The sequence below is a fragment of the Drosophila mauritiana genome, chromosome 3L (genome assembly GCF_004382145.1).
Source record: "Drosophila mauritiana strain mau12 chromosome 3L, ASM438214v1, whole genome shotgun sequence".
In the NCBI taxonomy this organism is placed as follows: Eukaryota; Metazoa; Arthropoda; class Insecta; order Diptera; family Drosophilidae; genus Drosophila; species Drosophila mauritiana.
In genome coordinates this window covers 17,787,952-17,860,040 of record NC_046669.1, presented here as the reverse complement: position 1 = coordinate 17,860,040, position 72,089 = coordinate 17,787,952, and the positions used below count along the sequence as shown (strand labels likewise).

General features: G+C 38.7%; 3 protein-coding genes and 1 long non-coding RNA gene across 8 annotated transcripts; 3 read left to right on the top strand and 1 right to left on the bottom strand.

The window, feature by feature from the left end:
* The first annotated feature begins 26,180 nt into the window (after window positions 1-26,180).
* On the top strand, window positions 26,181-27,652 carry LOC117141616 (cell death protein Grim). The gene is made up of 2 exons (XM_033305136.1): window positions 26,181-26,986; window positions 27,391-27,652. Exon 1 carries the CDS (start codon window positions 26,480-26,482, stop codon window positions 26,888-26,890), a length of 411 nt encoding a protein of 136 aa, XP_033161027.1. The 5' UTR covers window positions 26,181-26,479; the 3' UTR covers window positions 26,891-26,986; window positions 27,391-27,652.
* A 1,643-nt stretch (window positions 27,653-29,295) lies between these two features.
* LOC117141629 lies at window positions 29,296-31,807 on the top strand. 5 transcript variants are annotated; one of them, XM_033305163.1, is made up of 10 exons: window positions 29,296-29,734; window positions 29,793-29,875; window positions 29,938-30,579; window positions 30,633-30,716; window positions 30,783-30,815; window positions 30,910-30,942; window positions 31,047-31,118; window positions 31,169-31,481; window positions 31,542-31,663; window positions 31,714-31,807. In XM_033305163.1, exons 1-10 carry the CDS (start codon window positions 29,436-29,438, stop codon window positions 31,725-31,727), a joined length of 1,695 nt encoding a protein of 564 aa, XP_033161054.1. In that variant the 5' UTR covers window positions 29,296-29,435; the 3' UTR covers window positions 31,728-31,807. The 5 variants fall into 5 exon arrangements, with proteins under 5 accessions (XP_033161054.1, XP_033161053.1, XP_033161052.1 ...); XM_033305162.1 differs by having other exon boundaries at window positions 30,780-30,815; XM_033305161.1 differs by having other exon boundaries at window positions 30,633-30,725.
* Window positions 31,808-34,492: 2,685 nt separating this feature from the next.
* LOC117140187 lies at window positions 34,493-36,741 on the bottom strand. The gene is made up of 3 exons (XR_004459407.1): window positions 36,607-36,741; window positions 35,753-36,022; window positions 34,493-35,696 (listed from the first exon to the last, which is right to left on the bottom strand). It is a non-coding gene; the product is annotated as an uncharacterized LOC117140187 (long non-coding RNA).
* Window positions 36,742-37,443: 702 nt separating this feature from the next.
* LOC117141567 (transketolase-like protein 2) lies at window positions 37,444-39,578 on the top strand. The gene is made up of 2 exons (XM_033305078.1): window positions 37,444-38,305; window positions 38,364-39,578. Exons 1-2 carry the CDS (start codon window positions 37,487-37,489, stop codon window positions 39,414-39,416), a joined length of 1,872 nt encoding a protein of 623 aa, XP_033160969.1. The 5' UTR covers window positions 37,444-37,486; the 3' UTR covers window positions 39,417-39,578.
* Window positions 39,579-72,089: the final 32,511 nt, after the last annotated feature.

The following is a 72,089-nucleotide window of genomic DNA, read 5'->3' as shown; positions in this document are numbered from 1 at the left end:
GACATTCCATTAGCACACAATTTATCAAAGGAACGGCACTTGGCGGTACCTGTTCCCCTGTTTTCAGATCTTATCGTGGTCAGCGCGCTTCCTTTTTGGTGGGTTTTGTTCCTAAAAAAAGTGAGGGAAACTGCAACCCCGAGCTGGGCAATTAGTCAAAGTTTCCGACATTAATGTCTCCGTTTTATTTATACTTTTGGTGTGGTCGAAAATAGTTTTGCAGCTCAACGCCTCCCGGAACACCGAGAAGACGAGAATTTATTCCACCGATCTCTGATAAGGAACCTTTTCTGTTTTTTAATTTCCTTGGCACACTGGCACCCTCTTTTTGTCCAGTTAGTATGCTAATTTGCTCAGGCTTTTAACGCCTTACGACTACATTTTATGGTCAGTCAGGTGTCAGAAAGGCATGAGGTGTTCCCTCCCGTCCCATAATTAAGTGTTTAGGCGCTCAAATAGGCGTAAAACTTTCAACTCAATTTGCATTTCCCACATTTCAATTTTGGAAAAATTGTTTTTTTTTTTTAAGAACGTACTGAGTCGTTAAAAAAACTTTTACGGTTTTTTAAAAGTTCCTTGGTGCGATTTTTATGATTTTTCAGAGCAGAGAGGCGGGAGGATTCAGCAAGCGGTTCTAGGTGTTCCTTTAATTAGTCGATTTAAAAGCCATAAGCTGCGCCACCTGACTCAGAACTAAAAACTATTAAACTTTCCTTTCGGTATTTTCAGCTCGAAAATAATTAATTCATTAAAATTTGGTCGTAAAAGTTGTATTTACGATCGGAAGCTATTTGTTCAGCACATTTTTAGCTTAATTTAGTTTCTAATAAAGGTACAGTACATAATCTAATATACATAATCTCTTTTTTCTTTAAATAAAATATTTATATAGTGTTTCAGTATGTACATTTTCCATGCCAGTTGCAAGTGATGTCCCATTTTTTACATCATTTCCCCAGCCAAATTTCATGTGGTGCTTGGCTCTCAATGACAACAAATAAGTCTCCTTCAGAATGATTAAATGACTGACATCAAATAAACTGCAATAACAAGTTGCCACCCCCCGGGAAAATCCCTGTAGCCACCCTCTAATTGAGTGGAGTAACCAAGGACCGATAGGCCCAGAAACAATATGAGCATAATTATTAATTGCGAATAATTTTTCTTAAGACTCATTAAGTGCGTCCGACCAGCAGACGCCTTCGAGGACCACAACCAACCACCGCCCACGCATCCTTTGCCCACTGTTATCCACGCTCTTTGTCGCCAAAATTGACAAAAGAATTGACAGGACATAAATTAGAAAGTAGCCCTGGGAAGAAGTGAAAGTCGGGGAGGATGGTGAAAGCGGTGCTCAGAGGCCAGCGGGATTAAATGTGTTGAGCTAGCGGATGTGACATTTCTTTGGTTTCCACACTGAAAAATAATGATGTCGTGTTTCGTTGTTTGTTATTTCTTAAGCCAAAATCGTTTGCAAATGATTGAAAAAGAAAACTAAAGTCTACATGCTTAGAAGATGACTTACAACTTTTCCATAATATCAAAGCAAATCACATCCAACTGTTTATTGCTTGGGTTTTATGTCTGAATAATTTTCGATTTTCGCCTGATTTTTAATAACTTCAACTGCATTGTTTTCAGTGCAGGCATGGGGACTTACTCATAGCTGGTCACGTGTCCACGGGATTGTCGGCGTGTCGTCCGATTTGTTGTTGTCACTTTGGCGAATAACTCCGGATTTGTTGATCCATTGTTTGGACTGAAATACTCCAAAATTGCTGAGGTGTGTATGTTGGTGAAGAGATTGGGCGTGTCCTTTGATTGGACTTCAGTTGCGTTGGGAAATCCAAAAACATTAAAAGGGTACAGACAAATACATATAATAAAATATAAGAAATATAATCAAATTCTTTGTATTGATTAATGTAAGTGAAACTGAAATGTATTAAGTAATTTTATTAGGAACGATTTTATTCTTCAACACTAATTACACGGTTCATCCAACATAGTCATAGGCTCACACATGATTGTTTTCCCAATCTCCTGTGCCCGAGCCCGAAAAGATATTTTCCCAGTTTGCGATGGAGCTTACAACAATGTTGACCCTACGCCTAAGTGACGCCATTATGGGGCGCACGTACATAAGTACACTTCCAAAAAAAAAGTTAAAGTTACACTTGACAATGAATTGAAAATCGGTGGAATGAATTTCGAAAGAAATGACTTCCTTGATTGTATTATCACCTAGACTCCACTTCAAATTTACTTCATTGATACTCTATAGGATTATTCTCTTTCAAACTCCCAAATTTTTTTCCAGGTGCTTGAGAATGTGCGGTGCACAACGCGTGATAATGTTAAATCAACATTATTTAGGCACCCATGCATGCGTAATGCGTCTCGAAATTGCATCCAAGTCGATGGAAAAGTGCGGGGTTGGGGTCAAATCGCAAGGGTTGAGTTCCGGGCAAAGACAATTTCGCAGTCACCGCCCCGAAAGTTTGCATTTAAATTAAACGATACAGGGTGTCTGAAACTCTACCCTGGCCGGACGATAACATTTTAGCACCTACGAGAACGGTAAGCAAGCTCAAGCAAACATTGTCTCTGGTTTTATGCATTTTCCATAACGACATTCTGTGGCCGAACAGCAACGAACAATGCCCAAACAACACTTGACTTGGGCTGTCATTCAAAGTGACAGGACCTCCCCCGATCTGCCGCCCAAATGGGCCACAAAATGTGCAACTCGAGTCCATTTTCACAATGTCCATGTTTATTTAGCCACGCACGAAGCATTTTGGGGAGAGAGGTCCTGCGAGCGAATGTATCTTATGGTTTGCTTTGGCATCAAGTGCAAGGTAAATAGTAGATATTTTACGCAAATTCATCAAGTGTTTGCCGAGGGAACCCGGGGTGGGACTTGAGCAAATGGCATTTATTGTGATTTGCATTTTAACGCTTAGATGCGTTTTTTGTGCAATTGCATTTCAAATTGGTCATTGCCCTGCGCAATTTGAAAGCGGCTAGATGGAAAGCTAATTGGATGCATTTCTACCATACATTTTAATACAAATATATTTATATTTTGTCCGAATAATTAGTTGTACGAACATAAAGGTTTAGTTGAAAAATGACTTGGAATGGGGTCGAATGGGTTCCAAATTTATATTCAGTAACACTTTCAATTATGTAACTCTTTTTACTATAATATTATGACTTGAATATGATTATTCTATAGTCAACTTTAAGGTCCTTTATTATTTAAGGGCAATTTAAAAAGCCTTTTAATAGAGCCCAGTCCCTCAAACTCATCTTAATTAAATTCATTGACTGATCCGCAGCCTTTGTCTCAATTTGTTCGCAAATTAACCAAAGTATTTTTTTAAAAAAACCCAGTAGCGAACAAAAAACAAGAAGAGCAAATTAATATATCAATATACAAAGTGTATTGAGTGCAATTTCATCAAATTGCAAAGAGATTCCCCGCTGCGAGGGCTGCCAGACGCAAACCGACACGACTGCCACCCAAATTGACATGTTTCGGGGCGAGTATATTGTATTTCATATGGAATTCACCTCCACTTTTTATTTCGCTGGCCAACAAAAAAAAACGTAAAAGAAAATGCTCAAACGAAATCAGTGAAAAGCAGGAAAATCTGCTTGGATCTGTGTTTTTCCCTGCCCGCTGTTCAAGCTGCTTGTCGCATGCAACAAATTGTTTCAATTAACTAAATTAAATTTACACTCCTGCAGCTTCCATGTCGACAGAACAACAATGGCCATCGAATGCATTTGCCTCGAACGTGACATGACACTGACAGATGCAAAACGACGACCAGGACCCACATCCCACCTCCACAGCCCCCAAAAATTAAGCCCGAGATGTCGGATGCGAAAAATATATACCCATGTGTGCGTCGAGGAGACGTATGAGAACGGCAAACATCCTGCATGCCACGTGGAACACAGGGCCCGACGTGCAAATTTATAAAAATTAACTGGCCCAAGTAGGCGCAGGCGGATCTGAAACAAAGTAACGTACACTCGGGGAAATTGTATGGGATGGGGGACTTACATGGTAAATAAAACATTTGAATAAATAATAATATTTAATTTAATTCAAATTTAATATCACTAACAACGCTAGATGCATGTGCCAGACTAATAATAAAACATTTTCAGCATCTACATTTAAAATGTGTAAATATGTTTACCAAAAGAATGCATATGTATAATAAAATTTAAGATAATCAACAAGATCAACTTTTTATTAAACTGGAATTTAAAATCAAACCAAAAACCAAAACAAATATTTTATTTACTAGGATATACGTTTCCCAATTTGTATACTTTAAACAATCTTACTACAGATAATTACAAAACAGTACATTTTCGGTCAGTGTTTATCTTTCCAATACTCTCCAACCTTCCGCATTGTTGCAGTGGCAACATTGTTCGTCGATATCAATTATGCGTTCAAATGAATATTGAAGTGTAGCCGCATGCCAGGCCCACTTCCCTTCCATTCCACTACCACCCAGTACCCCGCCCACTCCAACAACACCACAAAAGCCACCGCTTCACTCCCACGCCACTGAAAAGGGATGGAAAGGGTGAGGGAGCGAGGCAGCTCATCAAGGATTGCTGGCGAAAAATTGGCAATTGTACAAAAGTGTTAACATGGCTCCGCATCCTGAACAGACTGACCACAGGACACAGGACTCTTGGACACATCCATCAATGCCAGCAGATTTAATCGCCATTTAAATTGTACGACGGGGCACACTGGAAATTATTTGTATTTTTAAATTAAAATTGCTTTCTTTGGAAAGTATGGCATGACTGTGATTTTAAATTCTGATATATTTATAATTATTTTTAAAATATTTAAGAAAAAATACATATTTTATTTAAGCGTAAATGAAATTCATGCAAAGAATTAAAGGAGAGAAGATAGCTAAAGAGGTTTAACTCTCTATCAGCTATGTTGTTTCTTGTTTATTATTTTAAATATTTTTATAAATATAAGCAAGTACTAAACCTACATTTTTCCAGTGCACTAGAGTCCAAATGAGAATGGACACAGAGTGCCCTGGACAGCATTTACTTAAGCGTGTTATCGGCGTAAAATAAATCTCCATGGTATGGTCAAGGAGGAAACTCGGCCCACTGCAACCGCTTCGTATCTGTTTTAGTGTTTTCCAATCAGGGGAACCCGAAAGGACAGTGGTCACGTGTCAGCCGCTGGTCAGTTGTATTCTGGCCTGGTCAGTTGAGTGTGACGTGCGTCACATAATTGCAATAAATTAGAAATTGTCAGGCGTTTGAAACAATGTATGTATGCCGGTCACCCCCCGGCCATTGGCCCTCCTGGCCGACAAACAGCCCCTGAAATAGAGTTAAATCTTTGCAGTGGCCAAACAATTTGCGCTCTACAAATTTGCCTTAACGCACCGCCAACGCGGCCCTGGTTGCATTTACCTCGGCAAACAAATTTGGCAGCACACGCAGCACGGCAAAATATTTGCCCAACTCAACCCGCGAGCAAACTGGACACTAAAAATTAATGCAGCGAGCAGAGCGAAGAAATTGTGGCACCAGGAAACGCGGGAAATTAAGACGCACCGAATGGAAATTCGAGAAAAATGCCTCAAATGCTTAATTCGTCAATGAATTACCCTTTAATCAATAATAATTATAATAAGTTGATTAGAAAACTATAAAAATTAAGTGAATAGAATTGTGGAAGAATGAGTGGTTCTTCTACACGAAATCCTCTAAGCATCCCATTATTTTCATCGAAAAACACCATAAATTGAATTATACATTATGTATTCATTTTTTCAAAGCCTGTAACAAATGTTTCGTAGAAACTGTATACCCCAAGCTGCCTTAGGTCTATCGCAGCAAAAAATTAAATCGAAACACAAAAGGCGAGTCCGAGGAAGTTGTACGAATAAAATTTTACGATTTTCCTGCAAGTGCACGGCGCTGGAATGGAATTAATCTCAAAGACAATGAGCATGGCGATTCAACATCGGCTTAACATATTTCACATTGTACCAAAGTGGAGGAGTGGGCCACGCCCATAAGTTCTAACCAGAACGGAAGTGCCAGGCAAATGGGGCGCGCCAATAACACTAAAAACCAATTGCCAATCGTTAGTTTTTATAAGACTTTTTCCTTCCGAGTCGGCCTCTTTTTCGAATTCCTTTTGCGTTGTGGAAAGTTGATGAAAACGTCAAAGGAAAACTCATTTTCACTTGTCCGAGGGCTACACAAAATGTCTGGATTGATTTTCCTTCCCCTATGAAAAATCAAAGTCAATCACCGGCAACAGATTTGGTCAAAACGGAAATGTGTCGCAACGGCGGTGTGGGTTTTGGTCCCTCGGACTCTTGGCCAAATTACACATAGACAAGTTGCTTGTTGTCCTAGGAGGAGTTGTACTTTTTCCTGATGCGTCATTTGCACTTTAATATAGTCAAAGGAAATACAATTTAATATCGAGCAAGAGACCGAAAAATGTAAGTACGTAACGTAATTTTTTTTAAAAAGTATAAATAGTTTTTAATTATTTCGAATCTATATCCACATTTCATCCTTACCTACTATAAAAAATAAACTGTTGCCACTTTTCCTTTGTGAAACACATCGAAATCAATCCACTATTATCCATTTATGATTATGAAATTACCGCCGGCAGACAAAACCGCAGAGAACAAATGGGAGCAAATGGAAAAGCAAGCATGAAAATTGAAAAACTAAAAAGGCAAAGTCAACCGAAACCGAATCGAAATGAAAGACAGCACGTAGATTACCGCTTATTAACATAAAACCGCAAAAGCGAATCACGAGATCAATTAAAAGGCCTCACAGCTAGTCGCCTTATCGATAACTAATGGATCATGCTGCCCGACAGTTATCAAAATGTAAATGATTCCCAATCGCAGCCCAAACGATCCGTACCGAATTGTAATTTTTCGTCAAGCCGGAGGAAAACTCTTTGACAGCGGTCCCATGTCTCTGGATCGGTTTAGATTGGTCTTGCATGGTGTCACATGTCAATTTGTGGCAACTCCAGGACACTGGAAAAAATGTAGAGGTTACTAAGTCAGATCATCCACAGAGGAAAATTCCCTTTGAGTGTCTTGACAATTAGGTTTAAGGGTGACGGGTAAAATATATTTTAAAATGTAAATATTTGCTTGAATACAAAATCTTACTTAGAAGTCGACTGTATTTAGTTTGTATTATTAACATTTGCAACATTAATAAGCGTTTTATAATTCAATAAACTTAAAAGGTTATTCACTTTGCCCATCATCGCCATTAGCTGTATACTTGTTATGTTCTAATAACTTACTTTCCCCTACTATTCATATTGCTGCGTTACAAGTCCTTCTTGTACTGCTGATTTGGCCCAGTGTATTTCCTCGAGGGAACAGCTTTTTTGACGGCCTGACAGGCAGACAGAATCTCAGCAAACGAGCAGCACCGCCCAATGTGTTAAAACCAACCATTAATATTAATAGTCTTGTGCGTGCTGTACGTGACTTTTCCACCGAACCCTTTCTTCGGCGGCGAATCTTTGGCGAAACCTCCTTTCTTATCGTTTGATTTGTAGACATTTTATTGCTTTATTGATGCGTTCTTATCAAAAGCGCAGCGTTTTGTTTGATGGATTGTTCTCGTGGACTTGCCCACCTTGAGACCGCCGTTCCCTTGGGCATAAATCGTCAGCATTTTTATGCTGGTAGCTAGACCTCCATCACCTCGCACGCAATTCGCCTTGGGAAACTTTTTCCTTTGTCAAATTTCCAAATATTTTTCGATTTGATTGGCACTTACCACCGAGCGAAAGGGTGAAATCAACAGCAACGCAAAACGATTCGTTTTGTTGTGGGAAAATCGAGGGGGGAGTTTTGTTTAAGTTTGTTTTGCGAATTTGCCGAAACCAAATGAGACTTTATAGCCTAATGGAATGCAATTACAGAGAATTCATCAATTGTTGAGAAGGTAAGATAATGCAGCGATATATTTGCCAACAAAGACGTACGAAAATCCTAAAGCCTTTAAAAATATGTAATATTAAAATGCAGTACCAACTTTCCAACAACTGTTGTAAAATTTTATGTATTTCTAACAAGGATTTATATATTTACAAATATTTGTACATTATGCAGGCTCCTAAGCCTCGCAATAAATAACTAATTCTCACCGAAGCCAGACTCAAAACTTTTCGGGAAAAATATTAAATTTTACGAGCTTAATTTGTGTACGTGCTCGGCTTACTTGCAAAGCAGGAGGAGATCCTCTCGATTGTCAATTATAGCGATTGAAAAGTGGCCAGCCACTTGAACAAACCAATTTTATTGATGGCCGTGCCGGAGAATTGAGCCTGGAACTAATCTCCTTAACAAGGCCAGCATTAGAGGGCTAAAGAGCGAGTCTCGTCTGCGTCTATTCATATTTCAAAAGAGCCAACTTCGCGCGGCTTTCTGGAAACCTTGCCCCGAATGGCGCCATTAAAGTTTACGATGCTGGGGGGCAGTAAAGTATGCAAAGCTATGCCCAGCTATTTTGTAATAAAGGGTATTCCGCAGACACTTGCCCAAATGTTCGCCACTTGTGTTTGGGTCCATTGTTTTGGGTCCTTCTTGGCTTCTGTGTGGTGGAAAACTGCATCGGCATCAACCATTCTTTGGGTCCCAATCCATAGATGCACTGGAAGTATTTAGCAATCTTCGCATATAACCAATATATCATTATCCTAATAGTTAATAGTTAAATACTTAGATTGGATGTTACTTATTAGCTTTATTAATACAATCATTTAATTTAATTTATTTCAGATGCATCAATTATACTTCATAGGTTTTTTTATTTTTATTAACATACTTAAATCTAAATGCTATTATGTTGATCTATGCATATATCTCCTACCATTTAGTACAAGATTTTCTTCGCTGTGTACATGTAGAAATCCATCTGAGCCGTGTCTTGCCGCAAAATGTGTTGGCATAAAATCAACAAAAGTCATCAAAAGATATGCGCGCCTCCACGCCTCCAGATGCAGTTTCATTCCCAGTCTCATTTTCAGTTTCAGTTGCTGTTGTGGCTGCAAAACTTTGCATATTAAATGTCATTCGGTAAAGTGGAATTAAGGAAGCGCAGCTCCAGGAAATGCTGAAGCCTGTCGCAGCAAATTATGCTGAAGTGCGTCTGTCAGGATGCGATGCGGATCCTGTGGCTCCACATCCTCCGACTGGAGTAGAATTTTTGGCTCTGCCATTGAGCCATAAATGAAAACTAAACAAGATTTTTGGCCACGAGGAGAACATAGAACACAAGTTGCTGCAAATTTTATGAGCTAATTTTAATGAAGTTGTCGAAAGGCCAGAGGGAGGTGCAGAATAACCGTCGACTTGATGAATGTCGACACGATGCAGACAAGTTTATAAATTATGCCAGAGTTAAGATAACGTTGAGAACGTCATTAAATAATTCAATGTGTGCGGAGATAATCAGATTCGGTATGTGCTTTTTGCACAACTTATACGAAATAAAGGAAAAATCGTATTTTATATTTAAGATTAAAGGCGTTCTTCTGTTACTTTAAAGCAGATTCGTTGATCTTTATGCTTGGGTTCAACAGATCATCTGACCAACACGGTTTTCCATTAACCTTCAATCAAACACCTGTATGGATATGCATTCCAGCCTCCTATGATCTCGTAACCTTTGTCACGGCCATTAGCAACCATTTGACCACACACTGGGATCCCGACCGAAGGATGCTCCTCTTAGGAATCCGTCATTAGCGGCCACTTTGCAACGCTGTGAAATCGTATCAAATATTTCCCAAAAGAAATACAGAATTTCATGCTCCATTAAATTATCATACGTTCCCAATTCAGTAAGCAGCCGAATCAGAGAAGAAATCTAATTAAATTAAAATGAAACTGTTGGACTCAGAATGCGATCTCTAGCCGGGAAGCTACTCAAGCCCTTTGACCCTCGCCTCTTTTTCGAACCGTGACGATTCCGATTGGAGTGTCAAATCAACATCATTATTCATTATCAAATACATTTCCCTTTTTCGATTTTTGGGGTTTTGCGGTTAGCGCAAACCGATGCCGAAATCACAGCTGGAACTATTTTTTTAGGGGGGTTTTATTTAATTGAACTTTCCCCGATCGAGGGGGTTAATATGTTCTAACAAAGCAATCAATACGAAGGGCATAATTAAATAAAACTAATGATGCCAGTGACAGACAGCGCTGCCAAAGGGGCTAATGAATGGAAAGTAGAAAATAAATGGGTATGTTAGTGTTATTTATAAAGGCTTCAGTTGAGCGGCGATAAGTGGATACTATTTAAAGATCAACTGGAAAATCTCGATAGTACTAATCTATATACAGTATATATATATATAGCTAATCTGCTGCAAAACAAATATGCTGTATTTGTATGTGAAAATAAATAATATATTTGTGAGCTTTTGTTTTATGTTTTTGTCCTTTACGTTACTCTCATTTCTAAAGCAGATCCTTACCATATTATCTAAATCGAAAGCCAATGAAATGTTGCCCGCATCGTCATTTGATTACCAACTTCTAACTCCACCTTTCCTCAACTTCCAGAAATTTTTATCTGAACCAGACAGATTTTTATGTAGCGTAACTAAACGTAAATTTATGAGTAGAGTGCCCTTCTCTCCCAGACAGACAGTGGAAAACGGGGAGGGGACTTTCACTGGAGTGCTGGCGGAATTAAAAAGAAATTAACACGCTTCCAGAATTTCTGTTTTCTTTTCTCCAAGTGGGTGGATGGAGTGTGTGAAGCCAAGTGAATTTTACAGACGCCCCTGGACTGGGCCTTTATCTAATTGAGTTTGCTCCTGTTTGCTTGGCTGGTGGCTGCCGTCTTAATTTTAATGCGCTCGTAAAAACAGCGCAAAAATCGAGACCCATAAAACGTCCGACGAAACATTGAAATTAAAATAAACACATAAAGAGCAACGCCGTGTCCTCTGATGTGATGCGTAGTGATACGGCCAGATAACAAGTGTACTACACATATGCATTCCTGATCCCGGAGCCCACCCCCACCGACCATTTGATCCGATCCGCCTTTCATTCGGGGAGTTAACTTTAACCCCGCGCCTATAAATCAAACGATGCGTGAAGTTCGTTTTATCCTGTGGAAGGAATCGAAACGGTGTTCCGTAATTTGCATGCAAGAAGGAAAAGTTGTTAAAAATGATTTTAATGGCCGTAGGCGTCACATTTTGTATGCTTGTAAAACTTTTACGAGTTATGCTTTCGTTTTTGTAATTTATTTATAATTTTTAAATATGCCCAGCCCTTATTAACATTTGAATGGAAAGGAACGAAAGTTGTGTTCAATTCGTTCATTTTGTTACTACTTTAAAGTATTATATATTCTAAAGATAAAGACCTTTTTGAATTCAATGAATAATAAAACAAATTTTATTAATAATCCCTAAAAATCACCATAGGCTTGATTACTAACCGAAAAGTCAAAGTTTAAAAACAAATATAGCAGCAGAAACGTTCTCATTATGGACCAGAAAACCACTAACAACTAACTGTATTAGGAAACAAATGTAAGACTCTAAGCATAATAAATTACATTAACTTTTTGTTCAGATTTGAGAGTGTTAAAAATCAAATTAGCAAAGCGAATTTAAAGTTCTACCCTAGAAATTTGTCTAGACATTTTGTTATCCTCATATAATAGATAATTTCCCTTTAATTTGCTTCGAGTGGTTATAAGTCACCTCCTTTACAACCTATTGTTTCAATTTTTCATTAGCGATGGGCCCAAGCAATCCACATTAACAAGGCAAACAAAACTACTCAAGCGACAACAAAAATATGTCATTTAGAAAATTATGAAATATCAACAGGGGAAGCCCCGAAGAAACACTTAGCAGTAAATGGAAAATTATATGGTGTGTGTTTGGAGAGCTGAGGATGATGATGATGACTTCCAGGGTAGGAAAACCAACAAACGGTAAAAAAAGGCAAACAAACATATGACAAGGCCATAAATTAGCCCGCATACTGGCATCAGGTGGAAACGCAATGATTGAAGGCCAAGAGTTTGGGTAAAAAACTCACTCACACCCGGAGCAAAGTGCGATGCGTCAGCTGGCCAAGAAACTAGCAACTAAAATGGGGGAGTTAGTGGGAGGATATACAGGACATGGAAAGGGGAAATCGGAGATGGGGCTCAGCAGCTTAGGTGGCTTGTTGTCAGGCCATAAAACAAAGTGCTGTCTACAAATAATTTGACTTATTCGTGCAGAACAAATCGTACGTCATTTGTTGGGATACTTAAACTTTTCAGCTTGCCTGCATGACACTGAAAAAATCGGAACCAAGTTTAAATTTTAAGCATTATATTGGCAGTACAAAATAAACAAATTGAAGTAGTTTTTGATTCAGAGTTCGATTATCCCTATACTATATATTCGTTGTTTATGAAATTTTTAACAAAGGGTAAATCTGCTTGAAGTATGGGAAAGTTTTCTAAAGGACCTTTTTCGAAAGTTTTCTTCTGTGTACCCCAACACCTCCTCCATCCAGTGTCTTCAACGATTGCGCAATTAATGTTTTTGCACAGCGGAAAATTATGTGCGTGACAGTCGCAGACAAGAAGACGTCGATGATATTGCCACCGGGTCTCGTCTCCTCCGATGATTTGGATAGAGCCATAAACGTTGGCAATTTCCAATTGTGCGAGTTCCGTAGCGTTTTACGGCTCCACACATGAGCCCCAAGTTCCCACTCCCCGTCAAATGGTTGCAGTTGACAGGCCAAGTTTTATGGAGCTTACAGGCTCGACGGAATATCCGCGATGATGGTTTCGCTTTTGGCAAAATGAAATCATAAATTTCGTAATTAATTTGCATATGCACTTCCGCACGGTCCCCACGGATGTTTAATCATACCAAATTGGCATCATGGCTCAATTTTAATGGCCCACAAAGAGGGAATTCCGAATGGAAATTATATGCGTAGATGTAGATTGCCTGTAAACTAATGAGCGGCATTGAACGCATTTCAAAGCATCATATAGGATCATTAAAACAGAGAAATAACTCAAATTTTAATTGCTGTCTCTGGAATAGTTTTGGGTCTCTTGAAGGGTTGTGGTTATGGCATGTATCATAGAGTAATGCATTGAATAATTGAACATGGAGGTATTCAAATATATGCCTATAAACTCACTTGAAGTTCCATAAATAGACAGACAACCAAGATTTTAGAATAATCTTAGCTGTTTTGCTAAATTATTACTGCTTGGGAAAATAATACAATTATTTATTTATTCAAAAAAAAGAAAACCTGTAAATCACTTTCATTTTACTATAGAATTTAAAGCTTTTACCATTTTAAATTATGTAAGGCCCGATGGTAAGTAACTTTAATACTATCATATCTATTATACCCCTTCCCTAGCTTACTTACGATTGTCAATCCCATTCCTTGGCAGATCCGTGGACAGCACGTCAACAGTCACTTCAGACTACCGAAGCTGGTTTTATTGTTATTCATTAATTTTAATGTTTGCACAACCTGCGCCCTGCGAGCGCCTGCGAATTGAATTGAATTTCGAGTGGCCAAGTGCCAGAGTCTGGGCGGCCTGCGATAAAGCCAAAAGCCAAAAGAGCCAACACGGAGGGCCAATGAAGCTAAGTGCGGTTATGAACCCTTTTCGCATTTGGGCGGCAAACAAAGGATCCGGCAAATGGGTGAGCAAATGGAGCCACCTTTGGTTCCTCGTAACATTTGCGTAATGAAAGTGTGAGCTTGGAAGCGACTAAGGAGTGGAGTTCAATAAACCCTTGAATATGCACTATGAAAAATTTAGAATGTGCTCTAGATAATTTAAGATATTATACAACATCTATATATAAATGAAAATATAGCTCAAAGCCACCAAAATAAATTTTTAAGTAAAGTAAACTGACACAGTGTAAACTGTTAATAATAAAATATATTTACATAACAAAAGCGAATTTTCCCTGAGTGTAGCCACACAATGCTGCAGGATAACAAAACAATAATAATCCACCGAAATTGATGCGCAACAAACATGCGAAAGGAAATCGAGGGCAATTAAAAAGCATAGAAAATGTTTGTTTATTATTAGAACTAATGCCAAATGACAATCGTCCACAATGACACCCCTCATTCACCCGCATTTTGGGACTCCGTAGTTTGGTACAGTTTCGTCCCACCTGAACATATGTCATTTGGGCATTGAGTTGTCAACACAGCGGCCCGAATACCCAGTACCTGTATCAATGTCCGACTCAGACGCACTCCCCCATCCGCAGTACCATCTCCCCTGAAAGGACTCATCCCTCGGATATTTCTAGCATCTAGCATCAGAACATATGTGCGTGAGGGCGTTAAACTTGTCCGATCCCAAAAACGCAACCATGTAATTTGTTATCCAACAATTTATAATTGCATCAGCAGACAACACACGCACATGCCAGCCCAGAAACGGGGGAAATCGAGATGACTTCGAGTCAAAATTATTATGAAGTAAACATTGTGCTATATTTGGACTACTCTCGTGTCCTAAGTGGGCAGACTTCTGACTCCGACTTTGAATCTTCCCCTGCCCCCATGGCAAACTGTCCGATACAATTTTATGCTATGCTTAACATTTTGAACATTTTTCGGTTTTTGGTTTCTGTGGTTCCCTGTTTTCTTCCCCCCATTCCATTTGTAATTTAATTTTTCCCTTCAGAGAGAGCAGAGCAAGTTTCAGTTGATTTATGAATTTTTAAATCAATTTGACAAGTTACTTTTCAGTTGGAGTCCGTTATTGAAAAATATTTGTCTCATTTATTATTCCTAATGAGATTATTGCAAGGTTTGGGTCAATTTCATGCTTTTAGTGCGCAATTTTTCCTTTGAATGTAAAGTATTGATTGAAAATAATGTAACTGAGGGACCATTTAAAATTTCTTAATTATTAATCCTCGATGTGAAAATACCAAGTCGAATGTGCAATTTGCAATGCCTGGAAATACTTCGTTCCGAACCAAAAAAATCCAATTTCCTTTTTTTACCATATTCCCACAAAAATGTTACAAGTTATTAAAAGTTTGCCATAATAGTTTGGCAATGCATTTTGACATATACACGTTCTGACAGCCATGGAAAATCTTGTACATCCCTCAAAAAGAGACTTCTTGCTTACCCCCACTCGAAATTCCAGCCTTAATCGCTACTTAAAAATTGTATTTAAAAAATATCAAACTACAAGTATGGAATCAATTCCAGGGCGTGACGAAACACGGTGAAATGTAACAACTTGCTACCCGCCCGCCTGATCGACAGCAACTTGTGCGCATAGGAAACTCCGGGACATGGACACGTTTTTCTAGTCGCCGGGCGTCGCTCTTTTGACATCTCAAGTGACGTATTACTCAATGGGTCTCTGCCTTTGGTTACGCCTGACAGAAAAATTTAAAAAACTCCCCCACCACGGGAAGAATTACCAGTACCAGCACCACCACCACCGTCCATCATCAATCTCAAACAAAAATGTTTGGTTAAATCTTGGTTGCAGTTTTGGTTGACGGGAAGTTTAAAATGTCGAAATGCCCTTTCGCTTTTCAACTGCGATTACGGGATCTTGATGGAAGAGCGTTGGTCAGGAATTTCATGGGAAAGTGTTATAATTTAAATGGGAGAGGCATAGTAATTGATTTGCAGTTTCGATTGGGGGAATCTTATGGGTTCTGTGAGAACGGGTTGGTTTTTCTTCGGGTCGAGAGAAGTTTAGTGAAGTTGATTTAATAGGTTTTAATTGGGAAGAAAGTGATTGAGTGATTGAGTAACTGAAATGCTTAGGAAAACCTTTTTTTTTAAGAAAACTTAAAAAATGAAAGCATAATTAAAGAGCTTTTCTCATAGCTAACTTTAAATGTTATATGCCATGCAACAACAAATCAGTTCAATCGGTAAAAAAAAACCAATGTATTGGTATGCATATATAACACTACAGCATTGCTGTTTCATATCCTCTGGATCCCTTTTACTAAGCCAAGCATTCAACCCGAGTCTCATTAGATTTCCATATTGAACCAAACTTTTTAAAGAAAATCCTCAGACCCACGGATATCCACTGCCACCCTCATCAAACGCTATGAACCCAACTCACCTCGCTGGGCAAAACTAATTACAAAGCTGGACCGCAAAAAGCATCGTGGCCAGAAAGGAGAGTCGGAGGTGGTCCAAAAAATTGCTAGCTCGGTTCGCTGTTTTTGTCAAGCGTGCAAAAATGTCAGCAAGTAAAAGGCAAAACCAGAGACCCAAAAACAGAAAACAGCACACTGAAAACTGAAAGCTGAAAACTGGAAACCCAACGAAACCACTCGACATGTCAACTCGAATGGAAAGGACCAAGGATGGAGGATCGTGGAGACGCTGGGAGTTGGGAGTTGGCAAACTTTTTGGCGAGTGACATGAAAAGGACATGTCACACCGTATGCGCACATTAAGTGTAGCCACAATTTATCAAGCCGCATAAATCTAAATCGAGTCTGGGTTATGCCAGTCCAAGCCAGTCGCATCAAAAAGTCAAAAAGCTAATTTGCATTTAAAAGGACCCGAAAGGGACGCCACAACAATGCTGCCATGCAAACGGATACTCGAATGTGTGGATATTTTCAGCCATATATTCAATTTAATAAGCCAAGATAAATGAAGGGAAACCTGAGGCGAGCGGGCTGAGACGCCGACTCCCGACTTTTCAGACGTATCCTTCCTTATTTGCATAGTTTTCGTTGGAGCCCTGGCCATTTGCCCAGTCCATCCCACCACTCATCCATCTATGTATCCTTTTCCCAGTCTGTCAATATGCCACATGTGTGCACTTGTGCACATGGCGTGCACTTCATCAAATCGTCTTGGTTCTGGTCCTGGTTTTGGTCCTCGTCCTGTTCCTGATCCTTGTCCCCAGTCGATAAGCGAGTAGCCAGGTTCAACTTGGATCGCTTACAGCGAAAATGGGAAAAGTTAAATTACTTTTGCTTATTTACGTTTAGATTTCTGACAGATATTACTTTTCACAGTTGCGAATTTAAAAATTTGTAGCATGTCAAAAAAAATTGAATCGTAAAAACTGTTGTCCAAATGAATTGATATAAATTAAGCTTTTTGTTTTTAACGAATTTCTGCCTATTTTATTCGTTTTTCATATAAAGTTTAACTTAAGCACTAAAAGTTTCTACATCTTATACATTTAGGTATTGGCTAGCCAAAAATGTTCAAGGTTAATAATAAATCCACCGCAGACAACCTTTTTTTGGTCCCCCAATTTTCTCTAACTGTCAAAATTAGCCCATAATCAAATAAGTTAACGAGGAGTAACCAAACTGACAATTGGCGCATATAATTGCAGCTTGGTCCGTCTGCTCTTCGCCTGCCGTGCACCGCAAATACAACAAATCAACAATCAGCAAATTTTCAAACCTAATTACATCACTGAGTCCTGCCTGTTTGGCCCCCAAACCGAAGGTCCTTCCTGGAAATCACAGTTCCGGGTCCCCGAAGTCTGCGGTCGCAGTTCGAATTCACCGGAGCGTGTCGCAAATGGCAGCCAATAGAGCAGAAAGCACAACTCAAGTGGCCACTGGACGATGGGCACTCTCCGGAGGAAAGGACATCGAAGTCCTTTGGCCCTAAGAAACCCACTGAGGCGTAAACTCATTTCGGTAGGCGTCGCCCAAGACTCAAATTGAGTCATTTGATTTTTCAATTGCTGCTAATTAGCCTCGAAAGCCTTTAAACTATTGACAACTTGTCAAGCATGGAAAAAGTCCGTCAAATGTAACATTTAATGACAGATGATAATCGATGGAAATACGGACTAAGGTTTGGGAAAGCTGATAAATATAGGGATGTCAGAGATGTTAAGAAGATTCAGAATATTAACACCAAATTACTTTATTATAAAACTTATTTGTTTTAATTATAAGTGTAGAATATTTAGATTTTTTTATATGAATATTCTTTGAGTTTTTTGATAAATCTTAAGCTCAATTAGCATTCATGACTCTTTTATCCTATTCGCATTTGACTGTCACTCTTTCTCTGGAGTCTTAGTAAACGCTTTTGAACTTTTTCCGTGTTTCCGTAGTCCACCAACCCTTTTCTAGCTTAATAGCCCCAAGACTCGTTAATGGACAGAGAAGCCTATTAGCAACTTTATTCTGCAGTGCCATTGCACCTTGCTGTCAATGGGTTTTCCTTTTTTGCAGTACTTTTATGTTGCTGACTCTTCTCCTTCTTTGTTTTGGCTAAAAGCGGGCAAAACTCCGTGCGAATGACAGCTGTCAGTGGCGCTTTTGCAATCAACGAGTGCCTGTCAAACTGACAGCCTGTTGCTTGACTCTCATGCGATTTTCCGGAGCCTTTTGCCTCAGGAATTTTTCCATTGGTTTCAATTTGCAGATCAACTTTTTCTTGCCTTCGACTTGGCACTTAATTTGCACGTGTTTCTTTCCTCACGCCTAAGTCCAAACGCCTACACACAATGTGCGGTTGCGTTGGGGAGAAAATGCTTGAGCAGGGACTCCCTTGCCATATTCACTTACCCACCAAGTGCAAAATGCAACAAATGTCATTAAAAACGTGGCATAAAAATATATTTTATGCGTATTCCACATCTCGGATGCACTTCTCATCCTCGCTCTATTCGATTTTATGCTGCCGAGGAAACTTTCCCCACTCATTTCCCTTTTCTTCGCTTTGCGCTCATTTTATGCTGCATCGCATCGCGGATATAAAATAAAAACATTCCGAATTTGGGAAGTATAAAGACAAATTAATATCCTTTGATTTTTATCAACTTGCCATTATTTTTAAATATACATTATAAAGCATATAATTGCTTGCAACTGCTCTTATAAAAATAAAATTTTATTTATAATTTTAGTTGATTAAATATGAATACTTAAGTATTATTAAAATTTACAAAAAAAGTAAAAGAAATTTTATATAATACCGGATGTATGTGTTTCCTTACCTATCTGATTTGCTTGTAGGTAGCATACAAATGTACAATCCCAAATACCTCTAGACGAAACTGGTACCACGCATAAAAATGGAAAGAAAAGCTGAATGGCATTTCGCATGCGTTTTCAAGATTGCGACTGCTGAATTCCGGAGGTTGAGGCCGCTGCTGGGGATGGGAATGAGGTTGAGGTTACTCGGCACCGAGGTTGAATGACCTAGGACAATAGATTTATGCTTGGGGTAGTTGTTCCATCTTCAATCCGATGCCAACTGCCCGCTGTGCTGATTAAGGGCGTTTTGCCATCTTAAAGAAGGGGTTATTATGGGTTATGGCAGCGGGCTAGGGCAGTGTGGGCATGTCCCGTTTCGATTGTTTCATTAAAGGCGGTACCGACAGTACTGGGGACCAATTTCCAGGCAATTTGCAAGCAATTTGATGGGCCAACCTGGTGCACGAGCTCCTCCTAATGAGCCAAGAATTCCCAAGTAACAATGCCCCAAAGTGAAACTCCAAAATGGTACGGATTCGACACATCTGCCAACGAGTTTCGGTCTGTTAGCCGGCTATATACATATATTCGTATTCCCAAAAGCACATTAGGGCCAAGACGAGCAAAGGAGCTGCAATTCGACTTGGCTGCTCTCGCCTCGCTTTCTCTGTGCATATTAAATATAACACAAAATGCATATTAAATGGCATAAGCCACAAGCAACGAAAGGTGCATTTGGCCAAAATCCTTCGGGATGGCTTAGCCACTAAAACCTTTAAGACTTGACGGAAACGCTACGGTGTTGTAAAATTTTACAAGTCAACTAGTTTGCTGGTTTTCCGTTTTTCATTTCCCGGAATGGGATACGTGAGCTTCCGAGTCGAGTTAGTTGAACCAAGTTTATGAAGCCCTGAAGATCCCAGGCTTAAGATGATATAACTAGCGTATCGAGTGGATTAACATTCTTAACTGTTGTGTGGCGTCTTCGGTTTTACTAAAGCTAACTTTAAAGGTGAAGGGAAATGATTTAAATTATCTCTGAAGTTTCATTACTGCACTCAAAAAACATTATGACATCAAAATTAAGAAAGATTTCAGCACCCTTTGATAGAAGACAAGGTTTAGGAAAATTATAGTTTACTTTGAATGTGTTTAAAAGTATTCACTTTTAAATATATATAAATGTGGTTCCCAGCTTAATATATGTAATCATAAAATTAACTTTTCGGCCTTTGCAGATTATCAGGCGGATGTTTCGTCAGTATGCTCTGATTGCACTTGCAGCTTATTAAGACCGAGTCTGTCTCATTTGGCCGAATCAAGGAAAAACGCATTAAAAAGGACCTGCCAGGACACACTGGCAGATACAAAGGCAGAGCCAGAGAGTTGGAGATAGGAGGGAGAAGGGCACTTTGCACATTTTCGCGTAATGATTTTCCATTAACGTAAATTTGAATTAACATCGAGTGGCATCGGGAGCAGAGGAAACGTAATTACAACACGTCCACTTTCAATTCCGCAAACAAAAATCTCCTACACCGGCAGCAGATTCATTTGATAAATGCCAAATGACATTAACTGCATAAGCCTGTGAGTACTGCGAAATGCAAAAACCCGGAAGGTTGGAGGCTCCAGTACGAGCCTGCTGTTTATGGTAATTATTTATTTGCCACAGCCGTTGTTTGGACCATTCTGTTGGACTTTTCATCATCGCCATTAACATAACATTTTATTATTATGTCACTGTTCTTTTCGGTTGTCACGTTGTTTGTTTGGCTACTGTTATTGCTGGGTCTGTTTTGCGTCGCTTTTTCGAAAATGTTTGTAATGGATAATGAAAGTGTTAAGCTGAGAGCATTAGAAGTGTGAGTTTTAAAAATACTTTAAAATAAAATACAAGTAATTATCAAATTATAAATATTATGCTTTCTTAGCATAAGCAATCAATTAGGTGTAGCTGAAGAAATACAGATATTCAGGCAAAGCACTTTCCTAAAACCGAGTTAAAACCCCTTTGCACTTTACCCATTGACTGCTTAAGTGAATTTCCTCAACCATTTTCCGCAATTAAACACAAACAACCGGGACAAGTTCCTAATGCTAAAAGCTGGAAGTTACCACTCCGCGTTCCGTCTAAATAAAATCCACACCGTCTAATTAAACAAAAGCTCGCGAAGTCGAGGTGTAACCAGCATAAATGAACATTAACTTGAAAATAATAAAAGTGAAGTAGCTTTAGGAAGCCGTGGCTCGAATTTCATGGCATAATAAATGGCTCGCTCGCAGACCGATGCGAAAACTTTTCCTCCTCGTCGAGTGATGAAGTAATGAAAGCGCTGGAAGAAAAATTACAATTCACGAGCGCAGCGCAGTTATGAACTTTTTCACGGTGCTAAATAATGCACACGAAAGTGCTCAGCCAGGCAGTCAGGGGTTAAGAAATCGAGGTGGGCAGCAGTTCTTCATTAACTTCTCCAGTGCCGCCAGATGATGATGATGAATTTTGTATAAAATGCTTAAATACCTGCAATTTAACTTTTGGCGGGTGTCGTCCATCTCCCGCGGCTTAACCCCCCGGTCCCTTAACCCCATCGCGGGCTAGGGGGTCGAAAGGAGCCAGTCTCGTCCAGGACTTTTCAATATGCAGATCCGCGTGTTTCTTTTAATTTAAATTGACTTCTCTTGGGGGCGACACGGCGATTCCCTGGGGTTATTTGGAGCTGGCCAGTCGGGTTAGAAACTAATCAAAAAGCCATAAAAACTTTACCCTGTAGAGGGTAACAATTTGTTAGGGAAGATTTTGGACGCGCTATTTGGTACAGATTACTGTTGGAGAAGTGAGGTGCTCCACCTATTTTTTATAAAAAATTGATTCCCTAAAATTTCTACGTATTTATGACAATATATATGTACAATTATTAAACAATATAAAAAATAGTTTATGAATCGAACCTTTAAATTAAAGTTAAAGATTCCACTTATTACAATCCCCATATTCTTATATTCAGCAGCTACTTGCTTTAAGTTTAATTCAATTTCAGACTTGCACTGTACAGCAACTGTCACTGCAATTGTGCATACAAGTACACATAATTAATTAAGGAACTGACGTATACCGCCTCTTGCCATCCTGCAATCCCTGTAAAAGCCCCTCATTGTCCTTTTCTTCGCGCAGTCATCATCATTCTTTCCCATCCTTGTGCTAACTGAAATGTCAAAAATGCAAGTGACAAGTGTGAAAAAAGGACGAGCTGAAGAAAAACAAAAGCCAAATGAGGACACACATGGCCGAGGGGGTTGTGGTGGCTTTTCCGGTTGCGAAGGGCGGGGGATTTCCATTTTCCGAGGGGCTCTCCCTTATGCCATTGTCTGCTTGAAGACGCAGCGCGTTCGTGCAAAGCAAAATAAATTGAAATTTTAAAATGTATGAAATTAATTTTTGGCGTCGGTGACTGGGCTAAAAAGTTCTCTCCAACGCCTCAGATGATATCACATGATTATTTATCTGTTACGCACACTTACACTTTGCCCGACACATATGCAAAGGACGTGTGTCCTGGTCCTTCCCAAGTCTGGTGTCCTGGGCCTGACACTTGCCAACACACTTTGTCAAGTTTTTAGTATGTTGTCAGCGATTTCCCACTCCCTGCTTGGTACTCTGACTTTTTGTCTTAGCCCTTTTAAGCCATTTGTCAAACACTTGGAATGACGTCATGTGTGGATGCGGTCGAAGGGGAGTTCCTTTGCGACGTCTTAGGGTATTTACAGCTTCGTTTTGGGCGGTTAGCTGCCTCCGCAGCTGTGCGAAAATTTACATATAGATTAGCAGCAGCACAGACACACCAATGGCCACTTGATGTGGGCCTTCAATGCACTTTGTCCGGCCCTCGACCGATTTTGATGGCGGTGATGATGTCTGCAGTGCATAAGTGGAAATCATTAAGGGGCTGGCCGCATCTTGTAAACCGGTGCGTAATCCTGCAGACCCAACCAAACCAACCAGACACTGAAAAAATCTTGAAAAATGTTTTTTTTTTTGCGTATAAAATATGAATACATTTTAGCATTAGCATTGAGGATAATTAAAATATTTTTGAAATATTTGAAGTACTCCTTATGTTAGACTTCTTTTCTAAATTTCTAAAAATAGTTTTTAAGCATAACTGTTTTTAATGTTACAAGTTTTGAGTTTACTGTAACGTAACAATTGGATATGTATTAAACTATAATTATTCTCGAACACACTTTTATTTTTTTTGAGTGCACATTCAATTGTTTACAGAACAGAACTGGCAGCTCGGCATTGTTACCATTTCCGTTCCGTTTCTCTCTCTGAAGCCCATTGTCCATGGGCTGGAAATCCCCTGACAACACTTTGGCCCTTTCACTATGTGGAAAAAGAAAATTTCTGCGAGCAATCCTTGAACAATGCACGAAATAATTGCACAGACCGGACTGCGTAACCAGGATGAGTGGTGGAGGCGGAGCGTTGAGGTCCTTGCAAAGAGACATAATGATGGCCCGCTGGATATTGGCCGATGATGGGCATTAAAACGCGTATGATGAGGCTTAAGTAGTTACACACACACAGCGTACGATTGGGACTCTTTAGGTGTGTCCTGGAAAAAGGACTCGCTGGGGTTTAAGTGATGCTAACATATTGTCCATACATGCATGTCGTGGGCTGGGGAAGAACTTCCACTGAAATGATATTTCTTCGCTATGATTACTGTGTCTGCATATTGCTAAATGAAAATCTGAAGCACATAGTGTAAATAATGTTACGGCAAGGGGAAAATGATTCACGGCTGATGGGCAAGGTGAATGCGGATTGGTGTATTAACATCTGTCGTAAAATTATGTGGGAAAATATAAATCGATGGGACATTTTGCTTAGCTTGTTAGCCAACAGGTCTCCCTGTGTGAGCCAACAATTTTCTAGTTTTAATTGTAAGTGGCACATATTTGTTTACAAAAATTGTTCAATGTGCTAATACTTAACCTTAACCTTTTAAATCCAGTAAAATAATTAAGCAATATTTGTTATATAAAATCCAAATCGCTTGTTCGGCTTATTAATTCTCGGTATTGATGAAAAATAAATTACTGACACCTACATAAGTAGAGATATTAAGCATATTACCATAATCATATAAACAGTTAAATTCTCATTAATGATATTAATTCACTCAATAGAGAAAATTAAGTTTATAAAAATATTTCACCTCATTATCTGCACACCATTTATAAGCTAACTTTTATGGTAGGTAATACAGACCCTCCAAGTTCGGCAAATCGATACCCAGCGACCTTGAGCTTGACATTTATATATATGCCAGAATATAACGACCACGTGCTGTCAACTGTGTCAGGAAAAGCTCACCCACAATTTCTTTGGAGGAGCTGTGCTCCCTAAACGAATTTCATTGTCAAGGTCGCACGCACAAAATTGAAGAGGAAAAGCTGAATGTGGGTGGAAATGCCGGCCGGCACGACCTTGAAGCCAGTTGGGTGAGAAATAAAAAGCTTTTGCCGGTAGGAGACTTGTGAAACATCACCCACAAGTGGCGGACTTGGCCTTGGCGATGGCCTTGAAACTTTGTTGGAGCTCCCCCAGCAAAAATGTTACATAGGGGGAGGAAATAAGCTGAATTGGCATTATGCTTTCCGCTCCCTGGAAGTCCTTTTCTAAAATGTTAAAGTGCTACCGCTTAAATGACATTTATTGAACATGTGGGACAAAGGAGTAGATAACACGGGTACAATATTCATGTATCCAATTAAAAAAATCGATATTATGATTTATTCGATATTTAAGATTTTAGTTCATCATGATTGTAAATAAATTAAAAATAACATATTTTATATATTAACATAATTGATAAAAGGTATTTTAACATGTAATTACGCCCAAGAATTAATCTACATATTATTAATAAGTATACTTTATTCATACCCCTCTAACTCCGCCACTGCTTTCTTGACTTTGCAACTATCCGGGAACAGCTTATCATAATGGATGTGCTGCAGCTAACGGAAAATGGGGGAGCTGGGATCAAACATTCTCCAAGGTTGAAATTGTCGTCAGCATAATGTTTGAGGGAGCTGGATTCGCGTTAGCTTGAAGGTCAATCCATTTGGGTGCCCTTTGGTATGGTCAAGTTTAAGGCTGCAATAGGGGGAATCTTCACGGACCATTTCGCAAGGTTTTCGCATCAAAGATTTGCCTTGCAAGCTTTTTGAGTTGAAGGATGCTTAACTTGAAAGCGGGTTAGTGGTTCTAAGAGATTTTAGGTGAAGGAGACTCCGCTGTACTGAAATATATTAAGGACTTAAGGTTAAGATTTGAAGTACTAAGTATAAGTTTACAATAATTAAAATAACTATAAATAACCCAAAATGATAGAATCTAGAAAAAGATCTCTTGTTTACCATTTATGAATATTGAAAATAATAATTTTGTATCATATATACTAATAATTGGTACAATGGATAAGATTAAGTTGCATTTAATCACCAAAAATCAGTTTCTATGCGAACCAAAAGGTCACAACAAACAATTGTTGATTCATCCGTAGTGAAATCCAAGTTCGAAATTCGAAATGAAAATACGCCGACCAAACTTCCCCTCAAAATTGCTAGACTCAGCTAGAGCAAGTACGCCCAAGTTAACCCCTAAAGTTCGAAATGAATTCGAACAACGGAATCCCAAAGAGCTTACGTTTTATTTGACGTAGCCCTCTTACGTAAAATGATTTTCCCCAATTCCGCTCTCATTTCCCGAGTCTCTCTCCGCTTCTCAGCCACTTTCCCACCCCCTTTCTAGTTCCGAAGTAAAGGTAACAAAGGCAGCCGTGTCTTTGGGGTGGTAAACTGGCGGTGGTGGTGGCACATTGTCAGTGGTGTGGGTCCCTGTGGTTGGTGGTTCAATTGGTTGGTTGTTGGCATAAACAAAGCACACACACAATACACACACACTGCCGGGGGGTGGCGGAAATTGGGAGGGTGACATTCGCCGCGAGAGAGGAACTCGCTTCCTATAGGAAAGTACAAAGAGAGCTATTTTATAAATGTGACTGCAGCAAGGATATTTGCAGTCAGTCCACTCTGAAACCTCGACCAGAGAACATTGAATAACAAGCGGAAGCGAAAAGCGCAGTTGAAAGTTCGTCAAAAGGCGACCAGTTTCCTCGTTCGTTTTCCCGCCAAATGAGTCAGAAAAATTTTCCAAGTGCTCGATACGAAACATAAAGACTTACAAGACTTAAAGTGCAAGCAGTGAATGGAATATAGAATTCCTGAACAATATTGAAATCAAACATTAAAAATATATGCTGTACTAAAGTTATATATTTTTTAACGATTCAAATATTTTGTAAAATCAGATTTTGTATTAAATCAAATACCGCCATGGCCATCGCCTATTTCATACCCGACCAGGCCCAATTGTTGGCCAGAAGCTATCAGCAAAACGGCCAGCAGGCAGCAGCGAGTCCAAGGACAACTGCAACACCTGCTGCACCACCGCAGCAGCAGCAACAATCGCAACAGCAGCAGCAGCAACAACATCATCAGCAACAGCGCCCTCAATTCCGTGCCAATATTTCCGTGCCGCTGGGAAGTCAACAGGGATCGATGACCATGTCGGAGTTTGGATGCTGGGATCTTTTGGCGCAGATCTTTTGCTACGCTCTGCGAATCTACAGCTACAGTTCGAGCCAGCGACAACCGACGGTCATTCAGATATCTTTCGAAATCAGCAGCGGCAGTCAGAACAACGATGAGGACGACGGGACCGATGCCACCTCCAAGGAAAACTAAATGTGGTTTCCATTTTTCATCCTGGTGGAGAGGAAATCTTTGGGATTTTCTGGGAAAGGCAGGCTCAATCAAAGCGCATTGTGATTTCTTTTTTGGGTATGGACACATGAGGAGGAACGAGTTTTGTAAAACATGGGATATTTCCACAACAAAATAAGAAAACTATTTTTAAACTATTTTTGAGAGAGAGAAAATTCAAAATTTGTCATCGACTTGCTTAAAGTGATTTCGGTTGTTTGTTACTTATTTGAATGTCAAATTTTCCGATATTAGTTTTGAAAAAATGTTTAATTTTGCACGCAAAGGTTTCCCGGTTGGTTCAAATACATAAATACTTAACAACATTTAGAGAGCATAAAGAGATGTGTAAAATTGTCATAAACCTTATTAGTGTCTATACGTATGAGCAAAACCACAAGTATCGTACTCAACTAACAAATAATTGTCAAATTTTTGCATTTCAACTACTTACGAATATAAATCCTAAACTAATATTACAGAACTACAATACAGAACCAACAACAAAACAAAGATGCAACCGCAACAACCAGAATAACAAAAGACAACAACTCAATTGTACAAAATAGATTTTAAGCAAACAGCAAATTTTATATGTTTACAACAAAAAGAGAAAATACAAAATGTCTAAAAAAATAGAATACAAGAACCGCCGAACAGAATACATTTTAACAAAAATTAAACAAAACAACACATTTAAGCAATTTTGATACGAATAATCAAGAATAACAAAATTTGAAATGTATCTTATCATTATTATTGATTTTAGCAAAATTCAAAAAATATTATTTTAATTTTGGCATTGAAAATTAAACAAGAAATATTGAAATTATTCACATGTAAAGATAGCATTTGTAAGAAATTAAAATTTTTATAAGACAAACAAGCAAAAAATAAATACAATTTTATAAAAAAAAAAACACCATGAACGATTATTGTTCCTTTTCAGAAAAACACAACTAATTTTATTTTCGAGAAGATAAAATATCTACACCATTTCCCGGATAATTATATTTATTTTCCTTTTATTTAGAAGGTGTAGAGTTCTATTAATCTGTATTTTAAAAAACTTTTCGGAGGCTTTTTAAAATATTTTAAAAATAAACTTAACCGCTTCAAAAATAAATTCAAAAGAATATTCATTTGTTTCACCTAAGTTTTTACAAAATTAATACCTCATAGTAATTTGAATTTTTTTTTAATAATTTCTTTTAATAACCGCTTATGAATTAAGCCCTTTGCCTTTATATCCCATTTGGGCAATGAAATGGCAAAGGATAACCGTCCCGCCAGGAAAAGGCGGAGTAAGCAAACATTTAGCGATCGCTATCGTGAAAACCAATATGTCACCTTAAAAGGGAAAACACATTTTTGGTGAAGGGCAGACAGAGAATTTTCCCGTTGTGTCATGCCAGGCACACTCCGCCCAAAAGGGTTAAAAAGCAAAGGTGACGCTTAACCGCAGATCTCAGTTTGTGCCACCAATGTCCAAGTCATCGGGCTCGGGGTCAAAGGGAAAAAGAGGAAAAGGGTAAAGGGGGTGTACCCTTTAGCAAACCCGGAAACCCATTTAACCCCAGAAGTGGAAAAAGTGTAACATCTGTGGCAGCAAGCGATCAGCGGCGCCTGATAAGTTCGCCAGTCAAATAATAATTATGCAAACATTTCGGGCCGCTAATTTGCCGCCTATCTTAATTTAAATCGCTCAAAAGCGCACTGGAACCAGCGCACAAGAAATTGTTTAATTGTCGTGACATGACAATAAGCGACCTGGAAATTAGGGTCCTTCGCTATCCTTTTTTTTCGCGTGTGGCTTGATTTTTGGCGATGATAAGCCAGGGGGAAATTATAGGGTATGCAAATGCTCGCATAGTGTCGGTCGCGTGTCCTGGATCAAGTTTTCATTCGGGTTTGTTTTCCACTCAAATTCCTTCTTAGCGCCTGCAATTATGCTCGGCGGAGAGACAGTTTATGATAACATATTTGTAGTTAATTTAGTTAAATTAGTGCCACATATGTTAAACTGATCTGAGATAGACAGGTGGGAGCTGCAAATGGGTGAAAATTCCATCAAGTCACAGGTTGTTGGCAAACTGCTTTCAATTGGGTCCACCCTCGAATATTTCAATAGCTGAATCCACGGGTAATAAACATTTAAAAGGTATAAGGAAAAGAATATAAAAGCACATATGAGTAATTTAGTTAACTTAAATACTCATAGTCAAGTAATTTAAATATGCTATTTCCTTTTTGTATTGCAGACGGGATAGATAGAGCTTAAAAAAAAATGTAATGTGTTCTTTTTTAATTTAACTTTGAAACGTTTATTGCAGTTGATTTTGAAAAAGTTGTTCTAAAAAAACATTAACAAAGTATTCAATGAAAAGAGTGTAAATAAACTTTAAGAAATTATTATTATTCCTTAAAGGAAGCAAAATTCCAAAGCATTTACCTAGGCATGAGCTAGATACCTCAGTGGTGTCATAAGACAGCAGAGCTCGACCAGGATATCCATCTTATAATCATAATGAACGCTTCGGATAAGAATGACAATGATACTGATTCCTTGGGCGACGAGCAGGATCAGGAAGTGCGCCAAATACTAGATTCAATCGAAAGCTTAGATGATGTCTGCACAACATTCAAGTCGAAAAGTGTTCAAGAATTAAACGCTCAAAAGTCAAGTGAAGTTCCCAAATCTGACCAGGAAAAGGTTCACACGTCAGCATCGAAATACAATTCTAATCCAAAGCCAGAAAAACTTACTTCTGAGGCAGATCCAGATAGCGAATACACGCGTTTTCTGAATCAGATGAGCGTTCGTTAGTAAGTTAAGCTTATTTAAAAATTACACCTTTAATTGTCTTACAAAAATGCATCGTAGCTCAGAGTTTCGCATTGCCTCGGGTCAAGTAGTTCAACAAAAGGGTCAGACAATGGACTTCCGGGATTATAACTATAGCGAATGTAATGTAATTTCTAAAATAGTTTTGGAAGTTTATTGATCTTTTTATTTTTTGCTATTATAGATCCAGTATGCCAACCTTCGTGTAGCTGGCAATCCTTTGACCCAATGACACAGGACTCGACATCTGGACAAAGAGAGATGGAATCGTCTTCTAGTTCGCCCGGGCAGATGTCTCAAAATCAATATGGCTATGGTCAATCTCTTCCGGAAACCGGATCAAGATCGGACGAGACCATTGTCAACGATCCCAGTACTACCAGTTCAGCGCCATGTGAGAGTCCTTGCTGCTCCAAAGAGACTTGTGGCTGTTGCTGTGATATCCATTCTAGTCAGCAATCTGGATGCTCTCAATGGGATCAGACTTATCCTGGCCAGCAACAGCACATTTTTCCTGTTCCAATGGGTGTCGATCCGAGTACCGGATTTCCCATCTACTGTTACTCTACCCCACTAAATTATCCAGGCAATGCCATGTACTCTATGCCAGGCATGCAAATGGATGAAAGTCAAAGGGGAGGCGGTGGCCAGAACAACCGGGAAACTGGTACGAAATGTCCAACTTCATCAGAATCTTCAGAGGAAAATTGTCATTCAAATGGGGATAGTGCTTTATTTCATCAAAGTCCTAACAACTTCGACATGGAGGCCTTTATGCAAAAGTACCAGAAGAGTGTGCAGCAATGTTATGCCACTGCACAACAAGGTAAGCATGATAAATTAGCTACCGTGGAAGAAATGTAATATGTCGAGTTTTAGGAATTCAACAATCATTTGCTAATGCTCAAAGTCAGCCGTGTTTCAATAACTTTACGCAGGGAACTCAACAGTTTTATAACAATGGTACTGGGGGTAAAGATGAATTCGTAATCTTAAATCAATTTGACCACATTTTCATCATTTAAGCAGGTACGCATTCAATGTTTGCCACCCCCAATCAAGGTAAGTTTAAGCATTCACTAATTGACTCTTCATCGTAATTAAATAATATCCAACTGTCTTAAATTAAATTAACTATTTTAAAACATTTAAATAGGTATGCATTCAATGTTAGGCAGCCCCAATCAAGGTATGTTTAATTAACTTATTCACTTTCCAAAGTGTCTTAATGACATTCAACCGATTTAATCATATGCACCATTGAATCATTTTGAAAAAACCAACATCTTTCAGATTGTCAAGGCATGCAACAGGCATTCAGTTCTTCTTTCGGTGCTCAACAATATTATAGCAATGATGGTCTAGGTACTTACTTAGCATACCAAATTATCAAATGGTTACTGATTTCCGTTTAGGTGCTCAACAATGCTTTTCCTCATCGATGGGAATGCCTTCCCCTAATTGGTTTGCCAGTAACACTGGATTTATGAGCGACTCTCTGCAGAACCACACAGTATACTCCTCAGACTACAAACCCTTTTCCAACGATGGCAACCACTTTAACCACTTCCCCAATGGCATGGACATCGGCTTGGCCTCCGGACCCTGTAACATCTACGGTCCAGCTGGATCCCCTGGCCTGGTTGAGATGGGCAACGGTGGTCAGGTCTATGGCATGGGTGGTGCCTGCGAAATGAATATGAACGCTTATCCTCTCAGTCAAATGAGGTAAGAAATCTTTAAAATACTAAACCATGCAATACAACTATTTGTTATTACCTGCGTCAGTTATTCAAGTCCCTATTCCTACGATATGTCTGGTGGTTCCACACCGAACTGCATTCCAGCACCAGGTATTCCTATGGCTACTCCTCAAAGGCAAGCTAGTCATATAAGTAGTGTAAATCAAGGTTTGTAACGAATAATTGTTTTATGCTTTTATAATATTTGCGATCAACAGTGCAACAGGGCTGAATCGGAAGGAACACCGTGCGTGAGATGGTGGATATGAACAATAATTATATATATTATATTATTATACTCTTAAACAATAAAACCACACAAAAAAATTAAATGTAACAACTTCCTCTTCTATTTATAACCTTAGAAAAGAAAAAGGTATTGAACATTGAAACGCTTCATTACTATGACTGCTGAAGATGAAGACTTTGTCGAATAGTTTCTCAACAGAACTTTCTTGAAATCCAGCTCTTCGAGCCATTAACCCTCGTGGTAATGACTCACAGTAGGAAAGATCCACCTTCCCAGATCCTGAACTTCGCATGGCATGCACTTTAAGTCAAAGCTAATTACAGTGAGCTGGTCTATTGATTTTAGCAGTAAAGTACACTAACCCGTGAGGGAACCCTCGCATTGGACAAACAAACGGGCGACATCAGTGACCCAGTTTCGTGCAAAAACCAAGTCGGAAAAGTGGCAAGCGGAAAAAGGGCCAGGCAAACAACGCCCCCAAATGCGAAAGGCCTGTATGTGGAGCGAAAGTGAAACGCAATATGGCCACAAACGACCACATTCGTTTAAGGGGATAGGAGTATCTGTGACTATATTCACTTGGTTTGTCCAGGAAAAGAGGCAAATCAAATATCAAAGTGCCGACAATGAAAGCTCTGGTTAATTGTTTGATGTTAAAGACCGAGGCAAAGCGCAAAGCGAAGTTAAGTAAAGACTTCTTGAGATTCTCGGATTGACATTTACGGCCGACTATTCATTAATCTCATGATTCATAGACCCAACTCAATGTTAGGGGATTCTAAACTATTCCCGCCGAAAAAACGTGTGTCAACACCCACAAAACCACAGGAGGTTGTCTAGGGTCCACAAACAACGCGGATAAGAAGGAATTTTCCAATGATTTATTCTTACGAGGCAACACCTTAAAATAGTAGAACAGAGAAGTCATGAGTTTGTAACTCCTTCGGTACCCGACTATGAATAATTGCCTCAAAAGAAATTTGTTTCTGACCATCAGTTGAACACAATTGCGCTTCATTATCAGCGTTTTGGCCAGTGACCATCAGCGGCAGTCAATTACCGGTCGACAGTCTCGTTTCTACATTTCGATTCTACCCACCAATCTGCTTCACTTATGTCCACAGTGAAAAAATAAAGTTAATATAATTTCTAAATTATTATTATCAATATTTTTAAATACCTCGTTCTGACTTCCATTTAAATATAAATTAAAATAATATCTTGCACCTGTACTTGTTACAGGTTATTTTATGACATGAGAGTTAGATAGTAGAGCCATTTCAAATATATTCTTTGTATTTCTCAATTTCCGACTGATATTTTTCCAGTGCATTCCTATATATTGCCTGGGTGTTGTTGTCAATGTCCTGCTGCGCTATTATTTGTCTTGTGTGAGAGACTCCGACTCGGTATAAATTGGTTTACGCCACTTTTGGGTCATTAACGAAATTGAAAATAGAGACGGGCATAGGGAGATTGCTTGCGGGGAGGGAGCTGTAGAAGAAGTGGAAAACGGAGACCACCGGGCTCCCATTAAATCAGTGCCACCTATTTTGGTAGTTGGCCAAACATTAGACACCAACGGTGCTCGAACTGTTGGGAGTCTAGGCGATATTTAAGCGTCTCCTTGGTAGTTTTGGAGCAAATAGTGGGCTTACTTTCAATTTATCGCCTTATTGAAAAGGCTTTTGAGTAAGTAATTAAAATGTGAAAATATATATATATATATATATCATATATCATAACTTAATAATTCAACAGCAATCAGAAATAGAGCATTGAAATGACTCCAGATAGTAATGCACCACTTTCGGAATCCATATAACCCTTTTCCAAGCCAACATCTCAATCCGAATCGGTTGGAAGAAAAAACCCACAGATAAAATTATCTCCGCCACGAGAGCGACTCACTTCCAGCCCGGGGATAAACTCATTTAATTTAATCAAGGGCACGACTTCTACTTCAAGTAGGTAGCGACCAAATGTCCAGACAAGACAATAAAAAGGCGAAAAGGGATCACGTCGAAAAAAGGAGAAATCAAAGCGTAACAAATTCGCCGGCAGGACTTTCACTCGGGGAAAAGAGAGGAAAGTAGAGGACACGGATTAAACAGCAGGCACGTGACTTCTGAGGACGAGTCCTTTTGTTCGGAATTGAAAGCCGATTATGCCCAGGGTAGCGCATACATAGGCATTTGCACTTCATTATTATGAGTTATGATGGAACGCAGGCTGGTCAAGCTGGTCCTCGCACAATTATGTCACCCTGGGCAAAATACATTATTACTGCCCTGCCATGCAAATCGATTTGTCGTCTATCCGTCGATATTTCTTTTGAAGGGTGTGACCAATTTGCATCGCCGAACAGGACACGCGTCGCAATCAGATCAAAGGGAGGGGAACCCTAGATAGGTCCTATCCTATGCAAATGGACAGAATCAATAAATGAGCTTGGACATAGGTCAATCGCTTCCACTTAGTCAAATGTCCTATTGAAGTCGAGTGCCTGCTTAGCCTGGGAACATTTATGGTATTGCGAATCCGAATGCGATTTTTCATGGTCTTCACATCCTCGATTGGGAATGGCAGTCAATCGTTATTTGAATTGTTTATCAGTCTTGAAATAAAGCATATAAACTGTAAACTTCACTATTACCAGACAAAAATTTTTACCGTATGTATTTAAGTAATTATATAAAATTCTGAAATCTTAAATATATTGTTTTATTTATTTATTTAAAGCAACACTAACATGAGCGTAGGCTACGAGGCCTACGACTATGCACATCCATATTTTTATATAAAATGTTTAATACATTTTGGAGATATTTGTGATTTAACTTAAATTGTACAGGTTCTTTTTTCTAAGGAATTAAGGAACTCGGTGGTGTTTTGGTTACTTAGCAAGTGTTGAGCTTCTTCTCCACTTGCCTCAAAAAACAGCTCCTCAACTGAATTCAGAAATGGAAAAAACAAGTTCTTGATAACGGAGGATCCTGAGCAGACAAATGGATCGAATACGATGAATTCGCCCACCCAGAAGGAGGGTTCGCAGTTCTCAGAGGCTTCATTTTTGACAACCGAAGCTTCTATAAATACGATGCATTTGTTCGCAATCCTTAGAGACCTACAAAGAATACTTCAAAGAAGTATTCCAGGACCTCGATGAGGAAATATATATGTATATCATCTTAATAAATCATCTTATAGATATCATCTTAAATTTTGTATTTTAAATCACTCCTTTGTTGACTGGAAACAGCTGGAAACAACAAGTTCTTGATAACGGAGGATCCCGAGCAGCCAAATGGATCGAATACGATGAATTCGCCCACCCAGAAGGAGGGTTTGCAGTTCTCAGAGGCTCCTCTTTTGACAACAGAAGCTACTTCTTTGACAACCGAATCTTCTCCGTTCGACGAAGAATACTTCAGCGTAGTATTGCAGAGCCTCGATTAGGAAATATATATACATCATCTTTATAGATCTTCCGTCATTAAGAACTCGTATTCGATCCATTTGGCCGCTCAGGATCAAGATCCTTAATAGATCTTCCGTCTCTGGGAACTCGTGGTTTCCAAGCTGGATTGGCATGCGCGTTTGTCATCTCTGCCATTTGTGAATTCAGTTGAGCATGGTGGTGGTTCCTCAGTTAACTGAAACCAGCTCTAGAGCTCAACTGATTTCAATAATGCCAGTGATGCCAAACGCAGATGCAAGCCCAACTGGAAACAACGAGTTTCCAATGACGGAAGATCTATTAAGGATCTTGATCCTGAGCAGCCGAATGGATCGAATACGTTGAATTCGCCCACCCAGAAGGAGGGTTCGCAGTCCTCAGAGGCTTCTTCTTTGACATCCGAAGCTTTTTCTTTGAATACGATGAATGTGTCTACCCAAGCGGAGGGTTCGCAATCCTTAGAGGCCGACTTCAGCAAAGTGTTCCAGAGCCTGGATGAGAAAATATATTGTATATCATCTTAAATTTTATCTTTCAAATCACTCACTTGTTTTAATAACATCTTTAATTATGCCGCTTGAGATCTCCGAATCACATGTCTATGCTATTATCTCCCTTTCCCACGGTTATCAGCTGCTGAAACTCTCTTTACGCACTTCCACTACATAAATTCGCTTGAATTCGTACTCGAAACATTGGCAATGGATACGGAACCCTTTGCTAAGTGGCAAACATCAGGGGAATATCGCTGGGCGTTACGAATGACGACAAATTACACACACCAACTGCTGGGCCCGTGTCTTCGGTTGGGTATTTACTGAAAATTTGCAAACAATATTGATTTCGGACCGATCAAAATAAAAATTAATCAATGCACTTAAAAATTTAGAAAAACACACATAAAGAAGCAAACTCAATGACGTGGAAAAGGGAAAGGGTGTGGTGTGGTGTGGAGGGAACCCTTTTTTGAGCAACCCTCGGCTGAGTTTAAAGTGCTCGAAAGGAACTTAACTAATTTATAACTTATGACTGCACGGCCATGGACAATTTTCCATGCCACTACAAAGGAGAGCAAAAGCCAAAATTTGACATGAGTAGCGGTCGCTTAGCCGAAACCATGTGTAAACCCTTTTTTTTAAATTCAAAGTAAGCCCTTCAGTCGGGACATGTGAGAGTGCACATGTCAGCAAGCGAATTAATCGAAGAGAAATGATTTATTTAGCGCTCGGACAGACGGAACGCTTCGTTGATCCGGGGAAAGGGTTAGAATCCAATGCAACCCTCGTGCAATTCCGATTCGCACCCAAATCAAATTTAAACTGTTTTCAAAACTGCACCTCTTGGTCATTGATGGGCATTTATAGGTCCAGAGGGTTGGTCCTGCACTTTGGATTTACTTACGCGTTTACTCGCTGTGAGAACTGCAATTTTTCACCGTAAATTCACACGGCATTTTTTTATATAACCTCACTGAATGAAACATTTTACTGTTTTGAGTTTCTGCCTTCAAAATATTTATGACTTTTGATTTGTAATGACACTACTTGGATGTTTGAGTGATTCAAATGGAAATGCTGTCTTGATGCTTTCGATTTGCTGAAAAAATGTACAATTACTAAAAAATGCAGTAAAAGCGTGAAACGAATTATTAGAAGACACGTGGCTAACTATCGGGTTGTTGTCCATGAATAAATTAAGCATAAACCGATAGCATGTAATCGATAGCTTAGCTGTATGATATCGATATAGTATAGAAGAGAAAAAGATTTTAAAAAGACAATTGAGAAAGCAATTTTTAATTTAGTGTAATTTTATTATGTAACTTTCTTAGCCAAAAATAAGCACTCCACCACTCGAGAAGCCAGCCATTATGCCATTTAAGCATAAACCGAATTTTTGTAAGCGATAGCTAAGCTGTATGATATCGATACAGAGTAGATGAGAAGAAGAGTTTGAAAAAGCACGCGAAAAAACGCGCACGTGAAAGTGGAGAAAACAATTGTTAATTAAGTTTAATTTCATAATGTTACTCTATTTGCCAACAGTAAACACTCCACCACTCGATAAGCCTGCCATCCTTTCATTTAACCCGTGGGAATTTAAGGAAGAAGGATTTAAAATTTTAAAATACTCCTACAAATTTGTTAAAACAAAACTTTATATAAAAACATTATATAGTTGTTACGCCAATCGAAGGGAAATTTTAAATCTGACCAGAATTACAGCACAACAATCTGCCCTTGATTAGTTTCTCAAAATTAATCAAAATTTGGTTGTGAAAATGTCGAACGCTAAGCTGGACAGTAAGGTCGTGCAGAACCTGAAGGACGTGGCCCAGAAGCTGCGGATCCATTCGATCACCTCGACGCAGGCGGCCAAGTCGGGACATCCGACGTCCTGTGCCTCGTTGGCCGAGATAATGACGGTGCTGTTCTTCCAGCAGATGCGCCTGAATCTGAAACATCCCCGCGATCCTTCCAGCGATCGATTGGTGCTGTCCAAGGGACATGCTGCGCCCATTCTGTACGCCGCTTGGGCGGAGGCAGGACTCTTCCCCGTGGAGGAGCTGCGAAATCTGCGCAAGGTGGACAGTGATTTGGAGGGTCATCCCACTCCACGGCTGAGTTTCGTCGATGTGAGCACCGGATCCCTGGGACAGGGCATCTCCGTGGCCGCTGGAATGGCATATGTGGGCAAATACCTGGACAAGGCAGACTATCGTACATATGTGATCGTGGGCGATGGCGAGGCTACCGAAGGAGCAGTCTGGGAATCGCTCCACTTTGCCGGCCACTACTGCCTGGACAACCTGTGCGTAATCTTCGATATGAACAAGGTCTTCTGCTCGGACGTAGGCACTGAAATGGAGGTTTACCGGGAGAGGTTGGACGCCTTCGGCTTCAATGCTCTCGTCTTAAATGGCCACGATATTGATGAGCTGGTCAAGGCCTTTATTAATGCGGCCAGCACCAAGGGTAAGCCCACGGCTCTTCTAGCCAGGACGGTTAAGGGAAAGGACTTTCTGGGCATCGAAGGAATCGAAGAAATGCATGCTCAGCCACTGGGCAAGAGAGCCGAAGCTGCAATCAAGCACTTGCAGGTACGATTGAAAGACCAATTAATAGTTAACTTTGTAATGGTATCATGTGTTTCCTCAGATGAAAATCGCAAATCCCAACGTGCGCCTGTCGCCCAAAAAGGTGGGAAAGTGCGGCCACGCCCCCGAGGTGCATATTAACAATATAATGCTGTGCAGTCCGCCCAATTATCGGCTGGGAGATTCGGTAGCCCCACGCTTAGCCTACGGAACCGCCCTGGCCAAAATCGCGGCTGATAATCCTCGGGTAATAGCCCTTGATGGCGATACAAAGAACTCGACGTATGCGGACAAAATGAGAAATGCATTTCCAGAGCGATTCATCGAGTGCTTCACCGCACAGCAGAATCTGGTGGGCGTGGCCGTGGGAGCCACCTGTCGACGTCGCACTGTGGCCTTCGTCTCGACGCATGCCACCTTTTTCACCCGGGCCTTTGATCAGATCCGCATGGGCGCTATTTCGCACACAAATGTGAACTTCGCGGGCTCCCACTGTGGCTGCAGCATCGGCGAGGATGGTCCCTCCCAAATGGGACTGGAGGACATAGCCATGTTCAGGAGCATTCCCGGGAGCACGGTCTTCTATCCCACGGACGCAGTTAGCACGGAGAGGGCGGTGGAACTTGCTGCCAATACTAAGGGCGTGTGCTTCATCCGCACCACGTATCCGAACACAACGGTGATCTACAACAATGACGAGGTGTTTGCCGTGGGACTGGGCAAAGTGGTGCGCCAGAAGCCCTCGGATGAGGTGCTCCTGATTGGAGCCGGCGTCACATTGTACGAGTGCCTGGCCGCTGCGGAGAGATTAGAGGAGGATTGTATCACGGCGCGGGTGATCGACCCCTTTACAGTGAAGCCCCTCGATGTCCGACTACTCGTAAAGCATGGAAAACTGTGTCGTGGAAGGATCGTCGTGGTGGAGGATCACTACCAGCAAGGCGGATTGGGCGAGGCGGTCCTCAGTGCTCTGGCCGACTATCGAAACTTTGTGGTGAAGCATCTCTATGTTACCACTGTACCGAGATCAGGCCCTCCTGCTGTTCTGCTGGACATGTTTGGGGTCTCCTCCAGAAATATATACAAAGCAAGCCTGGCCATCATGAAGAAGTGAGCAGAATGTCTGAAAAAATCGACAAAAATTTAGAAGTGTAACTTTATAATTTCCAGTACTTTCCGTATTCAAAACTTTTAAATATCTCTCTCAACACAAATTATAAATGTAACTATATTTATATTTTGGTTATCATGCAAATTGAATAAAAGATCAGTAAGAAGTTAATATAAAAACTATTATAGCTGTTTGACATTTAAGTCACCTGTATTTATTTTATTATGAGAATTAAATGTTACCAACGATCTTTATTGTATTGAAAGTACTTTGTTGTTGGACCCAAATGTGAACCACTCCACTTCTTAATAAATCAAATATTCCCTAAACAACAAAGCAACCCTTTTTTAAATGTGACCTGTACCTTTTCCATTGATACTTGCTCCTTACCTGCGGTATTATATTTTGCTCTACCTGAACTAATAGCCGTGCAACGTGAAATGTGCTTCATGCTACTGAAGCTCAAAGAAAAATTGCATTTGCCAAAAATCAATTGGGCGGAACTAATTTCAGGAACTGAAAAGAGGAGAATCACTTACTGCGTTGGCGGAATTTTCGATTTTGACATATTTATTTGCAGTGACCTTTTCGCAGGGGCGCATCCAATCGTTAGCCCCCTCTTCTTGGTGTTGATTTAGTTTTCGATACGGCTTGACTGTATTATCAGGCAAATAGTTCACACATTTGAACAGGGAATTACCTAAGGAACAAAAAAAATTTTAAAAATAATTAAAAAATATATAGAAACTGTACTTAATCTTTGTTCCTCTAGATTATTAAATAATAAGCTTAACTGCCATCTTTCTCTTTTTATACATATATGTATAACTAAAAATTAAATATAAACATATGTAATATGAATCTTATATTAATAATTAAACAAAAGTATTTTGTAAAAAATAAGGGTATCTCGTGGTCGAATCACTCCCGCTTCTTCAAGTTCTATCTCGCCTGACCAAAGGCCACTTTAAATTATCCGTAATGACATCCGTTGCCGTCTAATGTGGCATTCATCCATTTATTCATTTGCCTCTGAGGCAGCAGAGGTCCATTTATTGTTTTTCGCTTCCTAATCAGTACTCTATATTGTTTGATGGTTTGGTTCAAAAGGACAACAGGATGTGGCTCTGTGTGTGGTTAAGGGTTGGCCAAGTGGACAAAGTATCCCTTCCGATTCGATCAAAATTTACGATAAATGCTTTAAAAATTCTATACACCTCAAATACACAATGGACGCACAGATAGCGGAGTTTTTCAATTTTTGTTAAGTGAGCATGGCTAACTAGATTGGTTAAAGATCATAAATTCAACAAAATGAAAATAGATTAGATGACATCATATGTGGAGTGCCCTTTGTTCCCGCCACACATGTGAAGGAGTTGGATGTGTGATTTTGGGGTAGATTTATGAGGGAACGACTGCACCTGCTTGAAAATGTCCCCCTCCCACACAAACATATATCATTTAATGAGGAAAATCTGTGCCGCCAAAATTTGTAAGCAATTATCTGCGGTGAAAAAAGAGCCCAAAAACAATCATCAATCTCTGTCTGCAACTGTTAAAAGCACATGCATTTAAATTAGACATTTAAGCCAAGCGCCCCAGCCTGAAAATACAATCCCCAATATTCAAATAGAACGAAGTCAGTAAAAAAGCGAGGTTTCAACAGTAAACTACCCTTTAAAAAACATTGAACAAATTAGAGAAATAATAATAAAGTTTATACAAAATTCTGTGAAAATAACAACATACGGAAAAAATTAACACATCTCAATAGGTATTTTGGTATATTACAGGAATACGATTGTTTAACTATGAAGTTTAAAACGTACATACCCAAAAATCTGTGAAGTACGAGGTATAAAAAGAGAAGTGTCAAAAGCAAACACCGAACAGGAGTTTCGCCCGGAAACGCTTAATAGGATTTTTACAATTTTTACTATTTTCCTGTGGCAGCTACTGGTTACCGTCGTTTCCCCCTTTCACTCTACTCTCTTCTGCTTTCTCCTCTGCCTTTTTTTTTAATTTTCCAAATATTTTGCCTTTCACCAGCTGGAAAAAGGGGTTAGAAAAATGCCAAAAGAGCGCACCCCTGTGTCGCAATGGAAATTCTTTTACACTTTTGTTTTCCTTTTTTCTTGGCTGTTGTTGCTCGCAGGATATGGTTATTCTTGTTCCTGTTGTTAGGGTTTCATGCACCGCATAACATTAAAATTCAGATTTTGATTGATCATTCTGGTTGAAGCGAATTAGAGGGTATGAGTTCGTGGTAGTAGAGGAATTGAGTGAAAGGGTATTATACACAAGATGTGAGAGGAGTATGTTAAAGCCTTGTCTAACAATGTTGTGAATTGGTTATTTAAAGGTTTTTAGTGAAGGAATTTAATGTCGAAAAAGTAGGCTTATTTTCATTTTCGGCCTTGGTATTAAGCATTAGTTGTAAATGTAAATGTAATGTACAACAGTTTGGAAACTAATAAATTATACATCAGTACAAACATGTATATTGTTTTTAGAACTAAGTTAGACAAATACCTAATGACTATTTTAGATCAAGTAAAATTGATCCCTGGAATTTATGTATTTTAGATAAAAATATTAACATAAATTTCACATTTCATTCATTTAAATTACAAAATGGTTGCTAAATGACTTGAGCTGGATTTACATAAACTTACGGATGCATTCTATGAATATGTAATTTAAACATAAAATATTTATACATACGCCAATTCCTTAGAAGACACATTTAGAGGGCGTCACGCTAACCAAACTTTCCCAGGAAAATTTACAAACATTTGCCAAACTCCTTCCTTTATTTTGACTTTCACACAACCGTCAGTGAAATCCAGAAAAAAAAACCACTTAGGTATGCAAAGAACGGTGGCTACGAAAATTCGATTAACAACAAATGCATATTGATGGAATAACTGAGCAATTCTAATGAGCCACAACAGCATTAAAAAAGCCAAACAAATTGCAATTGCCAATGGATGAACCTTTTTCCAAGGAACCACAATATTTGCATTTGATTGACAACAAAGTTAATTGAGTGTGAGCCGAGAATTTGCATAGAGCCAAGTAAAAACAAACATTTATTATATTTAACTATGATTTTTTGTAAGCGTTGCCGGCTGGGTAACCCTTTGGGTGCTTTTAGGGGGTAGAATCATTAATTCCTATGACAACGCTGAGGTGAGGTGACTGATGATGGGGTGTTGAGTCGAGTCAGGGCAAGGTGAGAGATCTTCTCTCCCAGGCCTAAATGTCATTTCGATGAATTTATAATTGGAAATTACGTGAATTTTTCTATTCGGGATTTACATTTTTATTCTCGTTTGCCTGGAAATTAGCATATTTTTTTGGTGTCTTTGGCATATCCTTTGTGTGTGTATGTGATTTAATTAATGATCTTATGCAAAGTGCTCCTCCGTTTCTGTTGTTTTGGCCATGCATGTGTTGGCAGCTAGCTGCCGATCATTAATCAGGTCGTCTAAGTAGCTGCTTGAACTCATTAACCCTTTTGTTCGCCCAGACAGCCCAGCGAAATGGCAACAAAAGTTTTGTCTTATATAAATATTTGCATTGCCGCCAACCATGAGAACGGAATTTCCTTGCAGCGCAATAAGTGAATACAATCCGTAAGATCCGTAAGAACAGATATCCTTATTAATGATCTTGTGGATGTCACAGTAGCGAAAGTCTTTTTCCGCACTTTTAATTTTCGGTTTTCGAACTGCCAACAACCCCGAATCTTAGAACAAGTCTTTCATTCCTAAAAATCCCAACACGCTGTGATGTTTGGCCCATATATCAAATATTTCTTATTTGCCTCCTATCAAGATGCCCATTAAGTCAATAAGTGGGCTCTAATATTATGCCATATTTCGGCAATTGCTAAAAAGAAAGAAAATCAAAACGAAAAACAAAGTTTGGCCGAAAGTGCTGCCGCGGCAGACGTGGAAAAACTGCCGCCGATAAACACGAATAAAACATTTGAGGTACATTATGTCAGGCCTAAGAATTATTGTCGCAGATTGTTTTCCCCAGATAAGTCCTGAGTTATGGGGGCAAACACAGCGGGTAATAAAAAACACTATAGAGAGCATAGAAATATCTTCATTATTGGGGTTGTGATTTCCTATTGGAAAAGTTGGCAAGTCACGTAAAAAATTTCACATATTTGATAGCATTCAAATTTTTTATTGACTAAAGATAAAACTCATTTTCAGTCTGGCGAGATAGTATTTTTTTAAATTGCATACTTGTACCTTTAAAAAAACAAAGCTTACGAACGATATTTCTATCTTAAATATATATTCAAATTCTTGCGAAAATGTACCACTAATTTATGGTGTCATAACTTAAAAAATACATAATTATTACGAAGATATAGATACGTAAAAAAAGCAATGAATGATGCGGGTGTAGAAGAAGTTGGGTTCAGCCTAACCCCATCAAGCCGCAAATTAGACTCAGGGCGCAAAGTCATGCGAAAAGAAGAAAAAATAAAGAATTGAGGGGATAAATCAAATAATTAATTGTTTCGTAATTCGGTTGTGTGTCCAAACATCATTAATATCTATAAGATTTGACGAGGCCCAGAGCTGCCGCAAAGATCTTGTTGGCATTAACCCACCACTTTGACTTCTGGAACCCGCATTTTAGACCTTCGGGGCTTCTGCTTAGCAGCCAATTTCAATTAAACGCGCGGATTAAAACACTGAAACCCAGTTCACGGCTACTTTCGCACTTTGTCGTCTCTCCGACAAATTGGGATAAATAAATATATGAATATACTCGCATAATGGCATGCATGAATCATTAATAAAAATCATAATAAAGGCGTGGCGAATGACGTCACGTTTTTGTGATTAGCCACGAGGAGAAACCAAAAGGATTGTTGTGGGTTGGCTGGGTGAAAATGTTCTTAATTAGTTTTTCCTCATTTCTGTGCTTCTAATGCATTTTGATCATCTGACAGTCGAACGTCTTACGCTCGAATGAGTTTTTGGCTTAAAGTAAAACCGAAGGAAGTGTGGCAAATTTGATTAATTGCTGAATTTCTGGGAAGTATGTGTGTGTAAAAGCAATTTGTCAATAAGGAAAGTTAAATAAAAACGTATTTTACTCATTTTACTGGGAATTTTACTCATTTTACTGGGAACTCACATGACATTAAGGTGTAAGGTATTAAAATTATGAAATGATCACTATATAATGTGGTTTTAAGGTTTGAAATAAGACATAAATCTCTTTTACAAGTCATCTAAAAGTTATATATTTTTTTCTCAAAATTAACATTTGTCCCATTAATCTCACAAAGAACAAGTTCATAAATTTATAAAAACTCAAATATAATTTGCATAATTATGTCTGTTAAAAGTACATAATTTAAGTACTTTTTCCGCCTTAAGAACAAGTTCCAGAACCAACAACCGGGAATTTCAGTAAGTAACCAACCGGGAAAAAAAATAAAAGAAAGACATAATTTTATGCAACAAGATCATAAAAATTTCCACACCATATACATGACCGTTGGTCATAAATATTCAAATTTCACACACTCGGACAAATTCGGGGCATTTGCAGCATCCCAAGTATTGCATCAATCATGGAGCAAACCCAAAAAGGACGCTCATTAAAAATCATAAAAAGGAACTTGGTGTTCAGTATCTTCGCATCCTGTCCAGCTGACCAGGATCCAGGATGTATTTGCATATAAAAGGCATTTAAACGCAACAAATTGCATGTAAATGGAGTTTTTCCCCACGAAACCGAACTCGCCACCACTAATTGTGCTCATTCACAGGACGTTGGGATAAGTCCTTGGAAAAACTGTCCCATGTCGGTGGTGGGTCATCATAAGGATACTTTATCCTGGACCGGCTGCTGGACCAAATGTGTCCTGCCTATAAATTCTCAAATTATTCGTCCTGTTCCCAGGACAACAACGTGTTAATGCCAGCGGAATCTAACCCTTTCGGGATGTCCTTGTCATCGCTTGACACTAATGTGCCGCATTACAAACTGTTGAGCAATTTAATTTAATGCTCAGTACTCTGGTCCCGCCAAAATTCTTGTCCCATCTCGTTGTCGCTGCTTAAGATTTATTCCAGAAATTTACATGGAACATTTTCAAGGGTTTCAATTTTCGGTTCTGCGCTTTGCAATGAATTCGAATGAATTTATCGCCCGATGCGCACTTTTTGCGGTTTTCAGCGTTATTTTTGGTTCATTAATTGTAATTTTATGGGTGAGTTTTGATTTAATTAAGTTGAAAAAACTAAAGGGTCCTTCGGCAAGTGGTTTCGGGATAAATGAGATGGAAGAAAGCCCGCGAGCATCTGTAATAATCAAAGGGGTTGGACTTAAAAGAGCAATGTTTTTTAATTACACTACTTACCTGGTATAAAGTTGATTTGCACAATTAGGATTTATTTAATAATCACCAGCTATTATATCTATTTGTGATTTAGATTGAGTTTGTTAGACTTTGAATAGATTATCTGTAAAGGAATTTCATATTTCAAATCCATCTTTTGAACCTAATCTTAAAAGGAAACTAAGTTTTCAAACAAATATTCATTAAAGCATTGCGTTTAAACGAAGATATACTAGCAATACTTTACTTGAAATGCTTTTAAGCAAGACGATTGGTAAATTCCTATTCACTGCACAATGCAACAGCTTAAACAAAGCTCGACTTCTGGCATTGTTGGCCACAAATAAAGTTCATTATACCCGACGGTCTAATCGCCGTACTAAGATTACCCACCAACTGTCAATCAAGCTTATGACTTCTAATGACAATTCGCATTTTAGGTTTTTATCGTGCGTCTGTCATCAATAAATTAACTCGATACAATGCCAAAGCCAACACGCGATTGAACGGAAAATCGGAAAAAGCTCAAATGAGCTGCGATTTTTTATTGCCCTCGTCGTCGTCATTTCACCTTTTGTGCACGTCACTGCCAAATCGAATCCGAATGCCAGCGCAGACAAACTTAATTTCATTTTATTTATTTATTTAGCCATGACAGCCAAAACCGATTCGGTTCAATGTTTCGCATTTTACAACATTATTTAATATTGCCTGATCAGTTGCAGCACTAGTGTCCCGTTCTAACCTACACTATCCTATTCCAAGCCTTCCCCCTTCCCTGAGGTGTCATCGCTTTTTACCGTCTCGTCTCTCCGTGACTTTTATGCGCAATTGCCCGCTAATGGCCCGGACTTTTCTTCTGGAACGTCATCCGCATCATCATCGCCACATCGCCGTATCGCCATCAGAGAATTCTCGGATTGCCAGCGGCCAAGATGCATTTTTCACTTGGCTGTCAACGCAACGACACATCCACATCAGCAGCAGAACATAAAATATACTTGGGCCAATCACGAGGGCCGCCTCACAACTTTATACAATCAAATAAAAATTAATTTGACAAATTACCAATTATGAAATTATATCTTGAAACCTGAAAGTTTACTTATCGCTTTATAAACTTTTCACTTCAAAATTAAAATTAAAATTCAAACATTAATATCAATTATTATAGGAATTTTACAAAAATACTATTTTATCAAAATAAGTAAAGCAGAGTAGATCCATTGAGTATTATTGTATAGTATAATACATAAAACAACTCACACAACTCTTCGAGCAACCTCCTGAATAGCCGATTGCCCGCCAAGTTCTTGGCCAAGTTCCCAGATAAAATCGCCCGTCACTGAGTGGGTGAATGGATGACTTAACCCACGGCTACCGAACTTCCAACTACTCCACCTGTCTGCACTGATTGAATGACTGAGCTGTGGGCGGAGATGTAGCGGGAAAACTTGCGGTAGCTCCGTATAGTTTGATTATCCTCTAGCTAATCCCAGGCACCCCTGGAAAATAAGTTGGTTTTTATGGTGGGGTCGTGAGATGGGCAGACACCTTCCTTGACTTCGTATCGCCGACATAAAATCTTAATATATGAAATTAAGCTGTCATAAATTCGCTTTAATGCGCTTTAACTTAATTGCCGGCAAGGAGAATGGCAATGAAAATAAAATTCCTCAGCTCTTGGCTGCGCCAGGTGTCATTGAAGGAAGCCCGTAAAAAGGATGGAGTGCATCAGGTAGATTATTAAAATATATTCCAACTATAAAAGCTCAGACTGCAAGTAGAATCCAAATTCATCGCAAACGAAGAAGTGCTGTCTGCTTTTCTAATTAAGGACTGCACTCAAGTCTTCATTAATAACCAGATTTTAGAAGAAAGGGAATGCCAAGCAAGGCATTAAATCAATTAATCTGAATAGTTGTGCCAACATTTAGAACAATTTTTCAGTGACAAGAGGCGCGTGTCTTCCTGGGAACCCTTGACATTTTGGAGCTGCCATTGATTTTTGGACGGGCCCTGAAATTTGTTAAGATTTATGAACGGAACAGATTGGAGGGACTGTAGGTCCCCACTGTGGGCACGCTTCGCCGCCTGCGTCCCATAATTAAGTGTCAACCATGGTTTTGTGACTTTACAAATTCCAATCAGCGCACCAGAATCCCAATTGAATCCTAGACAAGCCATAATGTTCCGATCATGATACACATGGCTTACTGGCTCCGCTCTGTGGATCATATGATTTATGATCTGGGGGAAGACAACATGTTTATTTTTGGTTTGGTTGGACCAGGAAATGATTTTGTGTTGGCATAGGATAATATTAAAAACTAGCTTTTCGTAGAATAACATCAGTATTCAATTGACAAGGATCTTCTGCTAAACTATATAAATTGTACTTTTAAATATAAATGTCCTTTCAATATATTCTCACGATCCAACATCGTCACTGTTTCACATTTTTTGGATGGTGCACTGCATAATTTGTTAATTAATCATGTAAACTTTTGTGGCAGCCAAAAAAACTTGAATGCTTGAATGCTGCTTCTAGTTTCAATGCAACTGCTTCGCTTTTATTTTACCTCATCCGAATGAAAAGAGGTAAAAGATGCCCAAAAGATTTCTGCAAGATTAATGAAGTCTTTTACAGAAATCAGGAACAAAAGCATCCAAAAATCAACATCAAAAGTTTCATGCACATCGCTCAGCCGAGGCGGTCAGTCAGCAAGTTCCTTCGGTGGATGCAGCATCCGATGAAATTTACCTTGGTCATGTCACGGAAAATGGACAATGGACAATGGTCGACCATGCGTGGCGTTAATAATTCATGTTTCAATTAATTGCCATTTTGTAGCCCTTTGCCGCAGCAGTCAGTCAACACCTTGACCAGACATTCTGTCTGCCTCGGAGATTGATTCCCGTGTACGGGTATCCCTTTGAAGCCGTGTGAAGTGCCAAGACGAATTTCAAGTTTTTGTGTGGCCTTTCAGACATTAGGATGATTAATCCGTCGGTACTTGCCTGGTCAGTTTTTATGCGCAATTTGCTATGATTAATTTTCATCCTCTTTTTTCGGTTGTGATGTGATCTGATGTCTTCTCAGCTTCTTTCTCACTATTCATGAGCTTTACAAATGAATGCACTTTATTGTTGCGGATCAAAGGGTTAAGCTAAGCGGAAGATATGTGCGGATAATGCGGCTGATTTTTGGAGAGCCAGCCAAAAATGTGACAAAAACGGTTGATATTACGTATGGATATATTTTTATATAAACCTTAGATTTTTTATTCAATTTCACAAATATTTAAGGAAAATACACAACGTGGACTGCCAGTGTAATAAATGCCACTTAAATTTAATTATGTTTTCGGCATTGACTCTGACATTGATATTCCCCAGAAGTGCTTACTTCAAAATCAGCTTAAGTACAAAATTCAAATACTTTCAAAGACACCATAAACTGCCATTTAAAGGCTTAAAGTGTTTGAAACCAAGGCAATTCCAAAGATGGCATCCAGTCGCCAAGAAAAATAAAAGGGCAATCAAAAAGCCAACGGGTTCACTTGAACTTGAGCTTCAGCGACAGATGACAGAATCCACAGACCCCGAAAAATAAAGAAGTTTCTTCGGCAAATCGTGCGTGTAACTGCGTAAGCGACGACAACGAAACAATTTACATATTGACAAGGCTGTCAAAGCTTATTCGGAGCAATCCATTTCAAGGGGATTGGGATTTCTTTGTGTTGGCGAAGATGGCCACAAAAATGCTTTGACATAATGCAATTTTCAGACAGATATGAAGAGCTCCGTTGCTGCTCCGTGGCTCCGATTGCATTTGTCAGTTGTCAGACGATTGTGTAAGGTAATATCCACTAGACGTCCTCGTGCCCAGGATTCGTTGCTCCTGTCAGCACCTGATTGTTGGAGTTGGAGTCAAATGTAATTTCTAGTCCCCGAAGTCCCCACACGAAAGAGTCAAGCAAATGCAGTTTAACACTTGGCAGCCTCCAACCCCTTTTTTCCGCCCCTTCAATGTGGCGTGTAACTGAAACATGCAATCCAATGCATCGAAACCCCAATCTTCAGACCTATCCACACACACATCAAAGTAGAACTTTTTCTATATAAAAACGCACCAGGGGGTCCCGTCCGATTCGGTTCTATGCTCTCCTATGCAAGGCTAGCTCCACTGTTTTGGTTATACAAAAATACTCTACCATTGAATGAAGTCCTACCAATTTCAGATTAAATATGTTAGAGCATAGAAGCAAAAGCTAATAGAATTTAAATGTATCTTAATACTTAAGGTCGAGACAATGAGCTTAATAGGTGCTAACTATAGAAATTGGTGCTTCAAAATGAACTCTGTGCGTACAGATAGAACATCCGCAGTTCGTTGTGACTCTGGTTACCTCTTTGTTGACTTCCCTTCCTGTTTGCCGCACTCATGTCGTGTCATTTGGTGTGTGTGTCGCTTTCCTTCAATTGAATTCTTGTATTTTTTGTGTATTCAGCCACAAAGTGCTGACTACACCCTTCCCCAGCCCGATTTCCTAGTCAGATGTGATGTGCTCTTATTTTTCGGTTAGTGCTTCAAACACACATGCCGACATCGAGATCGTCTGGGGTGTCCGCCGGCTTCCTCGCCTTTTGCCTTTAATTAGCAGGCCGATTTATTTATTTACTTTTGTGCCGTGGGTTTATCTCGCTGACTTGCTCATTATTGGCCTGCCTGGGATTCCTCTTCGAATTCTTGAGCCCCAACTCCTCATCTCCAGTGTATTGAATTACATTTGATTTGAAGCGCAAAAAGAAAACTTAGGGAAATTGTTGATTTTGGTTGAATGGAAATTCTTTGTTTTCGGAGATTATAAATTCGATTCGCCGATTTTCGTTCATTTCATTCGGTTTGATTAAATTGTTTGTGGTAGCATGGGGCAATAAATGTCTAATAAAAATATAATTATTACTCGCCCACCTTTGCTCCGAGTTCCCAGGCAGTTTGTCTTTGGGTTCTTATGTCTGCTACACCCTCGCCACCTTATCGGCAATGTGTGGTCGAAATCCTCGGCAGTTAAGCCACTCCTGCACATAAATTTTACTAAGTGTATTTTATTTTTCCCTTACCCCGCCCTTGGCTCTATTTGCTTTCTCATTCAGCGCCGTAATTTTATGAGAAAATTTGTTTATTAAGTAGACTTTGATAGTTTTTCGTGGCTAGCGGAAAACTAACCTTAATTTATTTGTTTTTTCTTTCCGGAGGGATGGTAATTAAATGGGTGCGGTTTGCCCATTAGAGTGCATATAAATTAATCTGGCATTAGCCTTGATTTGTTTTCACTTATTCGTAGAAATATAATTTCTAAGTTCTAAGTGGTGTTTTTTAGGTTCCGCGCAAAGATTTATTTGTGTTCTTACCATTGTCAACACTAGGAGCTGCTAATTTATGGTTAAAAACACCACCAAACAAAAGGTAATTAATAATTAACATATTTCATGGAGGATCCGTATAACAATTTCTAATAATTCATTCGGAGACGCCTGCCCTTCTCTTTCATCGAGTATATTTATTTCAAAATTTGTTGCATTTACTCCCCTCAAAAGATTTCCCACTTTTTCCAGTTCTAAATTTAACGGCAAATGGAGCAATAAAAAGGCGTCACCTTGCCAAATGACTTTCAGCTTGTGTCAGGCTGGCAGTAGGAAAAAAGTATCTGTGGGGGGATTGAATGAGTTTCGTCCTCTGGCGCCCACTTGGGGCACATTTGGGGATAGTATAAATAGTGAAAAGGTGGCCGAGAAAAGGGGGCAGGCTTGCTGTGAATGAGGTGATTTTAAATTAGACTTTGTTTAGCCCCCAGAGTGGAGAAAATGCTCCCCAGCAGCGATTTAATCGCATGTATTTGAAGGGTGATGGTAAGAGAACCAACATGCCTAATGACTATTGCTCATATTCATTCTATAAATGTGTATTTTCAATTATATGCATATAGTTTTATTTGGCAATAAAAACAAAGTAATACGCTATAACTTCACAATTGAATCGTCATAATTTCCATTTATAAGCCATAAATCAAACAGATCTCGATGATATATGGACAGCACATTTATTACCTTCGAGAGAAAAAAGATAAAAACGTAATCCAACCAAGTGGCTCAACCAACCTCTGCAACCTGCCAAACTACTTGGCCACGAAATCCGCTGACCCAAAAGGGTTACGAGTTCCTTTGGTTTGCCCCTTGTCCAGTTGGTGAACCCCAATCTTCAGTCCAATCCTTTGCCATCCTCGAGTGTCGGTTTGCGGTCATATTTCATTTCTTTGACCAACTCGTTTCTGGGTGATTTTTTCTCGGTCAAGTTGTGGTTTGGACAAAAACAAAACCCGTCTTGAAGTGGCATCCGATGGACATTAACATTTACATTTTTATTACAAACAAATTCGTTGCGGTTACAAATGCGTCAATGCAAATAAATTTTTAAAAATAAGAGAACAGCCTGATAAAGGGTAGTTTGGTCAGGACTCTCAGGACCTTTTCTTCTTCTGTCAGGGACAGTACAAATTACGTACGGTCAATAAATCATGCCGCTTGTCAAAATAAATGCATAAATTTACCAACTGTTCTTAGACTTGCATTAAAAAAAGAGTTTATCCAGACTGTATCAATTGAAATGGATACTCCAATCTATGGGGAATTGGATTTGTTAAAGGATAAGTCAGTTGGTCAAGGCAAGTGAAATTATGTTAGGGTTTATTTTTCGGGTATATTGAATATATTAGTAATTTCATTAACTGTCTTTTTTAACTATTAATCGAGTAATAACATAATGTTTCAGACACATATTAAATCAAATAATTCCTTATAAGCCTGTACGCATTCAAAATCAAAGCTATAACCTCGACAATGATTTTTTCTTTTAATTCAAAATTTTTTAAAAAGTATTAAAATTCAATACAAATTGTGAGCAATAACTAATTATATTTAAAATCTTCATACCATGAAAAATTGCCCTTAAAGGGTATTCAGCATAGTTGTTTTATTGCTGACCTGTTTTAATCGGGGGTGACTTAAGCAATTGATGGTCAAATGGTCAATCGGTGGTCACTGCTTAAGCGTTTATAATTTTTCGATTTATAGTCACATTTATTTACTGATGGGCCGATAAAAGGACAATGCCAGGAAGCCAGTGAATAAGTCAGGGAAATGATTGATTGCCGTTTGCCCATGAGCGAAAGAAAGCCGGACGACCCAAAGGAATTGAAAGGCAATCGCCTTAGTCCAGCTGTAAACAGGATAAAGGACATGCCCTGGCAAATTTGTAACAATAAAGCGTAAAGTTGGGCGTCTTTTGGGAAATTTGCAATGCCCAGATGATGGGCAGAAAGGGTTAAGGAAACCGGAAACTTGCTAAACGAGTAGCCGTTGAACAAAATCCTCATTCCAAAGGACTGATGATTGATACCCGGCAGTCACACAAAAATTACTCAATTAGTTAGGCATTAGCCATAAGGAAAATCATTAGACGAAAACCCCTTTTTTCCCAACCACACAGATTTTCAACTTTCCTTTGACTTCTTAGCGTAAGTCCAGTGGCCTGGGCAATTAGGGAAAACTCAATTGGGCATTGACCACAGAACCTCATTATAAACAATTTTCGTTATCGCTCCCGTAGAATAAAAGAAAAACAAAGAAAGGAAAACAGAATTGCATTAGGAGGGAAAACGATTTTAGAGCCATCACATTAGAGCCTTCTTAGACACTTTACCCAAAATTGCTGCAAATCACGGCAAGTAAATTGGACAAAATTGAGCCCCGAAATTTGTTGGTAAATTAAGTAAAGTACACCCAAGAGTTCTCTCCTATCCATTAACTTGTACATATATATGAATAAAGACGATGCATGATTAACCGCAGACGGATGGGGGAAAAGATGCAGACACCCGATGTCGCGACTGAAGATTGGGTTTAGGTTATGGGCTCTGGTTTCTTGGGTTTTCTTCAGCAATTAACTGGCGCTAGCTGATGGTGAACATATACATAAGGTGGGGGTTAGGAGACAGATGGAGAAAATATTGTAAAAGGAAAGGTTCAAAGTCACCTTTGTAGGTTCTTGAACTTCAAGCGAGTACTTATTGTAGGCATTTTAATTGCCTTATAATATATATGTATAAATGATTTATTAAGAAAATATTTTCAATATAGAATTTTAAGACATAAGACTTACGATTTATTAGTTATTTACTGCTGCTCAGGCTTTATATTCGCGTCTCAATGCCAAAACCAAGGCCTCAAAAAGCAGATACATTAGCCCATTACCTCTTTTAGCAATTAGTGTGAAGCATAGCACTTGAAGTGGTTCGGGCTCAACTTATTGTTATCATTTTGGATTTTGTTGTCAAAGGCAAAGTACACTCAAGTGTCGAAGAAACAAATTGGGCGTGCCTTGTGTCTGCGATTCTGTAAATGACAAAACCAAAATGTGCGAAATTCAAAATCAAAACTGGAAGTTGACAACTGAAAAACACTTCAGACAGCCAGAAGGGCGAACACAAAAAGTTGCAATTAGCAAATGTAAACAAGGGCGATGGAAAATAGCGCTATGATGATAACAAACCAATCCACAACAATTGAGGCCAAAATGAGACGTAATTCGGAGGGCTTTTCGCTCTTTAAAATAAACTTGTTAAGATAATTAGCTGTGATTTGCCAATGCAGAAATAATCAACCCACCAGCATCATTACGAGAAAATTGTACCAAAAAATTATATACCCAGCAGCAACAGCTACCGGTTAATGCATTAAAGTATTATGCATAATATCTGAAAAGAATTTAAGGATGTTTGGCGAAGGGAGTTCCAAGAGTTTGTCAAGATCTTAAATGATGGAATGTATTAAGAAATAAGCTTTGAAGCACATTCATAAATACAACGTTAATTACTTGCAGCCAATAATTTTTGTATCTATATACTTCACTTGCTTTTAATTTTAAAAGTTAATTCTAACTTTAAATTTGCTACGTTTTCTTTTCTATTTTGTAATTGAACTATTTTGTAAGAAAACGCGTTTTGTCATATTATCCAAACCAAAACTTTACTTCCCCACCAGTTAAAATGAATCCAACAAAAAGTCAAATGAAACTCAGTCAACACCTTGCCACAATGCAACCTGAAAAAATGAAAATCCCAACGCATTTTTAATGGATTTTTTACGAATGGACTCGGCGACAGGGACGTTGGTGGTGGCGGGGGGCAGGTGGCATGCCCCAGGTATTATGCGGGTATTACTGTTGTTTGTTTTCACAGGAGCTCAGCCCACAATCCGAGCCGAAACCCAAACCAAACAAACAGCTCCCAAAGAGAAGATCAACATTTTGTAATATTAAAACCTGCGGTCAGGTCTGCATCTGAATGTGAATCTGGTACTGGTACTGGGCGTGGTTGCAGTTGCATCAGAAAACGGAATAGTGGGGGCATTCAATGGAACTCTGCGCGTGGCCCAAGCGTGAAAAGTGCTTTGCCATTGCCAAAAAGCAGTAATGCCAACAGCAGCAAATAAAACGTAAATACACAAAAAATAATAACACAAGACTTCTGAATAAAGACTACAGAATACCTATCACTTACTAATTTTCAATCATCACCCAAGATATAAAAAAAAATCATTTTTGAAAATAAATCGAGATTATCTATTACGCTATGTTGTTCACTCTTATTAAAATATAGAACTGCTCAAAATTCACTTTAATAAGTAAAAATTCTAACAGCTTTTCCAAAAATTAAACTTTTAAATAAAATCAGTTTATGGTATAGGGAAATAAATGAATTAACGAGTCAAACACACCCACTTAAGCCACAATTACAGGATATGCAAATGGAGGAAGAGAAAAAAGTGTTAATAACACTAATTTGTCTGCGGTCAAAATGGTAATTTTTGTGGACTTTTCTGTTGGCTGGATGGAATTGGGTCCGTTTTCCTCGTCTCTTTGGTTTTTATATTTTATATTTGCGTGCCGAGATTGGCAATTGTCAGTCGGATTTTATGGTCAGTAGGTGAAAGGCAAGGAGTTGCAGATAATGAGATGTAAACGGCCAAGAGGATCGGATGCATTTTTGATTGTTGTCGAGTCTCTGCATATCTGCACATAATTGGGTGCCAAAAACACACCACAGATCTTCGACAATTGGTCAGGCCAATAAGGAAAAGAATTGGTTAAGAAAAGAGGTGCGAAAAGGTTCGAAAAGTTAATAGGACTTTCGAGTGGGATAAATAGCCGGTGTTACTTGGAAAGAGTTATCAAAGTAATAACGCTATAGCTTTTACCGATATTAGCTACTGTTGTTAAAGTCGGGGTATGGATTAAATTCTCTAGCAAAGGAATTTTCACTCAATTAAATATCCTGTCACATGCGCTGTAGCCAATCCAATTATGTAAAATTGTCGCTACTTCAAGTGGCAAAACTATGGTAATGACCTAACCAACTAAGTTAACTTAGTGCAGCATACTCGGCCGTAAGTTAACCGTAACCCTTTGCCAGTTAACCATTAGTCCTTGCTCGCTTAATCGCTTTTCCCCTTACCTACGCAAAAAATACGAACTGCACCCGCATCGTGCTTAAGTCCTTTACGAAAATAACGCAAATATTTTAGCTGGGTTGTGGGGTTGGCGACATTATATTTGAACTCGGTTCCACCTGGTGCTTAGTCACCCCTTCTTTGCCAATTATCCTCAACTATCTTGGTTTATTGGGAATTTAGCTTCGTAATGCTTGGCTTTAACGGTTATTTTATGTCTTTTATGAGAGAACTTGAAATTTATTTAAATTATCCCTCTATTTTCGCACGACTCTTGTTTCTTTAATACATGAAATATCATCTATAAGATAATATAACTTAGTATTTCTACAAGCTCTTCTCCAATGATTTCTTTAAATAAAGTCAATTCCTTTTGGCTTTAATATTCCTTTTCGATTTTCCATCCTTTACGATTGCAGGCTTCCTAAACCATACCAATGAAGTGCCACCCCTTTAGTAATAACTTAACCATCGGTAGATGTAAATTTGAGCCTTTGGCTGGACCAAAAAGAAAGCTCTTCAGTGGCAGCAGCGTCATCATCATCATCGTCATTCATGGCATATCCGAATGCACTCAAGCATATAGAGCAATAAACACAGGCAAACGATGACCACACATAAATGCTGGACCCCACCAAGCAGGAAGAAGCGCACTCTTCTTTGCCCAATCAAATGGAAATAATTGTGGTGGCAGTCCGAGGACCAGAAGACGAAGTGCTCCTCATTGTGTGCCCAAGAGTTCTACTCCCCAGCTGACCATCCTCACTCTCATACCCATCGCAATGGCCGCACTCACTGAAGTGTTGATGCATTCAGCGGCCTATTGATGTGGCGAAGGACAGTGGCTCTGAGCAGAGATGCTGAGTTGCTGAAAATCTTTCAAATTGTTGGATTACAAACTATATATAGTATATTTAATATTACATATTCAATATTATTTGGAAGATTTTTTAAATAAAATCTTCCTATTTTATTTTCTTTCCTTTATTATTTGGCATCACTGCCTGTGAACAGATGCCTCCTCCTTTCTTACCTAGCCACATCAATGATTTCTTTATTGAGCCAGCTCGGAGAACTCCGCTGGGATCTGGTGGTCATTGTAAGTAGCCTGAACAGAACTCTGCCAATTAGTTCGTCTATCATTGTGAGGCTGCCACAAAAGGGATTTTGTGGTTAGTTAGTGGCTTTGCTGAGGCTTCTGCTTATCGAGGGCAAGGGTAAAAAGGGGTTAAGCAGCTCGATGAGTTATTCCGTTCAGCTTAGAGACTAAGCCCTAGACCAAGTGCTGTAAAAGTTATCAAAGAGTGGAATAAGCTCATCGATTGAGGGGTCTTAAATCCAAAAAGGACAGAAGAGTAATAATTTTCTTTTAAATAGTACCAATATTAATGAATAATCATTCGACTCTTCCTATCCTTTTGATTAATATTTCATAAGTGTGGTATTAAAATGGTGCCTGAAAAAACTTTACCACCCATTACGAGAAAACATCGACAGCTCAAGGAGAGCGTAAGGGTCCTTTCCCTATCACACAAACTACCTTAAATAACTAACATCTCATAAAAGGAGATCTGCAACCCTTCTCATAGAAATCTTTCCAAACAATTAAGCCCAGCATTTGTGCAAACCAATCCTTGACAATTTCCCCTTTAGTAAAAGAAACTCCTTTTTTTCTCTATGTGATTCTATGGAAATGCCGACACACTCGACTCGACCGAAAAAAAGGATATTGGAGGGGAGAATCCAAAGGAATTCCTCAAGTGTTTGCCGCCACTACGCGTTATGCAAATTTCTCGAGACTGGTAAAAAAAGGTATTATGAAAGAAATCTAACTGAATTTGTTGCAGTTCAAAAGTACAAAACAGAAAAAGAGACGAGGCTTGGCGAAGCGTATGCCACTTGTGCCAGTACAGTTGTCATTTGAATTTCCACAAGGGAAGTGGAAAGCACGAAAGGACTCGACCCGGCAGTACCCTATATTATTTTACCATCGGAATAAAATAAAAATTAATAATTTAATCAAATTTAAAATTAAACACAAATACCATAGAATTTAATTTTTTTTTAGTTTTCAGTATCTTTAAGTAAAATTTGTGTTATTCATAAGATTATTTGGCGAACTTTCAATTACCACATATACCAATCTTACATAAAAACTAACCCGATTTTTAAGTAAGGCGTCTCTTAGGACTCCTTAAAAATAACATCTTAAAGACCATAAACAAACTATTCAAATACTTTACCCTTCTAAGGGTATTCAAAGCTTCGTTCAGAAATCCCATTCTTCCTTCAATATTATCCACGACAGATGGTCAGTTGGCAAGTCACATCAACCACCACGAACACGTGTACGCTTTGGCAGTTCGTCAGTTTGTCATTCAGTCACTCAGTCAGTTGGGTTCAGTTCAGTCATTCCACTCAGTCACTTGTGAGTCAGTGGGCTCGGGTTCGAGTTCGAGTTCGGCTTCGGCTTGGGTCCAAGCAAATATGACAGTTCCCTCGCATTCGCAGTCGCAGTCGCGGCATCTTGAACCCTCATTGTGCCGTGAGCCCTTTGGGGGTTGTTGGCTATAACCCCGACCCGACTTCTTTATGCAACCCCAGCCCCGGTTCCTCAATAGACACAGTTTACCGATGATGGTGACGGGTACAGTTGGTGCATTGATACTGTTGTGGTGGTCGTCAAATGCCGACGATGCCACTTGGGTGAATGACAAAACGCAGGCTAACTGCGAGGTTGGCTTATAAAGTTATAAATACATAACAAAGTTCAGGAAAATTTTAATGACGAATTGTCTTTATTTTTAGCATATTAGGCGCACATCTCTGATCATACTGAGAAACGTTAATGTTCTTTAAAGAACACACCATAACCACATATTCATTACAAAAGTGTTAAATAAATTATTGAAAACCATGAAACTGCTTCTTAAGACTGCATTATTAGATCAGTTCAGCTTTTATCATGCATTTAACTATATATATATCAACCATATTTTCAAAATAACTTTCGAGCAACCCTCGCTGTGAATAATACCACCGTGTGTGTGGGGTAAGAGTTTAGCTACCCTCAAAACGAGGGCTGGTGAGGCTTCTCCCTATGTGTTTCGGCTGGATTTGAGCGTTAAGTGGTTATATTGAAAATATTGTATTTACATCAGTAGGTGATTACTGTGTGCCGCCTTACAGCGATGACTCACACATGCTGGGTATATTGATAATTCCATTAGACTATTGAGCCGAGATCTGCGAGCTCGATGTTCTAGGTGGATGAGCATAATTGCTGCTGAAACATCTGAAGGTGTAATGAGGGTCTTCCATTACGAAGCAAGTGCCCTAGAGTGGGTGGACTCGGGTGGACCTTATCTGCTGATAGACTTTGATGGATGCCAGCACGAGGGTTGCTTGGTCACGAAATATTTGAGAGGACGAAAGTGTTTAGGCGGAAAGAAAGTACTCCGAATTTAATTATAGTTGGGTGGCAGGATAAAATTAATTCAATAAGATAGTAAAGCACTGTTTTGATTGATGGGATTGGTGTCACTTGAAACTGTGTTGACAGACTGGTTATCTGCTTTATTTATTTAATTATGAAATTTAGTGACTTCTATTATATACATCAAATTGATATTTCTAACAAGAATTTTACATTTTCTATTTGGCAATAAATTCAAAGATACTAAAGGCATCTTGCTTTGTTAAGTAAAGTTTAACTTTCTTCAACATTTAACTCTTGTGCATACGCCCAACGATTCTCCTTCACCGAAAAACCCTCATTAAGTGCGTCAAGAGTTCGAAAGATGGACAATGGGCTCGAGTCCCTGGAAGCCACATAAAAAAGCCTACAGCTCGGAATGCAACAACAACAAAAAAGTGCCGGCTCTTTTGAGGTTTGAGCTCTGGATTCGCGAGGGCAGGACGAAAGGATATTAATGATTTCGCGCTTGAATTGCAATTGCAACAGCAATGTAATAACAATATATCCAACAGCACACAGACGCACTCTCTGCGGTCAAGCTGTCAATTCTTTTCACCCACAAAAAATTGGTGAACTACATAAAAAGTACGAGTGGAACCCCTGCACAATGGGGTTTCTCAGTCCCCCTCCACAATTTCCTCGTTGCCAACGCAATGACAGTGCAGTATATATATCACTGCACTTTGCAGTCGGGGAAACCCTTGATGTATGCACTTGAACAGTGCGTTTCATTAGTGAGAGACCCATTGGATTTTCATGATATCAAAATGTCATTTCCTACTTAACTCCAAAAGAGATATTTTCAATTAAAAGTTTTGAAAATTCACAGACTAATTCATCTTACTTCTAATAAATTGATTAATTACAACAATAACTTTTAAAACAGCTAAAAGTTTAATGTTTAGTTAGGCTACAAGCATTTGCTTCTTCAGCAATCACAATAACCTTATGCATATGAAACGCACTGTAGGACCAACTGTTTTTTCTGTTTTGATACGAACTTGATGGTCATCTCTTTGCATCCCCTCAATTTGGTTGCTTTGTTGTCATTTTATGCACATTTGTGTTTGTTTGCCGAATGATTTGCACAAAAAATTTGTTTTTCGGATTGCATATTGGACAACATCAATGTGGGGGGAGACGTTTTTTACATGAAAAATTAATTGAGTTTTTTTCTAGTTGACTGCATTTTTAATGAAATCGTTAGGGTTCGCTTGTTGAATTCTGCTGCACTTCTCGACTGGCCCGTCAAATGAAGTTTGCCTTCAATTTGGGTTCAATTTTTTTGGACATTGCCGTGGAGATAATGCTCTGGGGATATACTTCTATTAAAAAAAATCCACTTTTTGAATAAAACTATTTTTGTGCATTACAAATGCGAAAATGTTTTCGCAAATATTTGCACAGTTGTGGAGTGGAATTAACCCCCTCCATGCTTAATGCAATCGATTCTGCATCACGTTGAGGATAGTTAGTTATAAACAAACATAAATATAAGCATAAATAAAGAAACAACTAATAAAAAGGTCATAAGTAGTCACTGGCTATAATCAGACAGCTGAAAAGGCCCACCTTATTGTCCGAAAGAAGTCAACTTCAAGATAATGAAAAAGGTAAACTTCAGCATCATAAAATAGCCCAAACAATTTTAATAAAAAAGAATCTTCGGCAAAGAGATGCAATTAGTGGAACTATGAGTAAAGCCTTACCACGAAATAAGACGGTGTCCACAAAAAAGCCATAATTACGACACCAAACTGAAAATGAAATCGTTAAAATTATTACTAGTTAAGGCACACAACGAAAATAAAGTAAATTTATAGAGATAAGGCAGCTGACCATTAAGATGATGTCTCGGAAAAATGAGAATGAGATATACTTTTTATAAAAATCTATGATCTACAACAAAATTAGCTTAACATAATGGAAACTGTTCCCGGAATGCATTTAATCAAAATGTGAGTTGCTTAGGGATTACCTTAGTAGTTTTAATGTAGTTTGAAAAACATATAATTAATGTGAAACGATCGTTTTATCACACCAACTTGATCTACATTTGATGGATGTATGATCTCCCGAAAAAAAGAAGGTGCCATAAAGAGTTATATCTCCGAACCTGCGTTATTTATTAGCTTTTGACCATTTGAACTCGACCCGTTGTAGTTTGTCGGGCTCAGTTTACTGATCATCAAGCAGATCAAAAGTTTTTCATCCATCAGTTTATATTCCACCTAAGTGTGTGGCAATAAAAAAAATTACACACAAATGGAATAGTGTATATATTTATTACGGATTTTCTGCTGTAAGCAGTGAAAATTTCTATTTGTGTGTCTCGGATCATAAAGTTAATGAGTAAATTTAAGATCTTTAACCGATTGTTAGAGAAATGTGATATTTAGAGCAGTTACTTTGAGACGTGAATAGAAAATATAAGTGGGAAATAAGCGAATATTTGTAGTGTGTGCATAAAATGTAATTTATGATTTTAACCAGGAAGACGCCAAAGAAAAATGTTGTAAATGTGTTTGAGACCAACAGTTTCGTTTAGTTATCAAGTTTTGGATTTTTATCAACATGATATGTTGAATTCATTTCTCTTTTTACAATTTTAAACCAATTTTCTTGATGATCTTTAAAAATTGGGTTATCGTTATTACAATGCTGCCTCTCAAGATCATCCTTCAAACAGCACGTGTCATGGTTAAAAAAAAGAAAGCAGCACTTCGATCAGTATCTTGTGCCACTGTTTGCATCTCCTTTGCGGAGAGAGTCATCGCCCACTTCTACGTCTGCTCCTATGGAGCAGCATCCATTTCAGATGATTCGGGCTCAAGCCCCTTTAGTTTTCAAACCCCCGCAGAGTTGATACCTAGAGACATCTTCAGCACATGCCACACTTCATTTGACACGAAAATAAAATGCTGCCTCACTTTTGAAGTTTTTTATTTATTTCGGTGCACTTAAAGATTGCTCCTATCGTCGAGGCTATTAGGTACAAAATGACCCAAAATATTACTGTTAGGTTGTAACTCCTATAGGAAACATGTAATTCTAACTGAGGAACTTGAGATACCCAACACTGGTAAGCTATGACATTTATATAAAATAATAATACTATTTTCGGTTTTCTTTATATTCTGTATTCTTTTTTAATTTAGAACACAACATGGATATGTTTCCATACTTATTCATTTTTTAACTAAGAGAACTATATTTCTTTAATTTTTCTTCGCTGTTACTTAATGACATTTACTATTCATAACGAGTGCTGGGTATCAAAACATAAAAAATTAAAGTGGGACCCTGCCACCCAGAGATGCCGAGCAAAACTCGACGCGCAATTAAAACTTTTCATGCACATCAACTTTCACTCAAGGAGAACTCCACCACCGACTGACTGACAGCGGCAGCGGCCTTTCTTTACTTCATATGCACATGTAGGCACTAAGAAAATAATATTTTTCTAACAACCGACAGGCAATCAGCGAGCTCCGAACAAATTTTCCGTAGAAAGATCTTCAAATAAGATGATCTCCGGCAGCAGAAAGAGACACAGAAACCGAAACAGAAGCTGGAGCTGGAGCTGGAGCCCCATGAATATTATGCATCCAAGGCAGCCCACATGTCAGGGCTCATGCCACAAGTCAGCGGCAAGTGTCAAGTGCTTCGTGCCACTTGGCCACCGGAGGAAGAACAGCCAGGGAGACGGAGCTGGAAAATAAATCCATGTAATGCCCCCTGTGACAACACTCGAGGTGCTCTTCGGCTTGTCAAGACAGCCAGCCGCATATTAAATGTGTTTGCCTCCGCAATAAATGATCTTTTGGGGATAAGCCATCACCCGAATGACACAAGACATTCTCGGATTTGGTTACAATCGATTGAGACGAGATATAAATAAATTAACTATGCGGCAAAAGCCAGAAAACTAGGGTAAACATTCTACTCTTTGGTTGGTAATTACATACATTAATCATTAAATATTCTATCTAATTTGTTAGCTGTATGGACAACTAACTCTTTCCAGAAAATGGTAACTCCAAAGTTTGTAAAGCTATAACTTACCTTAAACATACAAATCGCACAATACCTTCGGCTTAAAGTTCATTAGGAAGTCATAAGCTCCCGTTGAGCTCCAAATGTTGTGATCGGAAAATAAAGACTTCCAAGTAACTGTTAGATAGCGCGTTATGGTTTGTTATCAAATCTTTATTTATATTTCCCCCAATCAGAATGATTGGACTTCATTTCTATGGTAGGCAGATGTGTTCTTTTTTATTTTCCCCAGGGGCAGCAGCAGATGCACGATTTAAACTAAGAAGTCGACCCCATGCGGGCTCTATTAGCTTGGGGGCTTATGACGCGGTGCCAACACCATTTGGCCCGGAAAATGGGGAAAAAGGGGCAGTTGGAGCCACATAATTTCTATGATTATGCTGAGTGCAAAGAGCAACCAGCAGAGAAGTCTGATCTTTTTCCTTGGCTTTTCTGTTCTCGCCTAATACAACAGACCCGCTAATGCTGATGACGTTGAACACGTGCAGCGACAACGCGAACAAAAACTAAAAAAAAAAATACAACTCTAAACCAACAACAACCTAAACACCGCACCAACAACGATCTTTTCGCATAAAGTGCAACTTTGATGACTGTGAACGTTTTATGACAAGATCATGGCAAGTGGGTAGGCACAGCAGTTTTAAAGAAATAACTTAATATATACGTGTAGATATAATTTTGGAAACCAATTATTTGAAATACAAGCTATCCTATATAGCATGTATATACCCAAAAAATGTAGATATACCTAAAAAATTAGTTAGTTAGTAATAAGTAATCTCGTAAGAATCTCCTAATTTTATGTTTTTTAGTTAATTTTTGTTTAAGGTTGTTTGACTGGAACAGCAAAAATCATAACACTTATTAATAGCTATACATCATATTTATAATGAAATTATATTAGTTTAGGCAGGGTTTTTATAAATTCTTTTTAATATTTTAATGATCTGAAAATTAAGTTAAAGGTGTTGCATCTAAACTGCTCAATCAGCCCTCTTAGTGGCATCATAATAATCGTCGGCCTTTCGGACGGTCGACTGTGACTGTTGGCATTTGACATTTGATGGCGTGCGCTTGTCCCATAACCATTTCTTTAAGCTAATAACAACAGCAGCAACACCACACCAGCAACAATCATAATAAACTTTTCATCTTTTTATGTTATGTTAAATACGATGCTGCCGACGAAGGATGGAGGATGGAGGATGGGGATTGGGATTGGGAGTAGGGCTCTTCCAAATGCGAACACACATCTGGAGACACTTTGTTAATGGTCTCGAGTCGCGATCGGAGTGCAGTGGAGTGTGCTCCCTCATCTGTGGGGCCGCAGTTCCCCGCCCCTCGGCGATGTTTGCTTTTAATGCTACTAAAAACAGTTTTTAAATGCAAATTAATGTAGGCTCTGGTCCAAGTTTTTATTTGAAGTGTTGACTGACAGACTGACGGACAAACTGCCGCTGGAGGGGCAGGTTTTTCTACGCCAGAGTCTTGTGCCTAGTATGCGCTGATCTGATCCGATCCGGCTGCCATGTTTATTTCTTGTTCTTGTCGATTGTTATCTTTATGAAATTTTCACTCGACTTAATTGCATGCACCACTCTTTAATGGCTCTTGAAATTGAAAAAAAGAAGCTAGTGAATTCTCCCTGGGGCGAGATCTAGGTCCCCGAAATAAACCAAGAAAAAGGGAGTTTTACTGCTTATTAAATGTTACCACAAGGCTCATTCATGAAACTATTTATAGGTAACGCCTAACTAACCATGTAAAAGCTTGTCTTCAAAGTTTAAGCCCACTCTACTCCGTTGGCTTGTCCAACTTGGTAAGCTATTACATTCAAATATATATTTGGCGTTATGAGCATAAATGATTTGTTCTCTTCTGTGTTTATATAATTGTGGTTTTGAGTTAAAAATTAAAAATTTCATTTCGGACCTATGTAGATATAAATTTATATTCAATTATACCATATCATATCCGATTTTCCGCAGTTTCGTACGTAAATCTAATCCAAAATCAATGTTAACCCCCAAAGTGCATAGGGTATGCAAGCAGAATTCTAATGCCACAGTAGAGAAAGCGTTTCCACCCAAAAAGAAAAGTCATGCAAATCAGTTTTGCTCTTTTTTCTTCCAAGCAGCGACACGCAGCCCATAAAAATCATTCAAGCGGCGCCAGGCTATAAAATCCAACAGAAAACCAGAAAGGCAAGCCAAAAGATATACACTCGTATATGTTTATTCGAGTAGGATAGAAAGGATGAAGGCAGAATGAATCTTTGGCTCGTTGGTTGGTGCTTAAGCATGTTGAAAGCGATTTACTCCCGGAATGGGAATGGCATTCGGATTGGGTGTCTTCTGGCGTGTGATTAGCATACGCAGTTTGGCATGACACCCTTCTCAAGGGGTTGGCATTAGAGGGCTTATCAGCTGACTTTTATTCGTTACACAAGTCAACTCTTTCTATCCGCATCGCGATAAGGGTTTTTTTACGCAAATATACATGCTGCGTCTTCCTACTTTTTTTCGTAATTTATATGTGTTTTTTTTTTTATTTGACTGTTTTTGGTTTGGGTAATGCGTGTGTTGTAACGACGATTTCCGAATTGTTGACATTATGTCAGATAAGTGAAATTACATGTTTTGTCGATTTGTTTACAAGTGATTCGCGTAATTTATTGGGGAAAGGGTTATTAAAAAAGTTATCATTGCACTTATATATTGAAAAAAAAGTTATATTTTATTCACTACATTTAATGGCTTTTTTGGTCATATTTATATTTAATTGTAAGCACTTGCACTTAAGGCATTTCACTTAAATCATCTTTCAGAGTGCAACCTTCATTCAAGTGTGTCATAATTTTTTTTTTGTAAATTCTGCAACGCATTGCATCACTTTGCTATTCAATCCTTTAACACTATCATTGCATTTCCATTTCGCGAGCTGAAATGAGTTTGCAATCCCATTGAATTGCCCCAAACTGTAACTCATCAGGACCCTTTTGTCCATTCCCTCGGTGGAATTTGCCTCTGGCCAGAAAGGCTCGTAAAGTAAAATCTGGCAAATGCCATTTTTTAATTGAATTTTCATTACATTTCCGTTTCGACGGTTGCCCGCTGCAAAGCTACCGAAACAATTTAATAACCGGGAATCAGGAGTCAGTAAGTCCGTCCAAGGTATTTCCATTTCTTTATTTGTTTGGCCATGTACAAATATTTTGCTGAAATGTTTTCAAGTTCTTGTTGGTTTGTTTCCTGGCGTTTTATCATGCAACACTGCACCGGCGGCTACACGAAAAGCCGCTTACGTTGCACAGGAGGATTTGATTCCTGACTCTTTTTTGCACTTTCGTTTTTTGCATTTTTTTATGATGATTAAAAGTTATCTTAATGTCAGCTACGTTTACGACAATGTTGTCCCCGTTGTCGCTTTTTGGCGAAAACTTCCGGAAATAGAGAAAATTCTATGGAACGGGAAGGTGTCACCGAAGTCATTCAGTTTGGGCAATGAAATGTTCATTCTGAATGGTTTTAATTGCGTCTAGCAATGGCATCCTTAATGACTGATGACAGGACACGAATATAATGTGAGCTGAGGTGTGCTAGATGGGTAATCCTTTAATGTCGAGAGACTCCTTTTTATAGATCGTATTTTGTGAGCTGAGAGTAATGATGATTCACGTTTGTTGTCACGTCAATAAAAGCATTTTCAAATTGAAAGACATATATTTTTGGTAAACCCTTTAGCTATTATTATGTAGAATGTGGGAATGTAGGACTAAATAACGAAAATTTTTAATGAGCACACAACTGCAAAAAACCTTTGAGTAAATTATTTTGAGAAAATCTTAAAATTACTTTGAAAAGCAGATAAATAGATACTAGCCAATATTTATTAAATTTTAAATTTGTTTTTATTTATTTCTTGCAAAATTGCTTTTAAGCCTCCAGAAACCGATTGATTTGTAACCGAATGTAACCCAAATGCAACTTCAATGTTTTATAACTACCGTCAAAAATGCCCCAACATGGACAGTTGTTGATTAATGCAGACACATGTCCATTGGCGAAACGCAGGGAAAAGGAAACATTTCTGCTGAAAATGTTTGGTTGATTTGAAAATGCACTCAAAATTGAAGGCTTCTGTTTGCCAGTGCCATTCGCCTGTTATGCGAAATCATGTTTGAAAGTGGGGGAGATTTTGAAACAGAGTCTCCTGCCTCCAAGTTTCCTGTAATCTGTCATAGAAACTGAAGTAAGGGCCTTGAATCTCCGTGGGTGTGCGTTTGTTGGCCAAAGCCAATGAACGGTAAACTTAATTATCCAGCTTAATTGTCAGGGATGTGAGTGGGCTTGTCTGCATTATGGATTGTCCTAATGCAGCATTATTAATTGCCTGCAAGTGTAAACTCCAGGCCTGCAGTGTAAATTGCAAAATTACACGAACAGCAGCCAGCAGGGAGGTCGTCGCTCAAATGCAAAGTGCGATTCCCTCGATGTTATTCACAAGTGAAAAGAATATAATATAAATATTACTTTTAAAACAATTGCAATGGGACTTAGTTTATTTCTTTGGTTAGAAATTAAATTATGTTGGACATACAGGAACTTGTTCCTTTAAAAATATTCGCATGCTCATTGTTTTTCAGTAACCGAATGTCTCTTGAGTTTTAACGCAAAACCGAATTTTTCTGAGACTTTTCCCAGACAAGACCCGAACATTTCAATTTCATTTTGTTTGCCCAACAAATTTTCCGCTTGGCGAATTTTTATTGACAATTAAATCCGAAAGCAGAGAACAAATCGAGCACCCTACCCATGTACGCAGAAAATTGAAATGCAAATATGCAAATTTCTTTTCTCGTTGGTACTTTTTTTGTCAGGGAGCTGTTGACATATGCGATGTGCATAAATTTCCGTTTTGCCTTAAAACATTTCCGCAAAATCATAATAAACGTTGGGAAGCATCGCAAAAAACAATATATATGAGTGAAATTATAAAAAATTGAAGACAAAGTGGTTAGAGTAGCATTTGCTGACTTCAAAATAATAATTCAGCCGCAAGGCAATCAAAGCAAATCAGGATTGCGGTCCAGGATCTCAGGTTATGTTGGAGATCCAGGTCCTTGTCTGTCTTCCGCTGATGCGAATGGTGATTTAGCTTCTTGGACCCGCGGGGTTAAGTGTGACTGACATGTGTATGGATTTCGCATAGATTCTGAGTCTTTATGCCTTTCCAAGTTTCCTTTCAGCAAAGTTAGTTGAGCGTGAAATATTCTTTCTGAAAAGGATACAATGGATGGACCAAGCAAACAGCGTCTTCGTGTTGCATCGCCAAAGGCTTGGGTAAAAGGCTTCATCGACTTGCGGGCAGCTGAATTTAAGTTTAAGGTCAGCAAACATTTTTAAAGGGTCTACACATCAAATCACACGAGTATGTGGCAAAAATAAAAGTGAAAAGGGACTTGATTAGGTTTGGTGCAAAACAGTTGAGTGCGCTCATTACGTTTAAAACAAGAGTTAAAGATTTAAATTAATAAACAAAAATCTAGCTGTTTATTAAAAATAAGCCATGACTAATAAAGTTTTGTTACTTAATTATATTCATTTCAAACTAAATTTATTACTACTTTGACTACCAACAGCTACTACCCATATTCCTTATACATTTTCAACTCCTGATTTACCCTAATCATACTCATTTTCCAGCCGGGCTTTCAAACATCTCACATGCGGCAAATTATAAGCAGTAAATCACATTAAACGTATTGATTGCCTGAAAGTGCAATACCCACACCCCGAAACCCGATCCCTTAGATAACTCGTTGCATTCATTTGACACCTTTGAAGTATCTTTGTATATCTATCTTGGCACAATGAACCAACCGAGCCAAGTTGCAGCTGCAGTCGGAGCTGCATATAATGCAAAATAAATTGGATTATCCTTTGATTCATTCACAGTTTGTCGCCCAGTCTGGGCTGTCACATAATTTATATGCTTTACATATTTCAAATCGAGGGCCACCTGAAAGTCAATTGCAATCTCCTGTAAGAAGGAGATGCATTTCCAGTGTGGGCGGGCCATTAATTTGCCGGGGTGTCAGTCAAAGGAGGCGATAACAAGTTTTTGGCTGATTTGATTGCCGCCGTCTACGATGAGCAATGAGCTGCTTAGATTCACCCTCATGAGCGCTATCCTTTTGGTGCTGATCTGGATTTGGATTGAGAAGGGCATTGGTTTAATTGCTTTGCACCGTGGTTTTGTGGGTACAATTAGTTAAGCAGTTGAAAATAATTTCTTTCATATCTAAAAAATTTAGTTTGAGATTTAAATATTATTTTTTTAATTTAACTATTACCTTATGTTATCTATAATTTATCTAATAAATATAAAGTAGTAAATCTTAGATATATACATTGCTTTATTTTTAATTGCCTCAACTCTGAGCAAACAACTTAACCAATTACTTATTGCCCATTAGCTCCAAGGATTTTCCTATCCTTACAGTCTTATCAAGTTAATTATGTTTGGCTACTGTAAACATTATCCTCGGCCCGCTCATTCACTGAATTTGGTTTAAAAATGTCCGAAAGACAACCATGAACGATCGCCACTTGTGATTAATGATGGATGAGATCACTGGTCAAAAAGCAAAGAAGATCTCCAATTATGCCATTTGCATTTACAATTCTGAAATTGTAAGCAATTATATTGGACATTTCTACTCTTGCCACTGATCGATTGTAAAAGGTTTGGGCTCGAAGATTCTTGGATTTTTTTGGAGAAAAGATAAGAATCGGAACAATAACAAAACGATGAACTGAAAATGATTAGTCAACACAATACATATCCACACTCTACGGATACAGATGGGTTGGCAATAAAAAAAATTACAGACAATTTTCATGAACAAACGCCTTTTATGGTTGCTGCAAGAGGAAAATGGAAAGAAAAACTATTAACAAATGTCAATTAGATGACACAGGCGCAAAAGTTGAGATTGAGAGAAAGGTTTCCCTACCTTAGCCGGGGTTAATGACAATGAGACGTGCATCAGATGCATCCAGCAGATACAAAGATACAACATAAAGAGATACATCCAGAGATATGTTTGTCATTTTTCGGATTCGTCTTTTACAATCTTTTTTCTCCCTGTGGCAATGTTACAAATACAAATTTTCTGAACTTGTTGGGCTCAATGATTTGTTTGCATTGTTAATTGGTTGAGGGTCGGGGAAAGGAAACGCAGATGACTCAGAGGCGTGTGAATTTGAAGCGATCGCTTGATTTTTTACCGTTTTTTTATTAGGAAATTTATTTGGGGTCGAAAGTTGGGGGCGCAGAAATTCCAGACTAAAAACCAAGTATACGACTTCCTGATAAGCTTGAGTATTCATTGACCTAAAAGTAATTTTATTAGCTTTCACAACTAAATAAAGACATTACAGACATAATAGTTGGTAAGATACATTTTAAAGTTAACGAATCGAGTAATTAACAACATCTATTCTGTGTGTACAATTAAATGTAAAATTGCATACCAAATAAAATGAGTTCACAACAAATGACCAATCCACTATATACTCTATCTAGCAAATAATATTAAATGTTTAATCATGATGTAATTCGGAAATTTTGTTTAAGGCCACCCATTTTACAGCTTAATTTCCCACTCTGATTTTAGTGATTTTTTTACATCACCGCTTCTTTTTATGCCTGAAATCAATTTGTAGCACTCTACTTGAAATTAACCTTATTAGGTCTTTTCATTTTATTATAATGCCAGAGACCTTTTCCAATGAAATAATCAGCTCCACTTTTTTATATGTCGCACGTCTGCGCGCTCAATTAAAAATCGTCAGCTGGCATGTGGAAAAACCCTTCCGGAAAATGGTGAGCCCAAGGTAAAGGGGTTATTTTCAAGGTGTTGGGTGGCAGGTGTCACTTGCCAGCTCAGCGAAGCTCAAACGCTTTTTGTTCCATCAGAAATTAACGCCTGAAATGGATTTTAAGTGCGGCTTGGCTAATTGAAAAGGTGTTTGTACGTATAAAAAATGTAGAGGAAACAAAGGGGCTAGAAAGACGGAAAAAATTCTAAACAAAAAAATCACAGTCGAGCCGAGCAATTGACCGCTGGGAAATGAACCCATAAACAAATTACAAACAAAAGGCGTTTAAGGACCGA

Excerpts from the sequence above, each read along its gene's own strand:
- LOC117141616 (XM_033305136.1), top strand. The coding sequence starts at position 26,480 with ATGGCCATCGCCTATTTCATACCCGACCAGGCCCAATTGTTGGCCAGA.
- LOC117141567 (XM_033305078.1), top strand. The coding sequence starts at position 37,487 with ATGTCGAACGCTAAGCTGGACAGTAAGGTCGTGCAGAACCTGAAGGAC. Across the intron at positions 38,306-38,363 it reads CTGCAATCAAGCACTTGCAG|ATGAAAATCGCAAATCCCAA; the intron begins GTACGATTGAAA and ends GTGTTTCCTCAG.
- LOC117141629 (XM_033305160.1), top strand. The coding sequence starts at position 29,436 with ATGAACGCTTCGGATAAGAATGACAATGATACTGATTCCTTGGGCGAC. Across the intron at positions 29,876-29,937 it reads GGATTATAACTATAGCGAAT|ATCCAGTATGCCAACCTTCG; the intron begins GTAATGTAATTT and ends TTGCTATTATAG. Across the intron at positions 30,943-31,046 it reads GTTAGGCAGCCCCAATCAAG|ATTGTCAAGGCATGCAACAG; the intron begins GTATGTTTAATT and ends AACATCTTTCAG.